Source organism: Telopea speciosissima, chromosome 4 (assembly GCF_018873765.1).
Source record: "Telopea speciosissima isolate NSW1024214 ecotype Mountain lineage chromosome 4, Tspe_v1, whole genome shotgun sequence".
Lineage (NCBI taxonomy): Eukaryota > Viridiplantae > Streptophyta > Magnoliopsida > Proteales > Proteaceae > Telopea > Telopea speciosissima.
In genome coordinates, this window is record NC_057919.1 from 27,688,599 (window position 1) to 27,749,546 (window position 60,948).

Here is a 60,948-nt window from a genome sequence, read left to right on the forward strand (position 1 = left end):
CCAGTTTGGAGTCAAGGTACAATATTTCTGCTCTCAAGTGTACATTAATATGAATAAAACCCCTTTAGAGCTTCAATATCCCTTAATCGTAGGAATGGCAACCACAATATCATTTCCCTCCACTCTGCTAAATCAATCTTCTTACAACCAAACCATCCCATTCTCAAGACACCCATTCACCGTTAACCACCTCCTCCCCCTCTACCTAGTCAATCCAACCTTAGTCTCATCTCCTTAGTCACAAACCAACTACCCCTTCCCCCATATTACAAATCCCAGTCTCTATAATCCGTCAGCAATATACTCATAGTATTGGCTAAGGTGAAAAACCCTTACCCGATATCGAATTCTTCTAAAATTGCAGCTAATCCTACGAACATTAATCTAAACAAACGATTTTCCTCCTATCTTTTTTTTCTTTTTTTTTTTTTTTTTTTGTCTTCTAGAAATGAGATAACTCATTTTCTTTCAAAAAATTCCTTGACAGACATAATGCCTAAAGACTTCAACATACCTTATATATGTGTTATTTCCAAGGTTTCAAAATCAAAGTAATAGGAACTTGTTGAGCCGGTCAAGAATAAGATTTCTTTTTCATCTATTCGTCTTTCCAAAGGTCCAAAGTCATTCAAGAATAAGATTTTTTTTTAATCCTCCATCATTATCTTCTTTGGTTCTCTATCCAGTACAGTTATTTGATTCCTCTCATAAGAGATCAAAAATAACGATCTAATCCTAATTCCTCGCTTGAATATACTGCTTGAATGAGGTCAAGTCATCAGTTCCGTCTTTCTATGAGAGGAATTATATTGGACATCCGTACTGGACTGGGGAATCGGACAGACAAGAAATTCCCTTCTCAGTTCTCCCTCTCCAAAAGAAAAAAATCTCCAATAGAAAAATATCTTTATGTGGCAATATTGAAAGTAGCGTGTTGGAAAGATTTCTACAATAGACGCCTATCGACCTTTTTTATGTTTTGTTTTCAAGATTAGGGAAGTAGAAACCTTTCTCCCTCAAGATTATTAATATTAAGAAAAACACATGTGGTTGTACCGCCTTCGCACCAAACGCGTTTTCAAAAATCTGTTCCTTTCCAATAATTTTGAGTGTGAAAGAGACAGATATATGTTATCTCAAGGATCAAGAATATTCGTAGAAGTAAGATGTTATTTTGGCCTTAAGGTGGGGCCCATTGGCAAGAATATCTCTATCCCTAGACGGAGATGTTATCTGCTTGGAAAGTGGGTCCCAATCTCATCTCAATCACATGTTACTTCTGCTCAAACTTTCACGTGCCGCTGGTCCCTTCCAAACTCATTTTCCAAAAGCTAATGTCTAAGCATCTTTTAAATCACAACCACATGATTACATAAGAAACTAATATAATGGTATTAATTATTATTAATCTTGAGTTATACACAATTTTTAAAAAAAAAAATTTGTTGTCACCTATAATAATATAAATGGGGCGATGTTCTATGTCAGGAAATATATAAGGGCACAGGTTGCACCCAAACACATGAGACAGTCATTTTGATTATTCATAGGAGCTTAATTAATGTTCTAAGGGAGAGAAAATATGCATAAATAATCTAAATTTGTCAAAGAAGTGTGTTCTTGACGGCATGATTCACCATTTAGGATGATATTTTTTTTTAATGGTACTTCTTATTCAAACACTAATCACCAAAATTAACTTTCTTCAGTACTATATTGACTCAGATTGATTTAAAAACTAATTTAAGAAAGAGAAATCATATAGGATATGTTTCTTGTGTAACCTGCATTCTCTCACATTAATTTTTTTTTTTTTTTTCTGACAATTTTTCTTCTTCCATATTTCATGCCCCTTATTAGAGGGACTATCATCATTCCCTTTCATTGATATTTCTTTTCAAGTTTGTCAGTGTTGTGATCCCGACCCCTTTAAATTAATATATCGTAACCCAAGATTTAAATCTCTTTGTCATTGCACCAGTGACACAAGATAAGGATTTACCTATTGGGTCCAATACCAGCCAATTTTTTGAAGGAATATTGGAGGTATCAATTAGTAATGCTTAGATCAATGCTTTTGATCTAATCTTCATAAAGTTTTAATTTAACAAACTCTGTCATATGATAGAAAAATCATTTAATGTGAAAATAACTTCTCACACTATTCGTACGAAAAGTATTATGGGAAAATTACATGATTATCTACTTTTGGGTTTTCATTTACAAAACTGTCCACCTTATGTTTGAGTTAACAAAAATAGATAAAAACAAGTTTAGTTTTACAAAACTAGACAAAATAGTGACTCTCCTTCCTTCCTTGGCAGTTCTTCTTTGAAAATATCTCTTTTTTTTTTTTTTTTTTTTTTTTTTTTCCCCTCTGGTACTTGGGGTAGCAGAGAATGGCAGTGGCTGGGACAAGGGTAGAGTTGCAGGAAACGGAGGATGCTTGGGCTAGAAGGCAATGACAGGGGGTAAAAATGTCTAAAAACGTAAGTGTGGGAGGGACAGCTACTATTTTGTCCAGTTTTGTAAACTTATAAATGAAAACCCAAAAGTGGCTAATCATGTAATTTTCCCAAGTATTATTGATGGGATCCCCACCTAACCCACGAGGATGGACTTGCACTAGCCCATCAAATGGTTGTAGGTAAGCTAAAAGATCAGATCAAAATTTTCGCAATTGTAATTTATTTTTTAAGTTGCCTTTTAAGCAGTATCCTATTCATTAAGTATTTTTTCTGTGTGTTTACGACTTTGAGTGTGCAGTTTTTCAAATCCTAGCATGGTTTAAGGTATCAATATCGTATCATCGTATCGGTTTTGTAAGTGATCGAAACCGTATTGATGATACGGTACAGACAAGAGGTAAAATTATATTAAAAAAAAAAACCCATTTTTATAGGATGTTGAATCAAGGGCATATTTGTTTGATATAACTAATCCATACCAATACCAATACCATATCAGTTTCCAGATTGACCGTGTTATATATACTCAAATATAACCACCCAATGACGTTGTATCACGTCATCAGATCGTTGCAATTTATTAATGACCAAAGGTTCAACGAATCACGTTCATACCCACTCCAATGAGGAGTCCATTCATAAGAACGGCACGGCATGCTACACAAGTGTGAGTCAATCCATCCTAAACCCAATTCCTATCAAACAGAGAAAACAGGGATCACTCTCCAAAAGAGATTCTATCACTAATTCTCCTACCATGAATAGAAAACTAACAGATTGGGATTCTCCACCATCGTCTCTATTCACCATGAACATTATATATATACTCAGGTATCATCCCTTACAAAATCATTTTCACTATTATTAACTGTTTTTAAGAAAGATTTGACTTAAACATCGGAGAGTCATTTGTCGAAGCGAACCGACTCTCTTGTGCTCATTCTATTCTTTTGTGTAGATCACGACGCTAAGAGATAGTGTGATGATTTCTTGACATAACATATCGATACCCATTCCAATTCCGTGCACTAAAATCAAGATTCCTAGAGATAACAATACGCAAAGAGAGAAGACAACAACAAAAGTCAAGCCATGTGAACTTTTTGTTTTTTAAGCTGTAATAAACCACAAGGAGAGAGTCTAAAACGACATTGAAGACCTAGGAGATTCGAATACTAGGAAGAGGTGTTTGAGGAAATGAAAAAGTTATCCTTTTCCTTGGGTCAAATAGAACATTCATTAGTTGTTTAGGCATACTTGGAACTTTAGATGGAAGAAGAGATGCCCATAACGCATCACCTTCACCATTAACAAATAATTTGTAAGCCCCACCACTGGCACTAACTAGTTGATATGCAAATAAGCCTATGCTTTCCCTTACCCATAATGGCGTGTTAGGAGATGCCCCGACCCTAATAGTTCTCTATTTGGATCTTCTGTTGCTGGTGGGAGTCGTGCGATTGGCGTGTGGTTTCACATAGGCAGGGGCGAAATGACCACCCATGCACCCACTGTCCATGCACCCTGCTCGATTGGGATCCACGCCCTGCTTGTATGAGACCGCACGGCTGCCCAACAACAGAGGAACACAATCCAATAGTTGTGGGCCTTGTGGCCATGCTATATGGCAAATCGGATGGGTATTAAGTATGAGCTCGGCTTAGGTTCACGTACGAGAACCATCTCTTACACCCCTGAAGAGCTGACTAGATCAGTTCGGCTCAAGGACCTACTAGAATATTTTCGTACGTGAACTTGAGGAATTTTTATCATCTCCAATTCGCTGCCCGCTCCAATTCCCTCCAATTCCTCATATAGGAGTAGAAATGACCACCCTACCCCACCTTGGGCAATGTGTTCGGGCAGGGGGTAGGGTGGTCATTTCCACTCCTATGTGAGGAATTGGAGGGAATTGGAGCGGGCAGAAATTGGAGGTGATAACGATTCGAACTTGAGCCGGCCTCATTAACTATTAAGAGGATAACAAAGCCAGAGATGAGGGAAAACTTACGTACCCTTTGAATCAACTGTATCCAAATGATTGACAACGGCTAGTTTTGATCTGAATCGATTGATTCACTGATCTAATTCCCAATTTTCGAAACGGTTGTCATATATCTATCACATTGGTCAAATTAATTTTAAATTTGAAATAATTTTTTTAAAAAAATGATTAAAATAATGTTTAGAATTTCATAAAATTAGAAGAATAATGTTTCAATTCATTGTAACGAGATCTAATTACTGAAACTTCACTGATCGATTTGGTAGCTCTGAGGTTTCCTATAACATGAATTCACCCACATTGGCATATGGCAAGTGCGGACTTTTTCTATTTACAAAAAAAATCATGTATAGGGTATGATAAACATTAACACTGCGATTAAATAAATTTGAAAAGTAGGGTTTTGAGTGCTTGGAACCATAATTAGTAAAAACAGGAACGATAAAAAACGGAAACAGATGGTACAAGTTATAAATGGTGCAAAACTTGAACAGTACAATAAAGAAACAATTAAAAAAAATAGAAAACAATAAAAAATGGAAACGGGTGGTAAGGGTTTTAAATGCATAGATTTCAAAAAAGAAAGCAATAACATCTTACATTAATGCATGTATATTCCACAACCCATTACAAGTTCCAAGACATATTATCTAATTTCATCTAAAATCAATTCCAAATTCATATACTGTCCTAAAAAAAATTACAAGTCTAAAGTCTTGTTGAGTAATGTGGCTTGACTATGGTGTTGTTCATTGTTATCAGTACAACAAACACATTCCGGAAGTGATGCATGTTCAGTTGGAGTTGGGAGTCATCACTTTAAAAACCATTTTCAGTAGATGCATTAATTTTGTAATTCAATTTCAATGTTCATGCATTGAGTTGAAGGAGATATCATGAAAAATATAGTCCTTCGAGTAAGCTTTATATTGGTGAAAAAATAAAGTCGATCCAAATTTGGGAGAAAGAGATAAGTAAGCCACAAATTAGGTCCATGTACATGGACCGACCTTGGGACCTAACCTATGCCCATACGGAATCCAGGAGGCCCACAAAGGAGCTGTGGATTTCATGTGGGTACAGATCAAGTCCCAATGTCGGTCCACGTACGTGGCCCTGATCCAAGCTCTATGTTCAATAAGTCCAATATCTTAAAAAAACACCGAAAAAAAAAGATGAAATGATGATCGTTTGCCTTTTTTCCCCATATTGTTGGAAAACAAACGGCAAAATACGTTTAAAATAGTAAAAAATAGAAACGCTGTTTAACTACGTTTCAAACATATTTCAGCTAACTATGGGTGGGACTGGTGAGTTGATACGAATTTTTATCTCATATCAAATCAAATTATCATCTAGTGTTCCATTGCATCTTTTATTAAAAAAATCTAACGTCTAGTTTTATTTTATCCAGAATAAAAAATATAAAAAAAAAATTAAAAAAATCTAACATTCCATTTTATTTTATAAAAATTGGAGTGTGTACCTTGTTCCATTCCATAAAAGACGGTGTTGACTGCCCTATTGATGCTACCGTGCAAGCTCTCATTGACGAGTTCGGTTCCTCTGGACGTACCAACAGATGAACTTACTTACATGTGAGAGCCAACCACCTGTCTTATTTTTGCTATTTACAAGGGAAGGAGGGGTGTTTATGAAAGTAAAATTGAAATGTGATTGACTCTTACCTATCCATTCACCCGTTGGTCAGATGATCCATTCTCAACCCCCACGAGTGCACAGGAGCCACGCTCCCCTGCGAAGAACTATTGCCCCTAAAACCAAGCTAACGTCCCATCTATAAAGATAGAACTTTGCAATTGTCACATCACCCCTGCATTATTCATCAAACACTAACACTACGTATCACCCCATTGCATGATTACTTAAAAAGCTATATTATATCTTTGTCTTTTTAGGGGAAAGGATTGCCAGGCTAGCACACCACCCACTTACGGCAAATTAAAACTGCCTATCTTGTCACTAAAAAAACCAAAAATAGAGGAAAAACTGTGTATCTCTATGTTTCTCCTTTTGGAATGATTCTCAATGTCCCGTCCCTCCTATACGATGCCCAGTCCTACGTCCTAATTGGGGATCCGGCTCCTCTTTAGGGAGCCCAACCCCCACAGAATACCCGGGGGTATTCAAGAGTTCGGTTATATCGCACATATCTTGATATGTATGCAATTAATCATCGGGATGTGTGCAGTACAGTCCAACGATTGGATGCCTCTTGGGCACTCCTTGGGCGCTGGGCTCCTGAAGAGGAGCCAATTGGCATTGCCCTTTTCAATCGGAAAAAAAAAAAAATTTGTATTACCAATTGAGAATTCTATATTAAAATCTTGCTTTGATTTTTTAAGTGTTTGGGAAGAAATATGCACGATTACATGAATCTCATTGAAGCTTTGTCAATAAGCGAGTTGGGTATTTTGACGGTCACATGTTCCCATCCAAAGAATTTATATGTGATCATGCACAAAACCTTTGGCCTAAGTGTTTTTCAAAAAATATAGGCAAATTTTTCTACATCAGCTGACTATGAGTTTTGATCTCAGCAGACAAGGTCAATGGACCCTTACATCTATTTCATTCATCAAATTTTAATCCAAAATGAATATATTATATAATGACCTATTATATGATATAAGAATTTATAGAAAATTATAAAAAATACAAACTCATTAGTAAAATTTTTGTTTTATATACATATTTTTTCAATGGGCTTTCTTTCCCATCACTATGTCTAGTGAAGTATAATGTTTCACTATCCATGGGTTAGTCCATGTAATAGAGGACAAGGTATCCATCTCATTGTTACAATTTCAGCTTAAGATGAATAGAGGAAGTAGGTAAAATTACAAAAGATGATATTTTGTATTTTATATTTGATGGCATTTTGGTAATTTTACTGTAACTTCGAATAAGAGCTTGGGCAACTTTCTTTGCTTACTTTGGACTAAAATTAGGCCATTGAGATGTATGGGGCCCTCTATTACATGGATTAAACCATGTAATGTCAAACGACAAATAGTGAATTGTTATACTTCACTACGCATAGTGACACCTAGAAAGACCCACACCTTTTATATTCAAAGGAAAGTATTCAAAATCTAAACAACAACAAATCTTGGGTAGGAGATCCCAAAGATGGTTTTTGACGCAGTAGGAAGTATAGAGGCTAGATCTCGTTCTAGTGCTTACGACCTTCGAATCCTCAAAGTAACAAAAACCCTAATTCCAATTGGAAAGAAGAGTAAAGAAAGAAATTGGATTATAAACTTTAAGTTATGTTATTTCGTTTAAAACGACCCTTATATAAGGAGGCCAGACTACAGAGGGAAGAGGAATCCTAAATAAATAAAGAAACAAACTCATATAGAAAAAAAAAAATAGGAAACTAACATTTTCAAATCGCATGCAAAACTTCAGAGGCCCAACACACCGTTTAAACGTGTGAATTCAACCCTGGAAATTTTGGTCCAACTAATGCATATATTTTATACCCTGTAAAGTGTTGGCTGGCATTTTTGAAAAGATATTATGGCTTTTGTAATTCCATTCGAGTCAAAAGTTACGACTCTCGGAAGTTGTGTTGCCAAATTAGTACGTTTGACCTGATTAGGTGGACTTCTGCCGATCCAACTGATCCAGAAATTCTTTAGAAATCTTCTCTACATCAACTTCTTATCTACTTAGCATAGAAATTTGCTTCTTGACAAGTATACCAGTGTTGAACCATAGTTGGAAAACTGGGTTTTGAATGGGGCGAGTCACCCGAGTCAAGTCAAAATTTTGAAAAACCTAGTCAAGTGTCATGTAGACTAGATCAGGGTAAAAAATGACGAGACTGGGTCATAAATGGCCCGAGTCAAATAAGACTCGGTATTTTTACCTGAGTCATGACAAAATCGGCGAGTTTAGTCATTTAAAAAAAATCATAAAACCAGTTCACTTAGAAACGAAGTTAACTAAATAATAAATCCATAATCTAAAACAATAAGAAAGCCTCAACTCCTTGATTCCCTTCTCTTTTTCAATGGTATGAGCTCAAAATGCATTGATATGTGATCACTTGATTTTTTTATTTTTTTTGTTTTTCCTATATTTTTCTGTATTTTTATGATTTTTTACTAATTTATACATATTTATTACATTATAAAATAAAAAAAATGTGATTCGTCTTGACCGGGTTTGATAAGGTCGAGTCACCAGGTTTTTCTAGAAGACGAGTCGAGTCAGAAAACCTGATTTTCCAACAATGAGTTGAACTTGCCAGTTTCAATTGTACATAGACACTTGATTTTCTAGGGTTTTCTCACATAGCATTATTTGTTGTAGGTTCCTTAAATGAGTATAAATTTTGTGATTCGTTGTTGTACCTACCTATTAGTAACTAATTATTTGGAATGTTGCTAGCATCTCTTATATTTTAGTTTACATTTGGGAAAAAGATCTCTGTCCGGGTGTGGCCTACACCAGCACTCCCATGAGTCTATCTCTCTCTTCCCCATATGAAAGACACCTCTACCCCCCTTGTTTTGAGGAGGAGAGAGATAGACACATGGGAGTGCTGGCGTAGGCTACACTCTCGGACAGATTACTGCTTCCCTTTACATTTATAGACACTCCAGCCAGATTTGGTATGGTTTTTATTTCAATTTCAGATGAATTTCATGAAATAGACAACAAATAGATTTTTGGTCAAGAATTTGGAATTGTTTTAGTTGCATCAATTTGAAATATATCAAGAATAAGAAATTCAATTGGTAGTTCAATCTCTAAGAATAAATTCTTTATATCCTGGGGGTGGTGAAACCATCAGGAGAAGAAGGTTGATGTTTTATTTTTACGTGAAATTACTATTTTGGAGTTGGCCATCAAATTTAACCATGTGCTCTTCAAAGAGCAAAAGTGAAATCAATTTCTGAAATAGAAATCACCCTATGAAATTGAAATAGAAATCATACCAAATTAGGCCTCACTTTCTCATTCAATATTATTTATACCATTTCAAGTGAATCATCACTTACACAGTTACACCTTTGAATTATTTGTTAATTTGCTCAATGGTAATTCTTTGTTTAGCTGTGTTGATTGAATGCCTTGTGCCTGACCTGCAGAGGCATCTTTTACACATAGATCTAGAAAGCCACTGAGAGATGAGAGGCCAATCAATCGGGGACTCAATCGAAAGGGCCGACCAGGCCAAGGATGTTAGATTTAAAATATATTTAATATATATTTTATTTTATTCTTTAAGTTTCAAAATATTTTGATTGCTTTGCTATGGTGTGGGACCCATGTGATCAAAGAAGTAATGGTTGAATTCCAAAGGTTATAACATCCTATGGGTACCCTAAAGTCTATTCATGGTCACTATCATGAGTGGGAAGGTGGGTCAAGGTTATTGAAAGAGATTAATTTCTCAATTCATGACCATAGGTGATGTCTCTCCCTTTATGAGGTATTAAGACCTTTATGGTCCTTAGTAGAGGATGGCCCTTTACGGGGTTTTAAGGCCTTTATGGTCTTAGTGGAGAATGAATGAATTTTAAGGTCATTCATGACCCTTAGTGGGGAATGGCCATGAATTTGGAATTAACCTCCAATTCATGTCCATATTCATATCCATAAATCTCATTCTTCAATTTGGTCATAAGTGGATGGTTATTCTTGGGAATTCCAAAGGAGTGCAAGGATTGATCTTGAGCCTATATAAACCCAACCAGTTGCATTGTAAGATACATCTTTGGATACATGTTCATGCCCATACTTAGCAATCACTAAGAGTATTATTCTCTCTCTCTCTCTCTCTTTTCTTCTAAGTATGTTAGAGGGTTGCTGTGTTGAAGCTCTTGGCTTCTTCAAGGGACTAGAAGGACTGCTTCATCTTCTAGTTGGAGGTTGTTTTATCTTGGGGTAGTTGTGCAGAAAATTCCTTGGCAGTAGGAAGCATCAATTACCTTAAAGGCAGTACCACAAGTGTGACTCAACCTCAAGCTTGTTCAAATTATTGCGGGTGTGGTTCTACATCAAATTCAAGTTTTAGTCTTCTCATTTCAGGCCAAGGTCAAGTCTAGTTTCTGCTGCTCAATCTATTGTATTACAATTTGTGTTGTTTCAATTATTTGTAAGGAGTTGTAATACAATTACCCAACAAAGGAACCCGTCACAGAGTTGGAAGACCTTGGAATGAAAGAGAAAACAAGAAACAAAAGAAATCTGCAACTGAAGAACATCATAGCCAATGCTATTGATCTCCAGATCGAAACACTTGGCGCCAATTTGGTTGATGAAGGCAAGGCAGTCCGACTCAATCATGATATGAGTAAACCGAGTAAACTAGCTCGAAACGCGATTGCTGCAGCATATATAGCCGAGTCGCATCTCAAACCAACTGAGAAAGCTGAAAGAAGATGCCCCATCTAATTTCTAATTGCAACTCCAATACCTCCTTTTTTTGTAGCTTTTACCCAAGCAGCATCGCAATTGACTTTAACAAAGGGAGCCGAAGGAGGGATATCTCCATCTAGGAGGAGAAATATGTTGCCCAATATGAGGACCATTCAAGGATTTTGGCTGCACTGAAGTAGCTGAACTAAATTCCTGAAAAGCCGAATCAGCCATTTTAATAATCGTCTCTGGAGTCCAATGCTGGTTCCTGAAACTGAGTTCACTACGAGCCCGCCAAATGTACCACATTATGAAGCATGCCAAAGAGAAGCAGTCTTGAGCCAATTTTTTATTCTCTGTGAAGATGGGGTCCCAACTTTTAAACCAATCACTCATTTTAGGAGAGTTGGAGGAAGGAACCATGTGGGAGAGGGGCGAGCCGAATCAGACAGCTCTAGCAAAGGGGCAAGAGATAAAGATATGACCCACGGATTTAGTAACATTACCACATCTTTGGCATAAAGGGGAAATTGGGATGTTCCTAACCGCAAATCCTTCATCGGCAGCAATGCCATCAAAACAACATTTCCACATAAAAATCTTGATTTTGGGCAAGGTTTTTGCATTCCAAATTCTCTTCCAAAAAATCTCAGTCGTTGAATAGTAATTCTTACGAGAAACATTTGATGAGGATGAACAGTTGAGCAAGTTTACCTCCTTTTTGTTTTTCAGCAAATGGCACATGGATCAAACAGAGAATCTTCCAGATTTTGAACCTCCCCACACCAATTTATCCTCATGAGGGTAGAGATTGAGATTGATTTTCAAAATAGCCCGCTTATCCACTGGGAGAAAATAAGCATCTAACAAATCCACCTTCCAAAATATTGAATGAGTGTCGATAAGATCTGCAACGAATTCAATAGGATAGTCATCCGGCTTCTGGGAAAAGACTTTGAAAATCTGAGAAGATGGAATCCAATTATCATTCCAAATCGAGATACGATCACCCTTGCCAACCAACCAAAGAAGACCGAGAGAAAGAGAATCTCTACCTTTAAGCAAACTCCGCCATCCCCACGATGGTTGGTGACCCAAATTAGCATTAAGAAATTCAGTTTCAAGAAAATAAATATGTTAGAATTATATATGGAATATAATTCCATATTACGTATTATGGACTAATATTAAATAACTTGAACCTCAAACTAATTATGGTATTGGTCTAATTAAGAGGGTCATTGAGTTATATTAGGAATCCTATGTGGACTGGCTTTAGTGTGGGCAGATAGATTCCTATTGGGACTGTGATGAGTCAGACCCTATAGGAATTATTATATAAGGAGAACTAGGTCTCCCCCTTTACCCATCACTACTAATTATTCTCAATTGATATTGAGGAGTGCATTCTAGTAAGAGAGGGAGATATTCAGTGTTCATCATCCCTATGCATACGGTATTCTCATCAAGCCAGTTACTTTGGGAATAAAGGGGGAGCACCTAGATTTGTGGTCTTTATTTTTCGCTGCGATCATCGTCATCCTGGATGCGAAACAAGGTTGGTGGTTCTATCCCTGTTTTCTATTATTTAATTGGTTGTGTTCTTGAACGCCCTATGGAGATCCTGGCTTTTGGGATTTTGTCCTTATTCGGATCGATTTAATCTAACAAAATACTCTTCATTTTCTTGGCCCACAGAGAATCCTGTGAAGAGAGCAAACACCGACCATTTTTTGCAAGAAGGGCTTGACTGTGGAGGATGGGATCTCTGAAACCTAGGCCTCCTGTTTGTTTTGAGTTGCACATTCTATCCCAAACACTCAATGCAATTTATGATTATCCGATTCACTATCCCAAAAGAAATTGGAGGAGGCTTTCTTGATATCCTCAAGAATGGATTTGGGAAGTTTGAAGAAAAGCCCGCATAATTAGCCATAGGGAGGGTAACAGATTTTAAAAGAACTTCCTTGCTTGCCACTGAAAGAAGAGATTTTTCCACCCTTGAAGCTTGGAGAACGTTCTGTCCTTGATGTCTTGGAAGAGTAATTTTTTGAAAATCCCAAACTCCGAAGGAAGACAAAGATACTAGCGATTGTTAATTAAATACATCCAAGATGACACATTTCTCTAATCAGTGTTTGTTTGGCGAAAGAGTTTAATGAGGATTTGGGTAGATAATATCAACTGATACTCTAGTTAGATTCTAAGTATGAGACCATTTAGTTCAAATTCATGTAGGGAAGGAAGGAATTCTAACCTCGATAGTAGTGTGCTCTAATCTCTAGTCAAGGGTGTGAATTGGTTTGGTTTCGGTTTTTGGGTTTGGTTCAAAATACAACATGTGAAAACTAAAATTAAATTAAATAAGAGCCTATATTCCAAAACGTTGTTTTGATTCGGTTCACTATTCGATTTTGACTGGTTTGTATTTAGTTTGGGACTTATTTTAGATCTTTGGACGAACATTTTACATCTTCAACAACAAAAAACCCTTTATTTGTTAAACTCATAGTCCACCGAACTTCAAACGTTAAAAAAGAATACAACTTTTCATCCACATTGACTAAAACATTTAAAAAGAATATGAATTATTAGCTTTGAAAAATGGTAATTTGGTTTGACACGTAAATGAAACAAAATTGGAAAAAGATTCTACATTTAAAAAAAAATTAGACTGCTTTGTTTTAGTTCACATTGACTAAAACATTTAAAAAAAATATGAATTATTAGGTTTGAAAATTGGTTTGACGGGTAAACGAAACTAAACTGGAAAATGATTCTACATTTAAAAAAAAAAAATCAGACCGTTTTGTTTTAGTTCGGTGCATTTTTAAATGGTCGATTTTAGTTTCCGGTTTCAGTTCTAAATTAACACCCTTAAGTTTAATAGTGATTTGTCAATAGCGAATCTATTATATGACAGGGACAGGGATAGAGCTGCGACTCTTGGTAGGCGGCAGGATACTAGTGCACTTTAGTTTCGATTACCATTCATTTGCAATACTTAACTGTAACAACTGCTGTGACAACCCGTCAAGCTTTATATTTGATATAAAAACTCATTCAATAAGATATTTTATTTGCTTTGTTGGAGACGCCTCTCATTCATTCTATTAGTTATAGGTTTCGTATTCCCGATCGGATCGGGCAGAACGGGCTCTGGGGAACTATCCGTCTGCTCTCGACCCGAACTTCAAAATTAAAAAGGAAAGTCAAAGGACGAAGTTGAGTCCCAGGGCATATGAATTGGTAGAGGGTGGGGGCTCCCTTCTATAGAGATCGATGGCCCAGTATGCCACCACTGGGATTAGCATTTCTAAAACATATGTTGAGGAGCGGAGCCCACCCGAGTTCGTTTTCTATCGCCATTGGCTGGCCGCTGGGGAAACATAGCCTGGCGCCCTCTCCGGAAACAGGGGTGGGTGTCCAACAAGCACTTGCTATAGAGGGGGCCCACAAGCACCCGGCCTGCCCCTTCTTCTTTAGTAAAGCCGACCTCTTTTTCATCAATGCTGATGCAGTGCGCACGTAGATAAGGAAAGCAAAATCCCAGTGGGTTTGCTTCATTTGTTTCCATGTAAATGGGTGAAAAAAAGAAATAGTTTCCACAAAATAGGACAATATAAAAAATTACATTGAACAGTAAGAAAAAAAAATATCATAAGCACAGAGAACTTTACAATGAAACAAACGAGACCTAATGACTATTGTATTTGTCAATCCTTCTCTGGTGTGATCAATTTATTCAAAATTTTTTTGTTTTTTTGGTAAAGAGAAATTTAATTCAGAAAAAAGGCAAAATCGAAGAATCTAAATTACATAATTCAAGAAGCTAAGGAGTGGATGTAGGCCAATCTGTCTTGCATGCAAGAGACAACGCTTTCTGGACTAGGGAGTCTGCTATATTGTTTAGCTCCCTAGATAAAGGCAAAAATTGACACTCTTCAAATAAGGAAGCCAACCATCTAAATGATCTAATAGCTAAGATGACTGAGGATACTGAATAAGGTGGAGGTCTTGCTTGGGGTGTTAACAATGAGATGAGATCTTTACAATCTAATTTGACTTAAATTTTGTCTAGACACTCGGATATGGCAATAAAGGAAGGCCGAACGGACAACAATGACTTCTCCCATGGGAGGAGATTGGAGTTTGGAAGGTTCTGACCTGCTAGCTTGGGGTTGCCTCTAGATAATCTCTGATTATAAAGGCATCATTTTATTCAATTACAAGTAGATCTAATGCTAGAACTTTTTCACAATGACAAACTATATAAGCTCTTAATAATGACAAACTAAAGAACATGGTACACGATAAGTTAGGGTTTCTTTTTTCTTTAACTTTTTGGAAAAACCTAGCGCCGCACTGAACTTCACCTTCCATATCGCCGACGCACTTGTGGTCTCTCTTTCACAATGTAGCTGCTTGTCCGCCTTGTGGCGTGATCGTCTCCACCCCAATGGCGTGAAGATTGTTTGTTTTCTTTTTTTCTTTCATTTCCTCTTTCCTCCCTTGGCCTTCAATCTCCCCAATATGGCCACCGTCTTCATGATCTGTAGCTTTGAATTCGACAACGGCGGGTTCCTCCAAAAGATATGCGTCACTTTCATCGTAGTTATCGCCGATCTTTGTTATCACGGCCACTTCGCATCTTTCCGTTTTATGGAAACAGCCAGAACCTTCATCGACAAGGTCTGTATATTAGGTTAGTTGTAATTCAATTGTATTTCATTCCTTGAATATTCTATGTACAATAGGGTATATATAAACTCTTACAATAAATGGAAGGTGATCAATGGTGGGGATAAGGTTACCATACAGGGCTAGATTCATATCAGTGACATATGGAGGATTACCAATTATGTCTCTTGAGAGATATCACATGTGATAAATGAGCCATGCACGGTTATGGAAGGCTGGTGAGGTTGGTGCCATGGCTGTCCAGGATTGGAGTTACCAAAACTGGAGGATCACAATCTGTTGATGCAATCTTGGATATATTACATGTGATCATTGTAGAAAGGATTCTCTACTATCCAATACACCCCCTCAAGGTGGAGGTCCGATGGGTCGGATCTTCAGCTTGTCACGAAGAAATGTAAATCAGTTTGAGCTTAGGCCTTTCGTCATAATATCTGCGCCCTGATTAGAAGTAGAGATGAAGCGTACTTGGAGTTCCTTTTTGGCGACCTTGTCGCGAACAAAGTGAAAGTCAATTTCAACATATTTTGTACACGCATGAAATACCAGATTTGCGGACAGATATGTGGTTCCAATGTTGTCGCACCATAGCACTGGTGGTTGAGTGAGGGGAATACCCAATTCCCCAAATAGTGATTGCAACCATGTGAGTTTGGCAGAAGCATCGACCAATGCCTTGTATTTCGATTCAGTGGATGAACAAGCCACAGTCTTTTGCTTCTTGGAGGTCCATGAAATGAGGTTTGGGCCCATATAAATGGCATACCCACCTGTGGATTTACGATCAGTATCATCACCCGCCCAATCGGCATCAGTAAAAGCCTAAAGATCTTGTGAGCTGGAGTGGGTAATAGAGAGCCCATAGTACTTGGTGTGTTGGAGATACCTTAATATGCGCTTGACCATGGACCAGTGATCATCACTTGGAGCATGCATGTACTGACAGACACGATTCACGGAGTAAGTAATATCCAGACGCATCAATGTAGCATATTGTAACGCTTCAATAATGGACCTGTATTTTGTGGGATCACTGAACAAGGCACCCCTTGTGGAGGATGCTTTGACTGAGGTGGCTATGGGAGTGAGAACCGGTTTGCAATCACTCATCCTAGCCTTTTGGAGAAGATCATTGATGTATTTGGTTTGAGAGAGAATAACCCCAGTGTTTGTATAAATAGCTTCAACACCCAAAAAGAAGCTTAATCGGCCCAAATCAGTGATGGAGAAGTTAGATGCGAGGCCATCGAATAGTCTAGTAACATGAGATGGGTCATTACTGGTGACCAAGATGTCATCCACATAAACAAGGACATAAGTAATCACCAACCCCTGTTTATAAATGAATAATGATGTGTCTGTCTAAGATGGGGTGAAGCCGGAGGAGATCAAGAACTGAGATAACCGTTGAAGCTAGGCACGCGGTGCTTGCTTAAGCCCATATAAGGACTTATGAAGTCGACAGACATGATTAGGCCGAGATTGGTCTTCAAACCCCTGTGGTTGTGTCATATATACTTCTTCATCAAGGATGCCATGAAGGAAGGCATTTTTTATGTCTAGTTGGCGAACTGACCATCCATTGGAGATGGCAAAGGAAAGAACTGTCCGAATGGTTGTGGGTTTGATGATAGGACTGAATGTCTCATCATAATCAACCCCATGTTGTTGATGGAAACCCTTGGCGACCAATCTCGCCTTGTAACGCTCGAGAGAGCCATCTACTTTTCGCTTAATCCTGTATATCCACTTACAACCAATCAAATTCATGTTAGGAGTGCGTGCAACAAGTGACCACGTGTTATTACGTAATAAGGCATTAAATTCCTCGGACATGGCAGACCGCCAGTTTGGGTCACGACTGGCCTGGGTGTAGGTGGTGGGTTCAGCTGGAATAGAGGGTGATAAACTGGCTTGAAGTGAGGAGGGTTGAGGTTCGGTGAGGGCATAAATGTATGTTAATAGTCGGGTACGATGTGGGGGGTTGGTGGGTGGTGTAGTTGTTGGGGAGAGACTGGGAGCCGTGGGTGGGGTGGTGAAGTTGGAACCAGTGGTGGGCATTAATGGTGGGGTTGTGGAGGTAGCGGATGGGGGATTAATCGGGTTTGGGGGTAAAGGGGCAGGTTGTAATGGGAAAGATACCCATGGGGTGTGGAATGGTGTTGGATTTTGTGGAGGGCATTGGGGTTGGGTGTTGCAAAAAAGAAAAACATTCTCATCAAATTGCACATGGCGGGCAATGCAAATCCTATGGGTCTCAATGTTCAAGCATCGATAGCCAGAGTGAGGTGGGCTATAGCCCAAGAAAACACATGGAGCGGAGCGAAATTCCATTTTGTGATTGTTGTATGGGCGGAGGAACGGAAAACACAGACAACCAAATGTTTTTAAGAATGAGTGGTCCTGAGGGCGGTTGAATAGGATTTCAAGGGGTGACTTATCATTAGTAACTGTGGAGGGCATCCTATTAATGAGGTATACAGTAGTTTCAAAGGCATAATCCCAATATGCTTGTGGAACAGAGCCGTGAGCAAGCAAGGTGAGGCTTGTTTTAGCAATGTGATGGTTGCGGCATTCGACCGCACCTTGTTGCTCATGGGTATAAGGACATGAAAGCCAGTGTTGAATGCCAAGAGAGAAAAAGAAGGGGGCAAGAGGACGATACTCACCCCCCCCCCAATCGGTTTGAATTGATTTTATTTTGCATGACAATTGATGTTCCACAAGTAATTGAAATTATTTAAAAATTGAGAAAACATCCGATTTGGCCTTGAGTAGAAAAAATCAAACAAACTTGCTATAATCGTCCACAAATAACACAAAATAACGATGTCCTAAAGTAGAGAGTGTGGGGGATGGACCCCATACATCACTAAAAATTAATTGTAAAGGAGAAGTGCTTCTAGAATGAGTTTCCTGTAAAGGAAGATGGCAGGACTTGCCCAATTGGCAGGCTGGGCACAAATATGGTGATTTTGGAATCTTGGTGTCACGCATAATAAGCTGTAGAACCTGGTCATGTGGGTGACCCAAACGATGATGCCAAAGAGCGTAGGACGATTGAACAACAAACCTAGAAGAAGGAAACAACAATGTAGAAGACTGTATGGAGTAGAGACCATTTTTACTCAGCCCCGAAAGAAGAATGCGCTTGGACTTCCGATCCTTCACACAGAAATAAGATGCATGAAATTCAAAAAATACATCATTATCACGTGCGAATTTTTGAACTGAAAGTAATGAGTTTGTAAGACTTGGGACATGTAACACATTAGATAAAGAGAGAGAATGGGAAGGGGATGAAATAAAGGACTGACCAATATGTGAGATGGATAGGAATTTACCATTACCAACCATGAGTTCATTGTTACCTATGTAGGGCTCATAGGAAGAGAATGCCTGAAGATCCGGTGTAACATGATGACTAGCCCCTATGTCGACTATCCAGTGAGGAGGGAAGGATGGGTTATTGGGTGGGTTATAAGATTGAGTTGTATAATGGGCGTGAGGGGTGGGTGGTTGAGTGGATGGGGAAGGGTAATAAGTGGTAGGGGTGTGATTCGGGCGGGGGTATGACTGGTTATGGGTTGGGGTGGGTAGGAGGGGTTTGGAATTCTATCCTTGATTTTGATTCTTGTAATAGCACGTGTCAGCTTGGTGATTTGTGTAGTTGCAAATTGTGCATGAACTATGAGCGAAAGAATTGGACCGGCCAAACCCACATGGCCTTGTGGGGGGACTACGACCACCAACACCAACACGTCCACGCCCCAGTGAGGTGCCACGGCCAATAGATGAAGGCTGTTGGCCACGGCTTTGTTAAGCAATGTTAGCCGACGCAGTGGCAGCCGGATCAATGATGGCTTGTCGAGAAGCCTGTAGATGTTCATGACTTAGAAGAAGACTCATTAATTCCGAATAGGGAATGGGATTAGGATGCCCCATTAGTGTGGGAACCATAACTTGAAAATCTGAGCGTAGAACTCTAAAAATGTGAATGTTGAAGTCGGTCGGGGGCAAAGGTTTGCCTGCTGCGACAAGCTCATCAGATAGTGCCTTAGCACGTTGAAGAAATTGGGTGATAGTTTCATCAGGTTTTTGATAAAGATTCTACAGGGCCACATTGAGAGACAAGAGGCATGTGGTGGAGGCTGAACTGTAGGCATTATGGAGGGCATCCCACAAATCTTTGCTTGTTTCATAGCCAACCGCAAGAGGGATGGCTTCTTCAAAAAGAGAGGAAATTAGTATGCTCATTATTGCTGCATCTTGTTCCATCAAAGTCTCCACAAGAGCAGAGTCAGAAGGACAAGGTTTAGTACCATTAACATAGCCATAATATCTGTGGCCTTTGAAAAATGGTAGTACTTGAGTCTTCCAATACACATAGTTGCGAGAAGTGAGCTTGAGAGAAAGAACATGATGAATACTAGAAGATGGAGTGAGAGGGGAGGTGGTCTTGTCGGTGGTGGAATCACCCATGATGATAAGTGAAGCTTATGGTGGTGGAGCAAGCAAGGGACGAATTTTAAGGGTGGAGGAGGGATCGAATTTTTTGAGTGCTCAATGGAACATTTGGCTCATGATACCATAGTAGATTAGTTGTAATTCAATCGTATTTCATTCCTTGAATATTCTATGTACAATAGGGTATATATAAACTCTTACAATAAATGGAAGGTGATCAATGGTGGGGATGAGGTTGCCATACAAGGCTGGATTCATATCAGTGACATACGGAGGATTACCAATTATGTCTCTTGAGAGATATCACATGTGATAAATGAGCCATGCACGGTTATGGAAGGTTGGTGAGGTTGGTGCCATGGGTGTTCAGGATTGGAGTTACCAAAACAGGAGGATCACAATCTGTTGATGCAATCTTGGATATATGACATGTGCTCAATGGAGAAAGGATTCTCTACTATCCAATGGAAGAAAAGATTCTCTACTGTTCAATACTGTAGATGTGCTCAGCACCATCATAACACAACCGAAGGCTTGAACCTACAACACTAGAACCATCGTCGATCCAGCGGCAGATTTACTGTCGTTGCTCGGAGTTCTGCTCCGCTGCTCCGTCATCACCGGGAGAGGTCTGAAGTTGCGGTTCTTGTATTGGTGAAAGCATCTTCAACATTTGCGAGGTTACTTATGTGGCGGACTTCACCCATTGTGCGAATCAGCCGAAGGTCGGCGTCCTTCTCTACATCTCCACTGTGCAATCTTGCTGTACAGACCTACTTTGGATACTCGATGGAACTCATCAGCTGTCCATCCATACTCATTGGTTTGGTCCTAACATCCATGGCACTTTGCCTAAAGCTCTACTTCATGACGAGCTATGTTGCCTTTGTCGGTGCTGGAGATGATAGAGTTGCCCAGAGTTTTCCTTGGTCAAACCCACCTACACTATGGGTTGCATGTGCAGTACAGGTGGCAAAGGGCCAAAAAGTTATGTGGAGACCGGAATGTTTTTCGACACATTTCTACTTAGTGTTGTCTGCAATATTCGGGCAGTTTGGTGTTGGATTGTGCGGCATGTACGGGGTCCCCTCTGTTGGCATGTATGTGCTTCCACTCATGCTCAATTTTAGCTATGTCTACAACTTTTTATCTAGGGAAGTGGTTATGTCCCATCCCCTAGTCTGGATGACTCAGTCAATGACATATGCGACCGGGTCAATTTCCACTCCTTGGTTTTAGATACTGTATATCCATACCTTGTGTTTATCATGCTACCTATCTTTTTTATGTATTTTGTTTTCCTTTGTTGTGTGTTGGGCGTGTATGAATGAATAGCCCTCTTTCTACCAAAAAAAAAAAAATAATGACAAACTATAACTTCTTAATAGTTCATCTAGGGAATAATATTAAGTTTTTTAATTTTTGATGGAAAAAGTATAATATTAAGTCTCCTCCAAACTCAAAGCACCAAGGCGAAAAGGAGAAAGAAATGGGCAACATTAATGGCATGCATCATGATGCCATTTTAAGAATTTTCCTTCCCACTTTCTTAGTGCATCATCATTATCACATGACAAAGAAAACTTCCTTATAGCAAAAAAATAAAAACTAGAAATTCAAATGTGTGTATGAAAGAGAAAAACATATTATTATTATTACTTTCTTTTTTTATGAAGGAGAAGCATCTTAGGATAAAGGCTCCCTGAGCCTGAGGGGTACATTGCCTCCTCTGATGTAGAATGTAGTATTATATTTGCTCATATTAATATTTTGGGAGAGGGTTCCCCATACTTGCCTGAGTGCAGTTTTGGGTGAGTAAAAAAATCCTCTTTGAAATCTAACAAAAGGAATAGGAATTTTTTGACATATCTTTCCCTCAAATGAATAGTGATATCTGAGGGGGTGTGCAATATCATTTTTGAACTCACATTGTATAAAATCTTTTTCCTAATATTTTTAACAAGAGAGAAACAATGAATTAAAAAAAAAGGCAAGAGATTGCTAAATGGTCGTGTAGCTCTAGCACTAGTGTGGGGGCCAATGAGAGGGATTGATTAGGATGAATTTTCGATTTCACTGGAATTGAACTGTCTTTTCGCGAACTATTGTGTTTGGGGCCTTAGGCACAAGAACCACGGGATCGATTAATATTCTTTTTTCCTTTAAAAAGACGAGGAGAAAAGTTTTCTATGGAAGAGTGACTTGTCCACGCCTAGACACAAAGGGGGCGAATTGGCTGCCCCACCCTCCATGAAAAGCAGAAATTCCACCCCCAATATGCCAGCTTGCGCACTCTCATTGCCTTATGCACCTGCACAGAGACCAGACTCCCCACAGGAGCTTCGACCAAAAAATAATGTATGGAGGTGTAATGTACCCTACTTACTCAGAGATCCCTCTCTCAAACATCTTATTACAAATCCTAAGCTGGATGGATGTTGGAGGCGTATGGGTCAACAAATTGACCAATTTTGACAGTTTGATGGATAAGTCAGACTTCCTTGATGTTTGAGTTTCCTTTTAACCAATCATATAACACCAAAATTTACTAAGGAGTATACAAAAGATATTTCGCGTGGCTCTCTTTGACTTATGTACCGATTACACCGAGTCACCAACTCACCAACTCACCCCGGAACCATAAATCTATCCAAATCGTACACGCGGCGACGCAACCCTGAAACTGCAACACCGCGTATTTGCCCCTTAAGATATTTCAGAGCCAAAATCGACACGTGTTCCATGCATGGTGTCTTAATGTGGGACCCACTAGTGAGCCTCACCAGATATGAAAACTAACATAACATCAACAGTCAACACGGAGCAGTCCGTGTGCTTGATCGATCATCTGCATCTCTGCCACGTGTACACGTTGCACTCCATCGTGTATTCGTGTTCCAGTCTTCTACCGGATAATATGCAAGACAATTCTCTAACCACCGGGTACTAACCGCTACTTTCTTCAATTTTAATTCAAATTTCAAATTAGAAACCGTCAAAACTGAAAGACAAACCAAACACTCCCTTAAAAGAAAACTAGTTAAATAAGCAAGAACTCAAGAAGAAGAACACAAGAACCTTCTCTGAAACCGCCCTCTTCTTCTGAGAAGTGAGAACTGAAATCCCACCACAATATATAAATACTCAGAGCGGCCATTGATTTTCTCCATCAATTTCTTTTATTTCTCTGTAATCGAGTCGGTAAAGGGTTGAAAGAGTGAAAATGTTTCGTCTGAGTAACAATCTTGTTGGGATCTTAAATTTCATAACCTTCCTTCTCTCGATTCCGATCTTAGGAGCAGGGATATGGCTGAGCACCAAGGCGGATACGATTTGTGAGAAGTTTTTAGAAAAGCCCGTCATAGCTTTAGGCGTTTTTCTTATGGTTGTCTCTCTTGCGGGACTCATCGGTGCTTGTTGCCGTGTTCAATGGCTTCTCTGGGTTTATCTTCTTGTGATGTTTGTTCTCATTGTTCTTCTCTTCGGTTTAACTATCTTCGCTTTCGTTGTGACTAACAAGGGTGCTGGGGAGGCTGTTTCTGGTAAAGGGTATAAGGAGTATAAGTTGGGAGACTATTCCAATTGGTTGCAGAATAGGGTTAACAACACCAAGAACTGGAACAACATCAAGAGTTGCTTGATGGACAGCAAGGTTTGCCAGACTCTTGCTAACCAGACTGGGAATGAGAACGTACAGCAGTTCTATAAAACGAACTTGTCTCCAATTCAGGTATAAAATAGTTACTCGTTACCCAATTTGTCTCATTTTGGAGTTCCGAAGGGTTTTGTTTCAGTAATTTCCTCTATTTCTTCACTCTTTGGTTAGTTTTTTTTGCCATAATTTCTCTCTTTCTTAGTACATAGAAGAGCGTCTTCTTTTGGGGTTAGGGGCTCTTCTTGATTTATTTTTTGGTCAGTCTTTTGTCTTTGAGACGTGAAATATGGTTTTTTCTACTTGATAATGGTTCTGGATTTTTGAAGTTTTTCTCTACTGTTGTTTGCAGTTTTTCTAGAGTAATGCTTTCTCTAGGGAAAGAAAATCTCTGAAATTTGTTGTAATTTTTCGGGATATATGGGAATTTAGTGATTCTGATTTTCTAAACTGGATCTGCTTAGATCAAGGGCCCTGTTTTTTTCTTCTTCTTTTGATTATCCATAAACTTCTGTCAAAATTAGCGTACGTTGGGTTCTGGTTTGCCTTAGGATTCTTTGATGGAGCGTCTCTCTTTCTATTGCAACCACAGCAGTCATTGTACTATGAAATTGAATTTCTGAAATTTTTTGTCGAAGTTCAATTTTGGGTTCTTTTGATTTTCTTTTTGTTCCCCCCCCCCCCTCCCCCCGTGTAGCCTCATCTGTATTCCACAAGAATTGGAATGTATGGTGGGTATTGGGTTTTCTTCTCACACTTTGTCTTCATTTCTGAAAAAAATTGGGGTTTCAGTTTTTTCTACTTTCTGATTGATTGATTGATTGATTGATTGATTGATTGATTGATTGAGCAACACTTGAGGTCTATAATTTTTAGAAGAATTCCTCTAGGGTTTTCATTTGTTCTGAAATTATCTTCATTTGAACTCAATTGTTACTGAACGTTCTAATCTTTCCTTTGGTTCTTCCTTTTTCATGTGATCTGCAGTCTGGTTGCTGTAAGCCCCCAACCTCATGTAATTTCACCTACGTTACCCCAATTGAATGGACCAAAACAGACACCACAAGCTCCACTGACTCTGACTGCACAGCTTGGAACAACACTGATCTCTGCTACAACTGCCAATCTTGCAAGGCTGGAGTGCTACAAAACATCAAGAGTGATTGGAAGAAGGTAGCCATTGTCAACATCATCTTCCTCGTCTTCCTGATCATAGTCTACTCCATTGGTTGCTGTGCATTCAGGAACAACAGGAGGGAGAATGGTTATTCCGGATGGAAGGGTCACCCATAGAATCTCTATCTGATTGGGTTACTTTGTTGTAGAGAATGGGAGAGATAGAGAACTTATATTTCTAATTTCTTTCCTTGACTCTGTTTTCCATTTGATTTCTAGTAGATAGTTAGATGGACATACTTGTGTTTCTTGTATAGCTTTGTTTGTTGGTATTTCATTTTATGTAATCTATTTGCCTCGTTTATGCATATCTGTTCCTACTTTTTCAACCTGTGGTTGTGGTTTTTTGGATGAGATTTTGGACCTATTCAGTGGGAGTTGATAGAAAGCTCCCATGAAACTTCTTTTGTGTTTTGCTTTGTGTATTTGTTTTTAAATTTCTTCACTTGAATTCAATTGTTAATGCAAAAGTTCTCTAATCTTTGGACCACTTGGTTCAAAGATCCTATATAGCGGCCAGAGAGAGAAAGAGAGAGACGCAATTGAAGTAAGAAAAAAGGTTATAGAAAAGACGCAATTGTTACTTGAGTTGGGTTAATCTATCTTAAGAAAGGTACTTAAGATATTTTGGGTCAACTAATCGAGCCCACTCTGTCAAATCTTCTCGTAGTTTGGATCAACAAATTAATTAACCCACGCAATCTCACTCCAGAGGCTTTCGTTTTCTAATTTCCTACGCATCTCTTACCATATAAAAACAATTCTTGTTTTAAGGTAGGTTAGAATTTATTCAGGCAGGTTGCAAAAAATGAGGTTTCATTTAAAAGTATCCATACTGGGGTGAGATAAAACCGCCAAACAACAATGTATTTTAGGGAGACAAATCGGGAATGGAGAAACAGTGGAAATTGAGCAGACTGCTCGGCAGACTCCATTTTATGGTCCTTGTTGTGTGGCCTAAGCAGCGTTGGCGCTGGTAGAAGAAGTGGGATCAGGGTTTTAAAATGCAGAATCGGTCAGTGTTGATTTTGAGCTGATCCGGATCCAAATTGGCCAGAATTGGTCCCCAAGAACCCTTGATTTGGTAGTATTCAGATTCACAAATAGAGAATTTCTAGGTTTTTGAGAGTGAATCCAAAGGCACTTTCATTCAAAATTATCAAAATTCATTATTCACTATTCAAATACAAGAAGATGAGATTTTTATCCTCTCAAGTGCGATGCACTACCTAGTGCATCTAACTTGAGAATCCAAACGTAAGCCCAACATGGGCATTGGGGTCTGAAGTGTTGGGTATACGATTGGATTCTCAAATGAGGTGCACTAGGCAGTGCACCACACTAGAGAGGATAAAAATCCAAGTTGATGGACTTTATAAGCTTACAATTCCAAGAATTGAGAATATAAGCTTAATCCAAGAAAGAAGACTCTAGAAATATAAATAAATGAAAGACCCTTCTAATGTCTTGATGCAAACTCTAATGTCTCGATACAAACTTCAATGTCTTGATGTAGTTGTCCAAGAAAGTGTATGGGAGAAGGTGGAGTGCATGGGAAATGAAAAAGGCGCAAGGGAGATCAAGAGAGAAGGAAAATCAAGACTGCCTAATCATCATGCACTAAGGAAGGAAGCTCTAAAGACATTGTAGAGATTATCCACTAACAAGGTTTTTATTGATCTTGGGCTAGATTTTTGGAGCTGGTTGGGACCGGCCATGTATGGGTTGGTTCTTAGTCTTGATTAGGCCCTAGGCCTTGTGGACTTGATGGACTTGGGTTTGCATCAATTATCAACATCCCCTGAAATTCTTCTGGTTTATTCATTGAGTAAACTACTGGTAACTTGACTCCAAGTTTCCCAACTACCGGGTAAAGAGATAAGTTGCAACAAAGCTTATAGTTCATCATCCAAAATTTTCATAGCAGACAACCAATTCACTATGCTTTGTATTTCATTCAGGTTTCATACAATGGAACCACCATTTTTATTTTTCAAGTTCACCAACTTTCTAATTAAGAAAGCCTTGTTCTCAACAGTTTTTGTCTCATAGAGAGCCTCCAACTTCTTATAAAGAGAGTGAATAAATGTTTCATTAGATACAATGGGATAAGGGGGCTCTAGTTGATCGGGTCGATGGGACGTTCCACCTGGATCTCTCGGTCAAGGTGAATGCCGCTCTAAGTCCTGAAGGAGGGTGAAATCAAGAGTTTCTTCTCAAAATTGACTCAGAGTTGGTGTGCAACGACTTGCGTGATGGAAAATATTTCATCTCGAACAAGGAAGGTAGGCTGGTTTGGACTCGAACAAGAAATGGTAACTTCTCAACTAAGTCATTATGGAATGTGGTGAGAACCGTCTCGACTGAGAAACCATTCGCTTAATGGTTGTGGAACCGAACAATTCCTACCAAAGTGGGTTTTTTTTCTCTTGGTAGATGACTAGATTCTATGTGGGAGTGTGGCTACGGATGACGGCATTATGAGAATGGGTATTCCGCTTGCGTCTAAATGTCTATGCTATGGCTCTCCCAGGTGTGAATCGACATCCCACTGTCTGGCGTTGGGGGGGGGGGGGGACTGCCTCCAAGGTTTGGTCCTTCTTTTCTCAGTTGCTTGAGGTGGAGGATGTTCCCCTTCAAGGTGTGAAAGGTAAGATCTTATTCTGGCAGAGACATGCTAATGGAAAGAGCAGGAGCTGAGTTATTACTGGCCTGCTCCCCTCCTTTATTGTCTGGGAGCTATGGAAAGAATGAAATAATATAAGGCATGGAGAGAAAAATTGGTCAGCAAGTTCGATTGTAGAAGCCAATAGAAGTTGGATTTGTGAGGTTCCCTTTTACTCCATGTTCGCAAAAACCTCATCATTGAAGGAATCTCTTGTTCTTAGCTGCTTTGGTATTTCGCATCACCTCCATAAGGAGCCAACCTAAACCTGTGTACTGGTGCCCTCCTTTTGATATGGTGAAACATAACATTGATGGTGCCTGCAAAGGAAACCCGGGGGTGGGGGGTGGCAGAGGTATCATTAGAGACAAAGAGGGGTCATTGTTGCGTTTTCAAAGTTTTATGGGAAATGTACCAACTCAATTGCCGAGCTTAGGGCATTGGGTAATGGTCTGAAACTATGTGCCAGGCTGGGCTTCGCAGGTGCCTATGTCAATTCGGACTCAATGGCTACAATTCAAAGCATTGCCAAGGAAAGGTGTGGGTTTTGGAAGGGTGGGTACTGGTTTCAGGAAACAATTGAACTTGTAAGATTGCTAAGGCCAGTGATCTCTTTTACATACAGAGAAGGAAACAGGGCGGTGGACTGGCTGGCTAACTTGACATGCGCCTCGGCAATGGACATGGAATTTCAAGGGGATGATAATTTTCCAATCGAACTTCGGAGAATCACATGAGAGGATGCTATTGGTTTACTGGTTTTAAGAAAATGAAATTGCACATACTGGGCTGGGAGGTGAGAGATTTTGTCTCGAGTGGTGGAGTGTCCACATCCTCTACTTCCTCAATCCTATTTCCATCCTACTTCCATGAGTTCCTAGCGTGCCACGTGTCCTGACAACCATCCAACGGTGATTATTTAAAAAATTCAATTTTTTTTGAATTCCAATCCCCATCTATTTGAACCACTTTAAATCTCAAATCAATCCCATCTGACCGGTTCAAAACAAACCAAACCGAACTTATCTCCCTCAAAACAAACCCATTTCACTCATTTGCCAAGGGTTTTAGATCGAACGAACATTTCCCAGCAGAACCTCTCTTGAATCCCTCCCTTCCTCACCCATCCGTCTCACAACTCCTCAGTGGCGATGGCGAACGGCGACATTCTCTCTCTCTCACAACTCCAAGTACCCTGAAAACTATTTGGAAAGAAAACCAGCGAAGGAAGGCCAAGTCGTGACCAAATCTGGCTGCGACTGCGATGGCGACGGTGACATCCTCTCCCTCACACCTGCTTCTGCTGCTTTCCGGTGTACTCGTCGCCGCCGCCGCCGCCACCACCACCACCACCACAATCAAGACCAAGTAGAGGAAGCAGGAAAATTGCAGGAAGGAATAAAAACATGATGATACAGAATTTGGAAATTTGCATTGAACTAGTGAATTTGGCACTAGATTTCATCTTGGGTTTTGCTCAAGTTTTAGAGTTTGTTTTTCGTCGTGATGACTCCAGCTCCTTATTAGCAATCCTTCCCAGCTTCTCCACCACTGTCCCTGTCACCATTCCTCTTTATGGCGTTGGTCCTTATTGACAATCACTTTTGTTCTCAAGAGATCTAAAAGATCTTAATTATTGCCTTTTGCTTTATGCTAAATGTCTACTATCTCATCTATTATGCAATTGTAACACATCAAGTGTTGAGGAGACACAGATCGAGAGAGAGTGAGAAAGTTTCTTGTAATATAATTGGTAAGCTGATCCGTGAAGTAAATCATGTTCTACACTGAATTGCCAAGATTACAAGTTATAAGTGAACCTTTCTTGATTCATTCCTGAATTGAAATGGTTAATTAAAGCTTGGATGAGCGTTCCCATTACAAAGAAATGCTTCCACTACACTACAGTTGCTCAGTTCATTGATTCTTCCTCATATTCTTGAAACAGAGACTTGATCTTCCATTGGGTTCAAAGAAAATTTGCGTTAACTGTGGTTGAACATTTGGCACCTCCCTACAGTTCCCAAGATCCAGCATTTAATTTGGAAGATTATTCACCATAGACTCCCTCTTCCCGATCTACTTATTGGTAGAGGAATCAACCTAAACCCTCTCTGTTTTCTCTGCAATCAAGAACTGCAATCAGCTAATCATCTTTTCTTCGAATGCCCTATCATTTTTCACTTGTGGCTTCAATCGGGACTTCTTCAATTCACCTGGCCTATTTCTGCTACATCATTTGGTTCATCTGGACGGATTATTGGGATTTCATTTTCAGAAATCAAGACTTTAAATCTGACTCGTTCACAAGATCAGCAAGCTTCAAGATTTATTAAATGGATCCCTCCTCCTTCTCCCTCTGTCAAGTCCAATGTAGAAGACGCTAGCAAGGGAACCCAGGGGATGCCGGTATTGGTGGCATCTGCCGTTCTTCGGATGGCTCTTTGATGTCGCCGTCGCCGTTGCAGTCGCAGCCAGATTTGGTCACGACTTGACCTTCCTTCGCTGATTTTCTTTCCAAATAGCTTTCAGGGTCCTTGGAATTGTGAGAGAGAGAGAATGTCGCCGTCGCCGTCGCCACTGAGGAGTTGTGAGAGGGATGAGTGAGGGAGGGAGGGATTCAAGAGAGGTTCTGCTGGGAAATGTTCTTTCGAAACCCTAGGTAAATGAGTGAAATGGGTTTGTTTTGAGGGAGATAAGTTTGGTTTGGTTTGTTTTGAACTGGTCAGATGGGATTGGTTTGAGGTTTAAAATGGTTCAAATAGATGGGGATTGGAATTCAAAAAATTTTGAATTTTTTAAATAACCACCGTTGGATGGTTGTCAGGACACATGGCACGCTAGGAAATCATGGAAGTAGGATGGAAGTAAGGCTGAGGAAGTAGAGGATGTGGATCCCTAATTTGTTTATTTTGGGTTGGGGTAAGGCGGGCATGTCCCCCCCTTTATCTATTATTTTTTGGGATTATCTTAATAAAGTTTTAGGGGCTGGCCCATGTCCCAAAGAATATTCGAGTTAAAAAAACAAAGAGATATAATGGGGTAAAATCAAACCAACTTCCACTATCAAATATAAAGAAATACAATAAAGTCTCTCAAGCTTCTCGCTCAAAGTTTGAGAAATACAATCAATGGGGGAAAATACAAGTTACCTCTCTCAAAATCTCAACAGAAAACCTTCAACCTCACCAACCTTCAACCTTTTGGAGACAATTGACTCTTGCAATGGTTGATGATGCGAGTACTATGCGACAAAGATTGAAGTAAATCTTCAAGAAACCCTTTTTCTTGAGCGACCTTAGTCTTGCTTCTTTTTCTTTCTTGAGTTCTTCTTCACCCTTGAGAAGAAAACCCCAAAGATGAAGCTCCCAAAGAGAATCCCTCTGTTTATTTTCCTTTTCCTCCCAAATCTGAGTTTTCCCCCAAATCTCATTTACTTTTTGTTTTTCATATAAAAATCAATGGTTACATGACTACTTCACACTAGGGATGTAAACGGATCGAATTCGGTTGGATAGTGGCATTATCATATTCGTATCTGATTATATTCGGACGGATTTAGATAATATCCTATCGATTTTTGGACGTATTCGGATAATTTCTCAATAGTGATTTTTTGAATACAGATTCTCCAAAAATAGATATGAACATGGATTGAATCCGAATTTTCGATTTTCCGTTGACATCTTTACCGTTTTTATGATGAGGGTTAGGGTTGAGACTTGAGAGTTCAGGAACTACCCTTTCTTCTACTCTTCTTAATCTTTGATTTTCTTACGGTTTTTACTTTTGATTTTATCTTGTATTTATTTTAATAGATATTATAAAAATAAGATAATAAAATCCAATAAGGTAACTTAAAAGGATAGACGAACACAGAGATATATTTCAAATATTTTATTACCTTTGGATTGCTAAACGAATCGGATAATAATCGATCGGATAAGGGGATTATCATATTCGTATCCGATTGGTTTCGGACCGATTCGGATTCTCCTAAATGGATACCAATGCGGATTGAATACGAATTTTCGAATATCCATTTACATCCTTACTTTACACGCATATAAGTGGACCTGACAAAATGGGCCTAGGCAGCTCACATATAACAGATCAAGGGAATCTGTAGTATCGCACGTGCTGGGTCACCCTCACGGAGTTCCATCATCCCAAAGCTCCAGTCGCGATTGATGAGTTCTACCACTCATGATTGAGAGATGATAGGTGGGACTACAGTTCCAATTGAAGATTATCGAAAGGGAATGTATGTCCTGAGATTTAGGTCTCTGAATTGAAAATCTTTTGCAAAAATCCCATTTCGCCGATTGTTCTCCATGAGTCGAAGCAATGTGTCGAGCCAGAATAAGAATGTGGAATGGGCTTTTTAACTCATTCCAAAATAAAGCCCATTCTTGGAATTCAGAATGAGAACATGAGCTAGACAGTATTTTCGTTCCATTGGAATGCATTCCATTCTATGCCTAGAATAGATTCTGAGAATGCATACCAAACACAATCTTAATCTTCATTTGAAAAATGATATATATTAAAGTGTGTCCAATTACAATAATGCTTTATAATACTTCTCAATAGTCATCATATTCTGTCTTATTTAGAAGCATGAGAGCAAAATACATTTTTCAAATCGATTAAAAATGATTCTAATCATACAGCTTTGGGTCAGATAACCTTTGAAGTGGGACAGCCATGAGAGGTTTTGTTAACCTTAGTTCTAAACCAAACTTCTCTGACAGATCAAGCTTTATCCCATCAGGCAATTTCCAATCAAATGAATGCAACAATGATCCCAATATATGTGGTAACATCTTCTCTGCCAAAGGGACACCAACACATACCCTTCTTCCTGACCCTAAAGGAATATAGCGAAAATCATTTCCACTATATTCAAATTCATCAGTAGTTTCCAAGAACCTCTCAGGTTGAAACTCCAAAGGGTTTTTCCAATACTTAGGATCCCTATGTATGGCCCATGCATTCACAAAGATCATTGAACCCTTAGGAACCATATAACCATTAACAATACATGATTGGCTTGGACATCTTGGGATCAAAAGAGGGATTGATGTATGTAAACGTAGGGTTTCCTTAACCACTGCACGTAAATAAGGTAAATCAGGCAAATGTGACTCTTCTATGATTTTGTTCATCCCCACAACTTCCTTCAATTCTTCTTGGGCTTTCTTCATTATTTTTGGATGTTTTATCAACTCTGCCATTGCCCACTCCATTGTAGTTGATATTGTCTTAGTACCAGCCAATATCATGTCCTGTTAGAGCATAACTTGTCAGAGCATTATTCAATAAATTTTCACAGCATATGATATGGTTATTTCTATAACTTTAGTACCCAAAAAATGCCAAAAAAGCTTCCATGAAATCTTTTTTTTTTTTTTTTTTTTTCTTTAAAAAATTAAACCTAATTTGTTGCTGATAAATATAGGGAGAAAGAAGGTTAGTTGTTGAGAGAGAACAAGTATTAAAAGCATTAGGAATCTTTGAAATTCTTGTTTTATGGGCATAATTGAAAAATCAGGTTTTCTGACTCGACTTGCCTTTTAGAAAAAACCTAGTGACTCAACCAAGTCAAACTTAGTCTGGACGAATAATGTTTTATTTTTTAAATACAATAAATATGTGTTAATTAATAAAAATCACAAAAAAATATATAAAAATAGAAAAAGTGGAATCACATATCATTGAATTTTGATCTTATACCATTGCAAACGTGTTCAATAATATAAGTGAACTTCTAAAGTATTGAACCGATTTGATAGTAATTTAAAAAATGACTAGACTCGTCGAGTTTATAGTGACTCAGATAAACAACATAGTTTTATTTGGCTCAGACAATTCATGACCGAGTCTTGTTATTTTTTACCCTGGTTTGTAGGATTTTTGAACAAGCTTTCAAAAATTTTTATTCGACTCAAGTGACTCACCTAATTCAAATAAAACATGGTTTTCCAACTATGGATATCACGTCAATTGGACCCTAAATTTGTTGTGGACCATAAATTTGGAAAGCAGTTTTCTGCATGGGAGTGTGGCCTACACCAGCACTCCCATGTGTCTATCTCTCTCCTCATTAAAACAAGGGGGCAGAGGTGTCTTTTCACATGGGAAGGAGAGAGATAGACTCATGGGAGTGCTGGACTAGGCCGAACTCCCGGACAGAGAACTTTTTCCCCTAAATTTTTATTCGGACAGGTAGGCCTTAATGAGAGTTGAACTCATGACTTGTTGGTTTTTTCCAACTAAGCTACACCTTTGGGGTTGGAGCATAAATTAAAAAGAAAAAAAAAAGAGGAAGAAAGAAAGAAACAAAGCATATGTTAATAGAGATATAGAAAATACCAAAAGCATAGCCTTGAGGTAAGTTCTGTTGAAAGGCTTGTTTGGGTCTGCTGGGTCCTTAAGCTTGAGTAAGACCTGCAAAAAATCCTTGCTCTCTTCATATAGACCTCCTTCTCCTTCCAATTTCTCCATCTCCAGCCTAAGATCGATGATAGAATCAAATATCCTATCAAACCATGACAACACCTTCTTCATCCGACGTTCAATCTGTTGTAAATCAAACCGAGCAATTGCCGGAAAGAAATCCGCGAAATTTGTTTCAGCGAAAAGCTCAGAAACTTTTGCCATAACTTGTCTAGACTCAGCCACAACACGCTTCCTATTCTCTCCTTTAATTGTATCACCCCATAACATACTTGTTACAACACTAAAAGTGGTCTGAAGCATTAACTCACCAATATCCAATGAAGTGCCAATGTTGATATAGGTTTCATGTACCATTTCGCGAACTTCTCTTCGTCGAAGTTCATAGAGATTGTCAAGCTTTGTATGATTTATCATATCTCTAACACATACTTTGCGTAGCAATCGCCAATGATCACCATAGGGGGCAAAAGCTATGTCAACACCACCGTAAGTAGCTGCAACTCCCACGATTGATCTATCATGGTTGGCAAAGATGGTGTCAAGATCTTTGAAAATCTCTTTTGCTACTGATGGTGAGCTTATGACGATACAAATTCTTCCTCCAAGTCGAACTTTCAAGATTGGACCATAGATTTGAGCCAATTCGGCAAAGCAGGAGTGAAGGTTGGCATCAAGAAATGGGAGGTTTCCGATGATCGGAAGTCCTCTCGGCCCCGGTGGCAATGGTAACTGCTGCTCGTTTGATTTCTTGGTAAGCCATATGTAACCCAATGTTAGGAGTACTGCAAGAGTGAGAGTAGTAGCTCCGATGAAATTGTATCCCTCACTGATTCCTTTCCACCACCACCACCATGACCAACCATTAAAGATCTTTTCTCTAAGCTCAAAGGGAAGATTTGATGCCATGGTTTGGTTGTTAAGACCTCAAAATCATAGAATGCAGGTGAGCCTTAGTCCTTGATGTCCTTTATATAACATCAAGTAACTAAGTATGAAAGAGTTCTATAAAAAAGAAAAGGTATGCAAGAGAAATGTTTTCTTTTGAATGGTCAATAAGAATTTGCCACATGGAAGTTAAGAACTTTTGACTTTGAACAGCAACGGCAAGGGAGGAAATTAATTGATACACCCACATTAATGTCCTGTCTTTGGCTTCCCTTTAATGCAAAGTCTTTATTGGGGAAAAGCTGTGTGTCCAGGAGCATGGCCCCTACACTGGCGCGAGGACAATGGGAAACCGAAACTGGATTTCTGTTTTTCATTTTAGTTCACCCTAGCATGTGTCCCAAAAAGATCCTATCCAGCACCCTGTCCGGGCTGCATGTGCAGCATCAGATAGAGTGAGGCGTAAAAAGATCGCCTCACCCCTACTCGGGCAAGGTGCCCGGGCAGGGGTGAAGCAGTCTTTTCATGCCTCACTCTGTCCGGTGCTGCATGTGCAGCTCGGGCAAAGTGCTGGATAGGAGCCAAGTCCTCATGTGTCTACGCACAGGAGCCAGCTCCGAGATAGAGTCATTTTTCCCATTTTTATGTAGGGAAAATATTTTTAGGGGGGAGGGGGAGAGAAATGACTGCCACCCTATGAAAGGCAAAAATCCCACCACCAAGAAGTCAACGTGTGCTCTCATTGGTTGCCACTTGTACGTGGCCCCTGCACTCCCCCAGAGAGAATGCTCCTCCCCCTTTTATTTAATATGTTCATATTTATAATTTAAAAGAAAAATCTCTCTCAACAAGCGTCATAAGCTACACTAGCTTTCTATTTCCATCTCATTCATTTTGGAACCTCTCTTTTTTCCACCCCAATTGACCTAGAGAAAACCTATTTTAATAAGTAGGGTGATAAAAGATCAAATTGATGATGTAACATAAGTAGTTGGTTTGGAAGAGACAAAGATGACATGTCATAAACAAGTAGTCCAAATCACAAGTTGGGCAACAAATAATAATGCTGTGCATGCAAACACACGTACGACGTCACGGTGATAGCATACGCTGCATCTCCATATTAAAATGTGTGGAAAGTTATCCGATAAATCTATCCATGGTTTTTTTGATTAAAGGTTGGTCACGTAGAACTTTCTTATGACTTTAAAAAACTAAAAACAAAGAAGAAAGGAAAAGATTCGGATAGTATACAACTATACATGTGGGCCCAGGTACAGTTCCAGAAACCCTAGTTTTGCCATGTAGCATGTTAATTGGAATTTTTTTTAATATACATTACTTGGAAGATTTAAATTGCTTTAGGTAATCAAATCTAATAACAGATTATGTGACAAAAGTGACAGTGAAATGTGGAATTTTAGATATGATTTCGTTATTTCCTCCTTATAGAGGAGATTAACCCAGATATATTGGATCTTCCAATATACCGGTTTCATTAATAGATGTTCTTAATTGTGTAGTATCCAGTTGATGGAGATGCCGAAGGTGGGGGTTTTTCTTTTCCAGTTGTTATATATTTTACCTTTTTTTTTGGTTGGTTTTGAGTTTATATATTCATCTGATTAACCATGTATCGGTTTCTTGAACTAGGTTTTTTTTTTTGGTTTATGTCTTTATATGACATGGTTTTTTAGTGCACAATATCAGATTGGATATCGATTACCTTCAAAACTTAATACATTATCAATACGGATCAATCCGTATCGGACGAGTTTGCCATTGATTATCTAAAAATCTTGTTTTTTTTTTTTTTTTTTTTTATACCTGGTCTGTATTTTTTCATCGATATGGTACCGACACAATATTGAGATTTGAGTCTAGCGATATTGATATGGATCACTCGATACTATTCCTCAAACCATGCTATATCGGGTTCAAATTGGCTTCAAACTTCGAACATATATAAGTTGTAGGGAGGTGACATCTACATGTGACTAAAAATTAGGCCCTCACTTGACCTAGCATCCCACCTTGGATAGATAGAATTCCTTTATTGCAAAGAAAGAAAGATATAAATACACATGAAGCGGGCACTGTCACTACACTCTCAAGGCCATGGCCCCAAAAATAAAAGAGGGCATCAAAGCACAAAAATAGCTAGAAACAAAGGGGAAGGAAACCCACTAGCCAAGAAAAATATGCCCAATGAGAGAAAACAATGGGGGGGGGGGTGTATAAGGAACAAAATAAGAGGCCAGAATAGCTAGCCAAGAATGCTAAAGGCAATGCCAAGGCGGTCACCTAGAATAAAGTCATATGGGCCGCGTCCCCCAATGCTCCACAAGATCATCCTATTGGGTTTTGGGTTTCATTAATGTACATTGGTTATTAGGCCCATAATAATAAAGGATACCCATTCTAGGTTTTAAGTCAAGGGTATTCCTAACCTAACACATTGTGGGAGTGTGTTAGGATTAGGTGAATATAATATATATTTAACTCAGGGTCCCCACATCCATCACTTGGTCATTATCATTTCCTGCTCACGGGAGTTTCAAGAGAAAGGCTATGGAAGAGCTTGAGGAAGGTTTTAGAGCTTTGTGGATCGACTACAGCCGTCAGACAAAAGGTATGTCGTTTATGATTATTCATTCATTGTGTTCCATGAATCGATATGGGATCTATTCATGTGATTGATTAAAGATTCCAACAAGTGGCGTCAGAGCCAACCCATATGGATCTGGAATCCATGTTATTGATTAAAACTAATTTTCTGAATTTTTTCGGATTTTGGATCAACCTTGTATGGTCACTGCCAATGGTGTACGACCACCAAAAATGAAAACTTTTTATATGAGATTGTAGAGGAGGTCAGGGCGGTCATGGCCATATAAGGCGTTTCGCCAAAAACGTCTCCACGTGCAAGCACGCGCTGCTGGAAAAAGCGCGTGCATCTCATGCGCCTGTTTTTCGTTTTTAAAAAAAAAGGTTTTAAAATGACGGATGGTGATTCATCGCCGGGTCAACTCGGTAGGGTTTCCGAGTCAACCCGACAACCAGGCAGGTTTGACACAGTCAAATCCGGATTCCTTGTTCGGGCCAAACCCAAACCAAGTGGGCCAGCCCGAGTCTGATCCAGCTGGGTCAACACGAATCCAATCCAAGTGGGTCGATTCTAGTCTGAACCAAACGGGGCAACCCGAACCCAAACCTGGGTTAAATGGGTCAGGCGGTCCGGTTCATGTCAGGTCGAACTGGTCCGATTCAAACCAGTTGAACTGGGGTTGGACCGAATCGAATCGGTTGGTTTAACTAGGTTGACCTAGACAGAGAGTGATCTCACACGCCGTCTTCTAGGGGCGTGTGAGGGCGCGTGGGAGGGAGTTTGGAGTCTCGATTTTTTTCGTTGCGTCTGTTTTTTCGAGACCTACACACTAGTATGCCTCACTTGCTTCAAATATCACTTCTAGGACCCACAGTGAGCATGTTTGTGTGTTTTCCAATTCTTGAAATATGTGTTCATGCATTCCTTATTTTCAAATGATCATGAGATAAATGCTTGTAATGCTATGACATGATGTAATGCAGAACAATAACACTATTTCATTAAATTGTTGTGTGTGAAAAGTTTCATGAATTAGGTTGTTCAAATTTATGAATAAAACATCCCATTGCTGCACAATAACACTATTTCATTAAATTGTTGTATGTGAAAAGTTTCATGAATTAGGTTGTTCAAATTTATGAATAAAACATCTCATTGCTGCGTCATGAGTCATTGGGTATTCTAATAAGGTCAGATGAAATCCACCAAAGTGGTAAAACCTGATTTTATTGTAATACCCATAACTCAAGGTTCACTTTAATGGCAGCAAAGATCGGTGATGCTCACCCAAAAGTAGCATCATCAAAGACTAAAAGTAATATACACACACATATAGGGAGAGACTAACCTAGGAATAATTGTTTATCCAAAGGTGACAATTTTGTCCAAGGTTGGTGCTGTCCCACAATAATTACAAAGTGTGAAGAGAACCAGTGCATTTTAAAACCCAAAGGTTAGAGATGTAGTTTCAGTTGATACTCTTGTATTATAGGCTAATTCATTAGTTTATACACTAGCATGGACTATGAGTTATAGGTATTAATTATACCCATTTAATATATTTACTTTCCTGTGATGGATGTACGATTTTGTTATATCCTTATGGCAGATGTCTCTAGGCCATGGTTTATAAGATATTCCAAAGCTTTCTGGTCATTTATGGGGACTTAAATTTGACAAAGTTCTTATTTGAACATCACAACATTATACATTAGCATTCATTAAGACATTAAAAATATGCAATATACATTACTCCACATGTTTGGCTGCGTATTTCCGTTATGGGAACTATAGAGGAATAAGATGTTGACCACCACAGAGGCACATCGAGTTTCTTTGTAGTTCTGTCATGGCAGCAAAGCTAGTAGTATATGCCCAAAGGTGATGTTACCCAAGTTTAAAGAAATTGTACATGCATATGCAAACATAGGAAGGAATGGTACTCTGGGGGCTCTATGCCCAAAAGTGATAGGACTCTTAAATTACCTTTTGTTTTACAGTAAATGTGATTTTATGAAAGAACCAGTACATCTTATGCTCAAAGCGCAAAGATGTAGTCCGGTTGTGATTTTCATGTATTTTATGTAGCCAGTGTTTTGTATGATATTCAGCGCTAGCTAATTTACTTTTTTGGTGTGTTTATATCACACCCAAGTTATACTCCCATAGACTATAATGCGCATTTATCTGGGTAGTAGTAACTAGAATGTGTGTGCTTTACCCTAATTGGAGAAAGATATAAGGAATGGAAGAGAACAACTGTAATTCAATACGCATAGGTTAGGAATGTGAATTTGACTAAAACTCTTGCCTACTATGCTAGTTTGTTTTGTTGTAACTGGCATAGAATTTGACATTGGATTAATGTCGAAGTTATTTCTATCCTTTTGGTCTGATAAATACTAGTTATTAATTAGATATTCTATCAAACAGGATATCATCCACGAAGAAAAAGTCGGTTATAGGCGACAATTTTAAGATTGAAACCAGTAATACCTGTGCCCTAGATTCTCCCCTACATACTGGAAATTATCTCCAAATAGGACATACAAAAATGCACTTGAATGCGCGAGTCTACAGAGCTATCCTGACAGCACGTATAGCGGGTTTCAAAAGGTCTAAAATGCCAAGACCATCGGCAATAAGGGATTGGCCACCTAAGTGTGGTCCAATTGTGAAAACCTTCTCTGAGGAGGTGGATAAGCCGGAGTCACCTTATTATACTCCAAGGTCCATGCCAAGAAATGACATTGTATTCGAGGAGGTGGACAAACCAGAATCACCGTTCTACAGTCCCAGGTCACCTAATTATTCACCATAGTACTTGGAAGATGAGTACTAGGTTTCTAATCAAGGGATGAATGTGAAGTGAATGTCTTGGTGTGAGATCAGGAAATGAAGATGTAGAAGCCATAGAAACCATTAGACTGTTTTTGTTTTTAGTTTTGTTTATTCATTTATTTTATCTAAAGCATGTAGTTTTTATCCAAATTCAGAAAGATATTGTTTTAAATTTTCAGATTTACTTTGGACAAGTATTCATGTTATTTTAATAAAGATGGCTTCTTTCATTAATTGATTCTATTGTTTTAGTTTTGGTTATGTGTTTGATGATTCCATAGATATTACTTATCCTCTACCATGAATATAATTGTTGGGTTGCAATACCCATAGTTTAATTAATAAAAGTATGTACTTTGGCTTGAGTGGCTAGATAATATAGCCAAACAGAGGATAGGACAAGCTAATAGAGGAAGGAGTTATTGAATACTTAGACCTTGAAGTTTTAGGCAAGTGTGTTGATTGCATCAAGGAGAAGATGATCACTTTCAAAAGAAAGATTATTCCCGTAGGTGCTTGGACGTATTACGAAAGTAGTGGTGATGCTAGTAAACACTTGGGTCCTTTTGCCATGCTCTTGTAGGAACATGAAATAGCATACCACGGGGCTACTGAAAAAAGAAATTGTACTAGAAGAAATTGAACCCCTATTTTGGTTGAGTTTTTTGGGTATGACACTTCAAACTGTCGTTCACATTTTCAAAAGAATGTCGAGCAAGTCAATTAAAAGACCCCATTTAAGCCGAGGACTGCCAGAAAACCTAGCCTCTCAAAGGTTACGACCCCAAGAGGGTGAATAGTTTTGGAGATATCCAGGGAGATCGAAGGGTTATAGATTTTATGACCCAGGCTCAGGGAGTAGAATTGATGAGACTACTCGTGCAAAGTTTCTTGAGAGTGAGGGTGAATGTCTGCACTTGCGAGATGGTTGGAAGGATTTTAAGGATGAGTTGTTGTTAGTGCAGTGAAAAGCGTAATAACCTATTATGAGTAGAATTAAGTACATAAAAATTTTTTAAAAATGACACCTCAAACGTAATTTTTAAAACATTTGATACCTTAGGTATAGTTTCACCAAACGTTGGGTACCCCAAGTTTAGGGAATGGGACGGGGCAGCATTGCTAGGGATGGAGGGGTAGGGGAGGGAAGAGTGAGAGGGGGAGAGGGAAGGAGGGGGGTGGGTGGGGGTGAAGTGGTGATGACGGCGATGGTGGTGGTGGTGGCAATGGATACGATGGATTATAATTATGGTTAAGGTATAATTGAAAATTTTAAAAATGGTTGGTCAAACATTGGGTATCTCAAGTACATTTGTACTAATCATTGGGTACTCTAAGGGTAGGTAATGAGGTGGGGCGGCATTGCTAGGGGTGGAGGGGGGAGGGGGGAGGGGGGAGAGGGGGTGGGTGGTGGTGTGGTGATGGTGGAGGTGATGGTTGGGTTATAATTGTGATTAGGGTATAATTGAAAATTAAAAAAATATAATCAAACGTAATTTTTCCAACAATTGTATTTTACCTGTTTTTTTTTCCCTTTGAATTTTAACAAACAGATATAACTTAAAAGAAGAAGAATGACAAACCAAAAGTGGCATGAAGAAAGTAAAGGATCAATTGGGATCTCGTCAATAAATTAAAAAGAATGCCTAAAATGAAATGTGGGAAGAAGAAGATAAAATAATTAAGGATCTCGTCAATAAAAAGCGGGACGAAGAAGAACATAAAGGAGAAATTAGGGGCTGACTAAAATAAGAAGGTGGCATAGATGATCATGTTTTACAGAGAATTAATGTGGGATGGATGAAGTGGAGAGATGCGACCGGAGTACTATGTGACCGACGTATTCCTTTAAAGTTTAAAGAAAAGCTCTATATGACCGTTGTTCGACCGACTATGATGTATGGGACAGAATGTTGGGCAATTAAGAAGTGTCATATAGAGAAGTTATACGTAGCAGAGATGAGGATATTAAGACGGATGTACGCCAAGACTATGAAGGATAAAGTAAAGAATGAATATGTATTAGAGTTGATTTGGGAGTTGCCCCGATCAAGGGTAAGTTGCGAGAATGTCGTTTGAGGTAGTATAATCATGTTCAACGGAAGTCTGAGGATGCCCTAGTACGGAGGAGTGACCTGATTCTGATTGAAGGAGCTAAAAGAGCTAGGATCAGGCCGAATATGACCATAGTAGAAGTTGTGACAATGACATGCATAGTCTGGGTCTTGTATCAAGTATGACCTCAGATAGAGCCTTTTGGAGGGCAAAGATCCATGTTACTGACCCCATATAGCTAAGATTTCCTTTACTTCCTGGGCTAAGCCTATTTCCTCTTACTTTCATTTACCCTCACTTCTCTTTCATTGCTCTTTTTGCACTTCTCATCTCGTGTCTTCATTTCTTATTTTCTCTTACTTTGATTTGCAAGGATCCATGTAGCCGACCCCATTTAGATGTGATAAGGCTTAGTTTGTTGTTGATGTACCAATACCTGTCTCAGAGAATCATCATTTGGAAGGAAGCTTCTGATCAATAAACCCCTCAGTCTCAAAATTAGGATGAGTCATTTGATAATCCCTAATGAATCCCGCAACGAAATCTGCAGCCTCAGATCCAGCCGCAAACTTGGAAACCAGAAAAGAAGATACATCTTTGTAATGGCTATGATGGCAGGACCCAAACTAAGAAAGCCTAGGGAGTGAGACCACTGGCAACCCACATTCTGAGCTCGATTGCGGTAGAATTCAACCCAAAACTGCATGAAATCATGAAGAAGGGCAGAGTGATAAGTTTCCATGCGAAACCGGGAGAAGCAGCGACGTCTAAAACTGGCTCTGGCTCTCACCGAGTCAATTCGGATTGTTTGAGCCTTCCCATGACTCTAAATCTGGTTGTCTGCTGCTCCCAACAATGTTATGGCCGTCACTAGTGTTGTTTGGGTTGTTCATAGAAGCTGGATTCGGTGTAGCGAAAGCTGAGATGGATGAGTTCAAGATACCAACCATGAGCAGCATAGATCTTTGTGCACAAATCTGGATCATCAATGCCTGTAAGCTTGAAAGAAAACCAATTTATCATAAAAATCCACCATCTCTCCGTTCTCTACAGCCTCTTTCCACCCAACAACCATTCAAAGAAATATTGAGAGGCCCCACCAGTTAATAACAATCGCTATTGAAAAAACAAGATGAAAACCACTTACATGATGAACCATACAGTTGACGGCTTGAGAGGCAACACCAATTTTACATGTGGTCTATCCAAAGAATTCCCTATCCACCTAAAGGATAAAATGGAGAAAGATTCCAAGAACAGGCATTAGAATCCCCTGTTTTTATCATATTGGATAATATAGATAGTGTTGTGGGTATAGTATCTATGCAATATGGAGGAGATGATCAGCCAGAAAGGATGAAATGATTGGCATTGATACATCCAAGATTCACTGGACCAATCAGCGGCTGCCACGCATCATAGAGCGATCCACTCCAGAACCAAGGAGAACCAATCTGGGGTCCTACCCCGGGGAGGCCAGGACCCAGGCGCGGCATGCACCCAGGGGTGGCCTCACCAAGGCGCGGCCACACCCAGGTGCGACCTACACCCAGGCGTGGCATGCACCCTGGCGCGGCCTCTCACCTAGGTGCGGCCTGCACCCAGGCACGGCCTGCACCCAGATGCGGCCTCTTACCCAGGCGCGGCCTCTCACCCAGGTGCGACATCATGGACGCAGACGTGATGTACACAGACACCGGGGCCACTCGTCTATGACCCAATCGTGTCACTACAGACTCATGTCACCACCAGGACTCTAGGCCACCGCTTAGAAGTCACGTCACCCAAACGGATTTAAGCACCAATGACGTTATCACCACACGCGGGTATCTATCCGCCAAGGATCTTGATACCACCAGGACACTCCCTCATGCGGGGAGATGGCCAATCAGGATAGAGCCTCGTTACCCAGGGCCTCTATCCACTCAACGGCACACTCACCATCAAACTAGGACTCTCCACACCGCCATACACTGCTACAAAAGGCAAGGTACACAACCCCATTGCGGGACATCTAAACTCATACTGAATAATCACTATTCATCTATTTGCTCAGGAGATCTAACTTTGGCATCGGAGAGCCTCAGGCCAGAACCACACCGGTTCTCTCTGTTACCCCTTGGTCCACTTGCAAGTGACGGCACTCGCAGGACCGCTCGATGATTTTTTGACTCAACAGATTGGCGCCGTGTGTGGGAACGACGCTAGCCATTACAGCTACTAGCTCGCTTCCATATACATTCAATGGCACGAAGGAAAACTACCACCACCAACAACGGAGCGAGGAATGGATCACCACCCCCAGAGTACTCTCGCCGCAGAGCCAATGACTAGGACCATGTCCCTCTAGAGGAAGAGATCCCCCTTAATGACCAGTTTGTGGTCAACGAGCCCAACAATGATGAGGTAGACGATGTGGTGGTGGAGGTGATACCTGACCCCAATGCTCCAGCCACTGTGGGTCAGATCAACGACCTGCAACAACAAATCCTCGATGAACAACGACTCTTTCGAGAATACTTGACACAGCGTGCGATGTCTCACCGCCAAAGGACGTCGCCATCAGCAAGGGTGGAGTCCGTACCTTGATAAGAGCCGAACCCTAGGAGATCATCTCCCAGGGGTGTGGGATCAGAGAGACTTGCGCAACGGGCAACCCCCACTCCGCAGCGGGGGGGAGCCTTCCCAGCGTCCTAGGAGAACAAGAGACCTCTCGCCGCGATCAGAACGTGGGAGGACACCAACACCCAGGGCGAGGGTGCCTAGCCCGCAGAGATCGGTCCGGAGGTCTGTGTTCGATGGACGACTTGAAGAAGGTCACATACCACGATGAAGCCGGACCTATAGAGAGGAAAGTCCCTCACCTTCGCGACAGGGTTCATCACGGCATGACCATTCACCATCCCGCCAACACTCAAGGCGGGAGGGGACATCTAGGAGAGAGCATGAACGGGGTCGCAGCAAATGTCCGGCCAGGCGTGAGGGATAGACACAGGACGAGGAGCTCGATCGAAGACTCCACGACCTGGATGAGAAGCTGGAAGGGTTGAAGAAGCAGACCAAAGGTGAGACACATTTCATACCTGGACAACACCCATTCTCGACAGAGATCATGTCAGCCATGCTACCTTCTAGGTTTCGACTACCCACCCTTGAACTTTACAGTGGTACCACCGACCCTAATGACCACATCAACTACTTTAATGGCATGATGACGCTGTATGGTGGGTCGAACGTGGTCTCCTGTCGGGCATTCCCTGCATCCCTCAAGGGAGCAGCCACATTATGGTTCTCCAGGCTACGATCGAGATCTATATGCTCGTTCGCAGAGCTATGCGAATAGTTCGTCACCCGCTTCCAAAGTAGTGTCAAGCAGAAGAAGACCACCGTCAATCTACTGAACGTGGTACAGAACCTTGGGGAATCTCTCAGGGAGTACGTTAGCAGGTTCACCAAGGAGTCCTTGGAGGTTCGAGACTTGGACGACTAGACACAGCATGTAGCCCTAGCAAGGGGTATCAGGGATCCGGACCTGATCAAGGACCTGGCACGTCACGAGACCAGGACTATGAAAGAGCTCCTAGAGCGGTGCAACGAGTTTGCAAATATGGCCGAGGTACTACAAGCTAGATTGAAAATAATCGAGGCCAAGCCGCAGAACAACAAGAGGTCTACACCTGATGACCGCAAAGAAGGTAAGAGGTCGAGGACAGAGCGTCAACAAGAGAAGGGCGACCGCCCATCTGGGAGGACAGACCGTCGCCCAGAGAGAAGTGAGAGGGCAAGCACCCCTGAGTTCACACCACTAAACACCACCAGGTCCCAGATACTCATGCAGATCCAAGACCGTGACCTACTCCATTGGCCACGACCCATGCTAGCAGGACCAGAGAAGCGAAACCCTAACAAGTACTGTCTCTTCCACAAAGAGAATGGGCACGACACGGAGGAGTGCTATCAATTGAAGAGAGAGATAGAACAACTTGTAAGAGCAGGAAGCTTGAACATGTATGTGAAGGGGAGACGTGACAACCGCTCAGGCCAAGGAGACAGAGGTCGTGACGGAGACAGAGTGGAACCGAGATGAGAAGAAAGAAGAATAGATCGAGAGAGAGACTGCCCAGAAGAGCGGAGAGATGCAACAGAACCTAGTGGCACCAAGGGACCTCCTATCCTCACCATACTTGGAGGACCGGGGCAAGAGTTCACCAGAAAAGCTAAAGCCCATGCCAGGTTCGTGGGAATGGCAGAGAAGCCAAGCAAGATAGCTAAGACAGAGGCTGTGATCTCCTTCTCGGATGAAGACCTGGAAGGACTAAACTTCCCACATGAGGATGCCCTGGTAGTACAAGTGGAGGTAGCTAACAGGCTGTACGAGTCTTGAGACACGGGGGCGTCTGTTGACGTACTCTCCTTGGACGCCTATCGACAGTTCGGGTTCGGGGACGATCAGCTCAAACCAGAGCCCACTTACCTCCAAGGATTCTCAGGTGCCACCGCCTCCATCAGAGGTACCATAGAACTACCCGTCACCTTCGGGGTACACCCTCGACAAGTGACTATCATGGTGAATTTCATGGTCGTCAAGTCCGTGGTGTCCTTCAACGGCCTCCTAGGGCGACCATCTCTGACAGCCCTTAGAGGAGTCATATCGCCACTTCACCTGAAGATGAAGTTCCCCACCGAGAATGGGGTAGGCGAAGTCCGAGGAGATCAGAAGAAAGCAAGGGAGTGCTACGCCACCTTCATGAAAAAGAACAATGGTAACACCCGTGGAATGGCACTCTGCCTAGAGAACATGGTCAGTGATCAGAGAGATGAACTGACAGAGAGAAGAGGAAGACTAGTGGAAGACCTCATCCCATGGCCCCTCAGCCGGGACGACCCCTCCAAGGTCGTACAGGTTGGCTCGCTACTAAGCAAGGAACAGAAAGAAGGGCTTGGACACCTCCTCCAAGCGAACATGGATGTCTTTGCATGGTCGACCTCCGACATGCTGGGAATACCACGTTCCATAGCAGAGCACTGACTACATGTCGACCCAACCAGGAAGCCCATTCAACAGAAGCGGCGTAACTTCGCCCTCGACCGACAAGCAGCAATCAAGGAAGAGGTCGAGAAGTTAAGCCAGTCAGGGTTCATCAGAAAGGAGAAGTTCCCAACCTGGCTCGCAAACGTGGTCATGGTACCAAAGCCAAGTAGGAAGTGGAGGATGTGTGTCGACTACACCGACCTGAACAAGGCATGCCCAAAAGATGAGTACCCACTGCCCAGCATCGATCTACTGATCGACGCCACCGCCAGCCATGAGATGCTGAGTTTCATGGATGCCTACTCCAGGTACAATCAGATCCTCATGCATGAGGGTGATGAGTCCTACACCGCATTCCGGACGGACAAAGAGAACTACTGCTACAACGTCGTGCCGTTCGGGTTGAAGAATGCAGGGGCCACCTATCAAAGGATGGTCAACAAGATTTTCGAGGAGCAGATCGGGCGCAACATGGAGGTATATGTGGATGACATGCTCGTGAAAAGCATCCACGACAACCAACACCTGACCGACTTAGAGAAAGCATTGACAGTACTAAGGAGGAACCAGATGAAGCTAAACCCTGCAAAGTGCGCCTTCAGTGTAACATCAGGAAAATTCCTGGGGTTCATGGTCTCAGTACGCGGAATAGAAGCCAACCCATCCAAGATCAAGGCCATCCAAGAGATGGCACCTCCTCGGACGGTCAGGGAAGTGCAGAGGTTGAATGGAAGGGTCGCCGCCCTTTCCAGGTTCGTGTCACGATTAGGTGATAAGTGCTTACCATTCTTCAAAACATTGAAGAACCCCCGAAGCCCTAAAGATTTCACATGGACAGAAGAGTGCCAGAAGGCATTTGAAGAATTGAAGGAGTACCTAGAGAGCCCACCACTGCTTGGGCGACCAGAACCTAACGAAGAGTTGCAGCTCTACCTGGCCGCCACCCCTGTCGCGGTTAGCGCAGTACTGCTGAAGGAAGAAGACAAAGTTCAGAGGCCTATCTACTACATCAGCCATGTTCTGATCGATGCAGAGGCCAGGTACACTAGGATCGAGAAGGTAGCCTATGCATTGGTAATCGTAGCTAGGAAGCTATGACCATACTTCCAAGCTCATACCATCACGGTCCTCACAGACCTACCTCTGAAGAAGATACTCCACAAGCCAGACGTCTCCGGACGATTAATAGCATGGGCGGTGGAGTTAAGTGAGCATGACATCAAGTTCCAACCAAGGACAGCCATCAAAAGCCAGGCTCTTGCAAATTTTATTGCAGAATGTACCCTGTCTGAGATCGAACAAGAGATAGGGGAGCCCGAGGAGAAGGATCGCGGATCGTGGGACATGTTCGTGGACGGGTCGAGTAACGCGACGGGAAGCGGCGCTGGCCTCATATTAACCAGCCCTGAAGGATTCCGTATCCAATATGCTCTCTGATTCACCTTCCAAGCATCCAATAATGAAGCAGAATACGAAGCACTACTAGTCGGACTCCGGGTGGCCAGAGCCATCCAAGTCACACACCTATCCACCCGGAGCGACTCCCAGCTTATGGTGAATCAGATAAATGGAGAGTACGAGGCGAAAGATGATAGGATGGCATCATACCTAACACGTGCTCAAGCATTAATCGAGGGTTTCGTGAAGTTCAAGATGGTTTGAGTTCCCAGGGACGAGAACGTCGCCACCGACGCCTTATCTAGGCTAGCCAATGAGGAACTCCAAAATTTGGCTAGTGCAGTCTATGTTGAGATCCTGCATGAGCCAACGTATAAGGAAAAACAGATTAACGAAATCGAGGAGGGACCTAGCTGGATGGACCCTCTACTCAACTACCTCCAGAACGACGTCTTACCAGAAGACAAGGCCGAGGCAAGGAAGATCAGGATGAGAGCTGCAAAGTACACCGTCCTAGACGGGGTACTGTACAAGCGGGGGCAATAACACCACCACTCCGGTGCCTAGGACCCAAGGGGGCAGAGTATGCCCTAGCAGAAGTCCATGAGGAGATATGTGGAAGCCACATGGGTGGACGAGCCCTAGCCTACAAAATCCTCCGCCAGGGACTATAATGGCCACGAATGCAAGAGGAGGCCATCCAATATGCCAAGAAATGCGAGCAATGTCAGTTGTTCGCCCCAGTACCCCATTTACCCGCCACCAAGCTGACATCAATCCTCAACCCCATACCTTTTGCCATGTGGGGACTGGACATCTTAGGCAATTTCACCGCAGCACCGGGAAACAGAAAGTACCTGGTTGTCGCGATTGACTACTTCACCAAGTGGGTCGAAGCTAAACCCTTGGCCAAGATAACAGAGAGACAGAGATGGAGAAGTTCGTCCGCGACGACGTCATCTACAGGTTTGGGGTACCACAGATCCTCGTCTCAGACAACGACAAACAATTCAACAACCCAAAATTCTAAGCATTCTGTCACAGCTACAACATCCACTATCGGCCTATATCGGTAGCATACCCACAAGCCAATGGTCAGGTGGAGGTCACCAACAGAACACTACTGGAAGGAGTCAAGAAAAGGCTAGAGGGAGCCAAAGGGAAATGGGTCGAAGAGCTACCAAACGTACTGTGGGCATACCGAACTACAGTACGGACATCCACAGGAGAGAGCCCATTCCGCCTAGCATATGGCACTGAAGCATTGGCGCCAGTAGAGGTCTGCGCTATGTCCCATAGGGTTCTGCACTTCAACGAACGTACCCATATCGACGGACTACGGGCGAACCTAGATTTTATAGATGAGGTCCGTGAGAGAGCACTACTAAAGAACGTTGCCTACCAACAACGTACTGCCAAGTACTATAATGCCAGGGTCAAGGAAAGGCTATTCCACCAGGGAAATCTAGTCCTACGGAGGGCAAGTGCAGCACAGCCACAGAAGGCAGGGAAGCTGTCAGCTAACTAGGAAGGACCCTACATAGTCTCCAAGCAGATACATCCAGGGTCCTACCGCTTGAAGACTCCGGGGGGCAAGAAGGTAGACCGTACCTGGAACTCAGAACACCTGAAAAAGTATTACCAGTAGAAGCAAACAGCTCCATCAATAGTAGCGTCAAGTAGTAGCAGTAGTGGTAGTGGTAATGCAGCAGAGTAGTGAGACGACATCACTGTTTCAAGGGCAATTTAAAAATTTTCATTCAAAATAAAGAGGTGTTTCAGGAATACTTGTCTTCTTCTACCACTCAATTGAATCACTGCCACTACTCCAAGGCGTTACGCCACCACTGAGGCTTTATGCCTAAGGCGTTATGCCACCATCGAGGCTTTATGCCTAAGGCAACATGCCACCACTGAGGCTTTATGCCTAAGGCAACATGCCACCACTGAGGTTTTATGCCTAAGGCGTCATGCCACCACTGAGGCTTTATGCCTAAGGCGTCATGCTACCACTGAGGCTTTTATGCCTAAGGCGTCATGCCACCATCGAGGCTTTATGCCTAAGGGAACATGCCACCGCTGAGGCTTTATGCCTAAGGCAACATGCCACCACTGAGGCTTTATGCCTAAGGCATCATGCCACCACTGAGGCTTTATGCCTAAGGCGTCATGTCACCACTGAGGCTTTATGCCTAAGGCGTCATGCCACCATCAAGGCTTTATGCCTAAGGCGTTATGCCACCACTGAGGCTTCATGCCTAAGGCGTTATGCTACCACTGAGGCTTTATGCCTAAGGCGTCATGCCACCACCGAGGTTTTATGCCTAAGGCGTCATGCCACCACTGAGGCTTCATGCCTAAGGCGTTATACCACCACTGAGATTTTATGCCTAAGGCGTCATGCCACCATTGAGGCTTTATACCTAAGGCGTCATGCCACCACCGAGGCTCTATGCCTAAGGCATCATGCCACCACTGAGGCTCTACGCCTAAGGCGTTATGCCACCAAGGTCCGATGACCGCCCAGGCGCACGGCCACCAAAGTCCGATGACCACCAAGGCACAACGCCACTACCAAAATTCCATGACTATCAAGGGTCATAGGGCACCAATGTGCAATCAACCACCAAGAGACAATGCAATCAAAGAAAAGCAACAACGATCACATAGAGAAGTCATAATAGTTACAACTCAAGTTCAAAAAGGAAAAAGTTCAAGACGCCTACAAGATCGGTACGGCCATAGGGTCAAGGGACCACAGAGGGGTGGGTCACCTCCGACCCAGCAGGAGACATCATGTCCACCTCGAGAAGGCGCGCAGCCTCCACCTCTGACACTGGAACGCTCTCCACCACCGCTATACCAGGAAGCACCGCAGCAAACTTAGAGAACCCCAAGACAGAGAAGTCCTAATCGGGGGTCACCTCCAGGATACAAGCGGCTAAGTCCCGGACCCCTCCCTCATAGGTAGGCTGAAGCTGCTCCTGATACAGCGTCGAGAACACCGAGGACACCTGGAACTCAGCCACAGCTCGCTCGCCTGCAGATGCCAGCTCCGCCTCATGACTCCCCCTCAACGAATGAAGCTCTTCCTCCAAGGCAAGAACCCTGGCCAAGCTCTCCGCCGCACCAGCAGAGGTCACACGAAGCTCCTCAAACACCTCCAGGAGCTTCTCGGACCCCACCGCGAGCTCCTCCGTCGCCCTTTGCACGCCGGCCTCGGCCCTCTCGAGGGCATCGATCTGTCCCTGGAGCTCCCTCTCCACATCACGCAGGGTGCACTGTATCTGCACCTTGCGAGAAGCGTGACCCTTCAGTCGAAGCACCGCCTCAGCAACACGGTGATGGACCTACAATCAACATGGCAAGCGATAAAACACTCTACATATAAGTGGAGCAGCGAACATGACGAGACAAAAAAGGGATAACTCACCGAAGCCATATCATGGTAGAGAGTCTGGGCCAGACAGGCATCACTAAGCCTCTGCAAGGCCACCCTCGCAGTAGGGAGCCTACCCCTGTCCACCCATTCCCGCGACATGCCGGCTCTAGCCAAGGTCGAGCCCTCCGGCGTGCCCAAGGTGATCACCAGGGACTCATCCATCGCGGGAAGATCAGTGGCAGTACCACCAGAGGAACTCACCCCTTTCCCCTTGGAGAGGGGCAATGCAGAAGACCCAGAAGGGGTGACAGATGGAGGCAGAGGCACAGAGCCCGAAACACCATCATCATCAGGAGAAGTACGGGGAAGGAGGACACGCACACCAGAGCTCGTCACATGGGCATGTCCTGGACCACCATTCCGCTTCCCCCCAACAGCCATAGGCGCAGAAGGACCACCAACATCTATCACTCCAGCAGATGGACCACCCTGAGAAGCGACCTTCCTCCGCAGATTACCAAGGAGCAAACTGAAGTCCGGACGCATATCCACTGCACAGACCGCCCAACCAGTCAGATGACATATATATTCAAATACAAACATGCCAATCAAGTACAAAAGACAGTGATCTTATCAGGACTCAGCTTCCAGAGGGACAGGAAGGCCTCCGAGTCCAACTCTTGGTCGTGGAACGGATCGCGACCCAGGCACAGCTTGAGGGAGTCACCCTCAAAATCACTCAGCTCAAGCCCCTGGTTGACCCTCTTGAGGTCAATGACTTCCCTAACAGTCCGTAGTGGGCATCGAGGGACCATGGCAAAAAGAAGCGATCACTCCAATACTTCACGTTGCTAGTGATCCCCGTGAGAAGCTCCAAAGAGGCATAGGGCCCCTTGAGCACGCGGCGAGCAAAATGATAAATCCATGATTCCCTTTCTTCAACAAATAAAAGTGGGAGAACACGAGAACAGTGGCGGCACGCCCCAGGAGGGTGAAAAAGACATAGAAACCCAAGATCACCCTCCAAGAATTGGGCAACACCTGCCCAAGGGTGAGGTGCCAATGCTCTAACACCAACTCGACAAAGCGAGGGATAGGAAGGCGAAGGCCCTGGATAAAAAAAGAATAGTAGAGACAGATCTCATCCGCACGGTGAGAGAAGGCCAGGTCCAAGAGTACGTAACACGACCTCAGCGAGAATATGGAACTCCTCATGGAGGGAGACCAAGTCAGAAGGGGACAAGATGCTAGCAACAGGACCCAACCTATCAGCAGGACCGGCTACTGAGGACGCCGCCCCAGAAGGCCTACGATCCCTACTGGGACCAAAGACACTAGAAGGTCCCACACCCCCATCAATAGCACTGGGGGAGGGTATAGAGGATGGAGTACCCACAGAAGAAGGCGATCCTGGGGAACGCTCCTCCGAAGATCCAACCCCGACTGAAGCAGGGCCAAGGTCACCCGAAAACGACATGAACGACAAGAGAGGAATGAACTACTTACTCGAGAAAGCGATCTCCCAGACAAGAAGCTAGCAAGAAAAATGAAATGAAGGCCACCTGCAAAGTATAAACAGCAGATCCATCACAGACAAGAAGAAGAAAAGTGGAGAAGCATGGGGGTCCATTACACACACGCCGCGGCCACCATAGGCGTGGCCTCACACCCACAGGCACAGCCATCCCAGGCGTGGCCTCACACCCGCAAGTGGCAGCCACCCTGGCGCAGCGACCCAGTGGCCTCACGCCCGCAGGCGCGCCCACCCCAGGCGCGGCCTCACACCCGCAGGCGGCGGCCACCTAGGAGCGACCTCATGCCCCACAGGAGCGGCCTCACGCCCACAAGTGCCGCCACCCGGGCGCCGCCACCCTAGGCGCGGCCACACCCGCAGGCACGGCCTCACCTAGGCGCAGCCCTGCATAAAAAAAAAAATAAAAAAAAAAGAAAAAGAAAAAGAAAGAGAAGAGGTCGAACTTACCTCAGGGGGAAGGCGATCGCACGGGGAAACAGACACACGACGACGCAGCCACACCACTGGCACGATCAAGTGATAGAGACCACCAGAGGCAAGGGACTCAAACCAAGCACCACTCAAGCCCTCCAAGTAAACAAGGCACCAAGTGAGCACAAATCAAACACAAGGACCCAAAATTAAGTAAAATGGATACTAGTCTGGGTGACCCAAAGACAAGCACATGGTGGGCACCAAAAAGAGGACAAAAGACAAAAGTGCAATGCAAAGGTGAAATTCAAGAAGAGCAAAAGGCGCGGCCGCACCCAGCGCCTCTCACCCAGGAGTGGCATGCACCTGTGGGCGGCATCGTGGACGCATACGTGATGTACACGGACACCGGGGCCACTCGTCTATGACCCAATCGTGTCACTATAGACTCATGTCACCACCAAGACTCTAGGCCACCGCTTAGAAGTCACGTCACCCCAGACGGATTCAAGCACCAATGACATTATCACCACACGCGGGTATCTATCCGCCAAGGATCTTGATACCACCAGGACACTCCCTCACGCGGGGAGATGGCCAATCAGGATAGAGCCCTGTTACCCAGGGCCTCTATCCACTCAACGGCACACTCGCCATCAAACTGGGACTCTCCACACCGCTATACACTGCTATAAAAGGCAAGATACACAACCCCATTGCGGGACATCTAAACTCATACTGAATAATCACTATTCATCTGTTTGCTCAGGAGATCTAACTTTGGCATCGGAGAGCCCCAGGCCGGAACCACACCGGTTCTCTCTGTTGACCCCTTGGTCCACTTGCAGGTGACGGCACTCGCAGGACCGCTCGACGATTTCTTGACGCAACAGGCATCTATAAGGCATTAATCTAGACTGGCTAAGGTGAAACAGTAGATTGAACATGAAAGAATCTTGGATGCTAAAATGCTAAAGAAAGTGGTGTATCTGTTTCAGGATCTGTTCTCTATCTTCATACAGAATTTCAACATTCTATTTCACAGTTAACACAAAAGACTGGCCAGTTTTTCATTCAAAAAAAAAATCATACAGAAAAAAGAAAGAAACAAAATTATACATAAAAAGATTCGAATGCCTACGCTTACAATGCTCATGGTGACTGTTGGCGTGTGCACTCCAAGATCTCAAAACAGCTCTACATTTCAGTCACATTCTGCCACACCCAGCACTCTAGCCTTTACAACTTCACTGTTTAAAATCCAAACACAAAAACTGTGCCCTCTAAGAAATTGGATTCCTGATATTGCACTTCTGTTGTAGAACATAGCTAAGCATCAGCAGTTAGACAAAGCAAGGAAATACCAGCCATTGATTAAAGGAAAGAACTTACAAAATCAAATCCAGGCCACAGTCCATTGTTTGCAAAAGCTACATTTAAGCACCTGTTACTTTGAGCTGTAATTGATGCTGATGGTACTTGCATGGAGCTTAGCAAATGAAGCAAGGGCGAGATGAAAACAGAAGAATAATTAATGTAGAAGTAGTTCACAAGGAACAATTCTACAGTAGGATCGATAAAAGGTTGCAGCAGAACATCAAATTAGAAAAAAAAATCAGATTTAGTAACTTAGTGGATAAGAACCAAACCAGCCGACATAATGTCACCAAACTTAGGTCGAGTGGAGACAATGGTGAAGAGAATCTCTGCCCCAAATTTCAGTCAATTCCAATGGCCAGAAGTAGGGATCTAAACTGGAGTTGGAATTAGAAGGTAACTCCAAAAATAGGAAGTGTAGAGTTGCAGGCCAATCCAGCCAACGACAGAGCCCAAGACTGGGATCGAGTGGTCTCCTCAGGGGTCTGGAACAGTCCTCCAATTATCACCTTCGATGGAATAAAAGCTGCAGGGTTTAGGTCTTTTGATGGCATCAGCGGAGAACTTGAAAGGGTTGCAGCTGGCAGGTGTGGAGATGGGATTTCTGGCCTCTGTTCAGCAAAAGCAACTCCAGTACTTGATTGGATCGATTTCTGATCTTCTCAGTTGAAGCAGCAGCAAACAGTTGATGTCTCAAAGTAACAGCAGGGGTATAGCTCGATTGAGGTGAGAAGACAATGAAAAGAATATAGGAGAAGGAGAGAGAAGAGGATAAGGAGATTCGGCTCTCATCAGCCCTAAGTTTTCGGCTCTCTCAGCCAGGCCCTCTCACCCTTCATGTCAGACAAGAGAAAACTTGCTCAAAGCAATAATAATCAACTTCATTAATTCTTAAAATCGTGGGGTGGCTCTATGGGCAGGTTACAATATATAAAGGCCCATGGATAGAGCTCCTAAATAGAAACCAAAAATTAGAAAGTCCCTTATGAGACTGAGAATTAGGTTAGAAGTAGTGAAACTAAAATAAAAACTCCAAGTTGCAAGGTTCAAAATAGAAACTATAAAATAGAAGCTAAGTCTAATTAAAAATAGAAACTGAAGCCTACTTTTACTTTCTAAATTTGATATTAGAAACTAAACTAAACTTCTAAATCTCCACGCATAAAGCACCATGCAATCTGACCTGGGGCCCCACAGAATCCTCTAATAGCATTCACACCAAGGCAAAAAAGGGGCGGTGACACTGTTCACATGAACAGTAACGTGAACAGTGTTTTGGCCTCTTTTTCTTCATATTTTCTCCCACATCAATAATTGCAAACACATGACACCCATAGCTGTAAGAAGCATTGTTCTGTAAGTTAATACCTACAATGAATTCACAGAAGCAATGTAACAAAACTTCAAGACCACCAAACTCACATCTGTTCACAAACATACAATGATTGTCAAGAACTCAACAGCTTTTACTCTGGATTGACCAAGCAAAGCTACTTCAAAGATCATATTTGCTTATTGAGATGGACTTGTTCAAAAAACAGCATCTGCGGGAAGCAACAATAACAAGAAATATTTGCCAACTTTGAGTCTAACTAGACAACAGAACTAAGGGATCAAATTGTACTAATGCTTAAGTTGCTGTCAACCGATATAGTACAAGACTTCCCTCATGTGAATATGTTAAAATAGGATACATGATTAATGTATAAGAAAAGGAAGGGAAGGGTTGGGATAACCTAATTCCTATTTCTTATTGTGGATAAAATCAAGAAATGAAATTAAGGAAAGAAAGTGACAGAGTATTTATGCAAAGAAAGAAAACATACTTGCCGGGATATTTGTTGTGTGAATTATGTTGAAATGATAGCATCTTCGTCTTCATCAAGAGATAAACTCATGATTAATCATTATGCTGGGAATATGGGATATCTTGGGCCAATCTCTTCCCGTCTCTTTTTCACACGATTCCTCTAGAAAGGGACAGTTTGCGATATCAAGATGACTAAGCACGGGAGGTAGCCCCTCTTCTGGCAAGTGTTGGAGTTTGTTACAATTCCTTATTTTCAAGTAAGTAAGAGTAGGTGGTAAACCTTGAGATTGCAATGACTCCAGATCATGACAGTGAAAGAGGGTTAGATGTTTAAGACTTGGACAATACCGCATATCAGGCAAGATTTCCCTTATATTGGGACAGGAATATATCTGAAGTTCATGGAGGCAGGGAAACATGTCTTCAGACTCACTACCATCATTGAGAGATTGGATCCTGTGATATTGAAGAGAAGTTAAACCTACAGAATCTCTTACAGACAATGCATTTAGAGCAGGAAACCGGAAGGAGAACCCCCTCCATTTATGGCATCTGGAGATCTCAAGTTTGTGAAGGTGAGGAAATAACTCACTTCCATCTCCTCCAGACCATTCTTCCCACTTGGGCATACTTCTGAATTCTAAAGTCTCTAGTTGTGGAAATCCCTTAACACTTCCATCCCCATAAAACTCCTTCCCCAAGTGCTTTATGCCATCCATGCCAGACATCATTAGATGTTTGAGTGAGGGTAGCTGTCCAAGAGGAGGGACGACCTTGACTCTTATACAGTTTACGAGTTCCAACTTCACAAGATTGGGTAAGGCCACTATCCACCTCGGCAATCTTACTCCAGAATAGTATTCGATTCTTACATTTTTCAGTCCCATATGTGGTTCTAGGCATTCAAGTGTTTCCCCTTCGTCATCTCCTATTTCTCGGAAAGAACTCCAGCCTAACCATAATGTTTCAAGTTGTTGCTTTTCCTTCAAATTGGCCTCTTTAGCCTCATTAACACTGCCTATATTTTCAAGTTGTAAAATGCATAATTCTCCTTGGATGTGCATGAGGTTCTTCAAATCCGCCAACTTAGCACCCTTCTTCTTGCCCACAACAAAGTGAGTCAATGTTTGGAGGGTAGTTAATCTCCCAATACCACAAGGCATTCCTCCTAGAAAATAGATATCAGGTCTGCAGATCACTCGGAAATGTCGAAGATTAATTAGATTGGTTATGTCTTCAGGTAAGACAACATGTGTGCCAGCACGATTAGAACAATTTTTACATGCACCAAGAATTAATGTTTGTAAATTGTAGAGCTTACCAATTGATGCTGGAAAGTATTCAATGCAAGTATGTTGAAAGTTGAGGTACCTCAGGTGTATTAACATTCCAATAGAATCAGGCAACACAAGCTTGTGAAATCCATGCAAGCACAGGACACGCAAGTACCTCAATTTTGAAAATACATGAGAGACCTGTCGATTGTAAGCAAGCATATACCCTGAGTGTAGAAGAAATGTTCGCAGATTCTTAGCTTCATATAAGACCTCGAAGTCTATTCTTTCACCAAATGTAGTAGAGAGTGATAAATGACGAGTACTTTTAGAAATTTTGCAATACTGGTCATTGTTCTTTGCTCTAAATGTAGAACAAATCTCTCCTGAGACAGATACTGCTAAATCATGAATAAGGTCATGCATTGCATACTGTGATCCATCAGTAACTAATTGTTGAAAAAAAGATCTAAAGAGTAAATCATCAAAGTATTCACCGCCAATGTCCTCCAGCTGGGCAGTTCCTTTGCTGTGCACAAAGCCTTCAGCCATCCACAACAGGATTAATTCCTCCTTTCTAAACTGGTACCCCTTTGGAAAAATGGAACAATAAGCAAAACAGCGCTTTACATTTGCAGGGAGATGAACATAGCTTAGTCTCAGAGTTGGCATAATATTGGTTTTCTCTTCTGGTAAATCCCATATTTCACATGTTAAGATGTACCTCCAATAATGTTCATCAACTTTAGAATGGAGGAGCTCTCCAAGTGCCTCTGCTGCAAGGGGCAATCCTTTACATTTTTTCACAATTTCCTCACCAATTGCATGCAAATTCTGATGTGCATCAGAATCTCTACCTGCAAAAGCTCGCTGACTAAACAATGACCAACAATCTTCATTTGCCAAACCCTCAAGATCATGATCTGGAACTGTGCGCATTATTGATGAAACCAGCTTGCTTCTTGTGGTTACCATGATTTTGCTTCCTTGCTTCCCAACCTTAAAGGGAACTTTCAGCACATGCCAGAAGTTGGGTTTTTCATTCCATACATCATCTAGAACAAGTAAAAACCTTTTCCCGCTTAATGTTTCTCTTAACTTATGTTGGAGTGGATCTAGATCCTTGAGATTAGAAGGCATTTTAGTTGCAGACTCCAGAATTGATTTTGTGATCCTCTCCAAATCAAACTCTTCCGACACTCCCACCCATGCTTTTAACTCAAAATTATTCACCACCCTCTCATCATTGTAAACTAATTGAGCAAGCGTTGTCTTTCCCAAACCCCCCATTCCTACTATGGGAAGTACACCCACCACATTTCGGACTGGTCCTTCTGTCAATAATAACTCAATTATCTTGTTCTTGTCACTCTCTCGACCATAAACAAGAGATTCATCAACCATAGAACTCGTTGCAGGTCTATATGAAACTATGTTCCCTTTCCCTTTCCCTCCAATTCTCTTCCTCAAATGTAGAACATTCATTTGTTTAGCTAGGTCTTCTAATCTTTCTGTGATATCGTTTAGCCTAGTTGCCTTGTCTTGGCTATTATTGAATGCAGAAACAGTAGAAGTGAAAGAGGTAGAGATTCGATTCAACACCTGATTTGTGTCGGTCTGAGTTTCCAGTACTGCTACTTTTGATAACTGATCTTCAGTTTCATACTCGTCCATGATATCTTCAGCATCATAAGCGACTTGCTGGAGGTCATCTAGCCAAATCTTCACTGCTGCGTTGCTTATTTGCTTCTCCTCTGCATCATTGAGTACATCATTTATCAGAGGCAATGTCCTCATCAGTTTCTTGAGCTCCTTACCAACTCCCCATCTGCTTCCGATCTCTCTGAAGATTGGAGAGGCAAACTTCTCGAACAGAACTTGGAAAGAAGCGGATAGAGCTGCCCCTTCTACGAGAATCGCCATTTGCTTATTTAGAACTTTGAAGGCTCAAGAATTCAAACCAGAAATGGAGAGTACTTGTGTTGAAGGCTTGAAGTGAAGAAATGTGTACCCATGTTTTGTCTTGACTCTAGAGTCTTGTAAAGAATGATAATAGCCCCATGGGGGAAGGAAGCTGGCAAGAAGCTACCATATACTTTCTCTGTTCTACATCCCACCGGACCAATCTATAAGTTATTGTAAGTATCCCTAGAATCGTGACACGTGACAGTTGACTCCAACGGTTACAATTTAATAACAAGCATTTAATTCTTAGCTAACCCTGTTACCCCAACCCCTACTCTAACCCTTGTTACACCAACCCGTACCCCCTACCCTAACCCTGGTTTAGGCAGCCATAGGATTTTGTCCCTTCTCGCACGGCCGTTGCCGGAGAGAAGGAAGTTG

The 60,948-nt window shown here is 41.8% G+C and overlaps 3 protein-coding genes and 2 long non-coding RNA genes across 7 annotated transcripts; 1 reads left to right on the forward strand and 4 right to left on the reverse strand.

Annotated features, from left to right (window-relative positions):
• Positions 1-13,931: 13,931 nt before the first annotated feature.
• Positions 13,932-24,671, reverse strand: LOC122660070. The gene is made up of 2 exons (XR_006332610.1): positions 24,547-24,671; positions 13,932-13,982 (listed from the first exon to the last, which is right to left on the reverse strand). It is a non-coding gene; the product is annotated as an uncharacterized LOC122660070 (long non-coding RNA).
• Positions 23,111-25,192, forward strand: LOC122660069 (tetraspanin-8-like). The gene is made up of 2 exons (XM_043855245.1): positions 23,111-23,770; positions 24,680-25,192. Exons 1-2 carry the CDS (start codon positions 23,264-23,266, stop codon positions 24,983-24,985), a joined length of 813 nt encoding a protein of 270 aa, XP_043711180.1. The 5' UTR covers positions 23,111-23,263; the 3' UTR covers positions 24,986-25,192.
• A 6,966-nt stretch (positions 25,193-32,158) lies between these two features.
• Positions 32,159-34,901, reverse strand: LOC122659144 (flavonoid 3'-monooxygenase CYP75B137-like). Its single transcript, XM_043854292.1, has 2 exons — positions 33,909-34,901; positions 32,159-32,821 (listed from the first exon to the last, which is right to left on the reverse strand). Exons 1-2 carry the CDS (start codon positions 34,899-34,901, stop codon positions 32,195-32,197), a joined length of 1,620 nt encoding a protein of 539 aa, XP_043710227.1. The 3' UTR covers positions 32,159-32,194.
• Positions 34,902-55,133: 20,232 nt separating this feature from the next.
• LOC122657452 lies at positions 55,134-55,571 on the reverse strand. The gene is made up of 2 exons (XR_006332310.1): positions 55,534-55,571; positions 55,134-55,454 (listed from the first exon to the last, which is right to left on the reverse strand). It is a non-coding gene; the product is annotated as an uncharacterized LOC122657452 (long non-coding RNA).
• Positions 55,572-57,029: 1,458 nt separating this feature from the next.
• LOC122657451 (putative disease resistance RPP13-like protein 1) lies at positions 57,030-60,623 on the reverse strand. 3 transcript variants are annotated; one of them, XM_043852156.1, is made up of 3 exons: positions 58,650-60,623; positions 57,345-58,526; positions 57,030-57,062 (listed from the first exon to the last, which is right to left on the reverse strand). In XM_043852156.1, the coding sequence occupies exons 1-2, from the start codon at positions 60,523-60,525 to the stop codon at positions 57,400-57,402; spliced, it is 3,003 nt and encodes a 1,000-aa protein (XP_043708091.1). In that variant the 5' UTR covers positions 60,526-60,623; the 3' UTR covers positions 57,030-57,062; positions 57,345-57,399. The 3 variants fall into 3 exon arrangements, with proteins under 3 accessions (XP_043708091.1, XP_043708090.1, XP_043708093.1); XM_043852155.1 differs by having other exon boundaries at positions 57,345-60,623; XM_043852158.1 differs by lacking the exon at positions 57,030-57,062 and having other exon boundaries at positions 58,342-58,516.
• Positions 60,624-60,948: the final 325 nt, after the last annotated feature.

Bases quoted from the DNA above. Each gene is read 5' to 3' on its own strand.
- LOC122657451 (XM_043852155.1), bottom strand. From the start codon at position 60,525: ATGGCGATTCTCGTAGAAGGGGCAGCTCTATCCGCTTCTTTCCAAGTT.
- LOC122660069 (XM_043855245.1), top strand. From the start codon at position 23,264: ATGTTTCGTCTGAGTAACAATCTTGTTGGGATCTTAAATTTCATAACC. The intron at 23,771-24,679 runs GTATAAAATAGT...TGTGATCTGCAG, and splicing joins CGAACTTGTCTCCAATTCAG to TCTGGTTGCTGTAAGCCCCC.
- LOC122659144 (XM_043854292.1), bottom strand. From the start codon at position 34,901: ATGGCATCAAATCTTCCCTTTGAGCTTAGAGAAAAGATCTTTAATGGT. The intron at 32,822-33,908 runs GTATTTTCTATA...ATGCTCTAACAG, and splicing joins ACCTCAAGGCTATGCTTTTG to GACATGATATTGGCTGGTAC.